Here is a 72,089-nt window from a genome sequence, read left to right as displayed (position 1 = left end):
GAGAAGGAGCGAGCCAGCTCATATTTGTGCCATTATCGACGACGAGGAAAGCCATGATGAACCTTGGTACCAAGCCATCCTCAATTACAAAACCAAAAACGAATTTCCTACCAACTCTGATCAAAGAGGACAAAGAGCCATCCGTTTACTTGCATCACAATTCGTGATAAACCAAAACCAACCCTACAAAAGCACACCCCAAGGAATTCTCCTCCTTTGCATTGACCATCACAAAGCCAAAAAAGTCATGAGAGAGGTTCACGACGGAGAATGTGGCCCTCACATGAGTGCAATGATGCTTACACGGAAAATCATGCGGCTAGGTTACTACTGGACAACCATGGAAGCCGACTGCCGTAATTACGTCAAACATTGCTACAATTGCCAAATCTTCGCCAACATACAACACATACCACCATCCCTTTTATACACCATGACATCACCCTGGCCATTCTCAACCTGGGGCATCGACATCATCGGGAAAGTCAACCCGATAGGCACCAAGGGACATTGCTTCGTCCTCGTCGCCATCGACTACTTCACCAAATGGGTGGAAGCACAGTCATATGCAGTCTTGACCGCCAAACAAGTGGCCAAGTTCATTCAAAACAACATCATCTGCCGATATGGGGTACCCCATGAAATTGTCAGCGATCAAGGCTCTCACTTCCGGGCGGAAACTCAAGCTTTGCTGGACAAATACAAGATCAAACGACATCGATCATCCCCCTACCGTCCCCAAACTAACGGAGCGGTGGAGGCAGCGAACAAAACTCTTGTTACCATTATCAAGAAAATGCAAGACAACTACCGCGATTGGCCGAGCAAACTCCCATTTGCACTCTGGGGATACCGAACCTCCATTCGAACACCGACAGGCGCCACACCCTTCTACCTAGCATACGGTATGGAGGCGGTTCAACCGTTAGAGTTAGAGGTCCCTTCTCTACGCATCCTACTAGAGAGTCATGTCCCTGAGGCGAAATGGACCCGTCGAAGGTACGAACAACTCACTCTTCTAGACGAACGGCGACTCAACGCCTTGCACAACGTCCAGCTATACCAACGACGTATACAACGGGCATTTAACAAGAAAGTCAAACCCAGAAACATCGAGGAGGGCGACTTGGTCCTCAAGTCAGTCCGAGCACCATTACCCGTCGATCCGAGGGGAAAATTCAAACCCAACTGGGCCGGGCCATACCTGGTCAAGAAAATACTTTCGGGGGGCGCAGTGAGACTGAGTGACCTAGATGGGGAGGACTTTACAAACCCGACCAACCTAGACCAACTCAAGAAATACTACCCTTGAACCCTATCAACCAACGACTTAGCCAAGTTTTACAACTAGCATCGACCTCAACCCCTTTCAAGTCAAGTTCCTCAACGTGTTCTGATTTGAAATTGCATGTTTTATCGAGTCTAAGCTGCGGCACCTTGCCCGTTTCAAATGTCCTTTGATCCGTCAAAGGCAACGTCCATTTCCACTACAAAAACAAACCCTGAACTACGAGCATGGTTTGATTTAACCTCTTCAGGTGAATACGTAGGCAGTCCCTCTTATGCCTGGGGGATACAACCACAAAACCCAATTCAAATTCACAAAACATTTCGAACTACGATCATGGTTTGATTTCACCTCTTCAGGTGCATACGTAGGCAGTCCTTTCTTACGCAAGAAGGATACAACCATTCCCACAATCAAAAACAACCATCCCCATACAAAAATCCCCACATACAAAAAACATCCCAAAAAAAAAAGAAAAGGGAAAACCATTCCCTTTCCACACCAAAAATGCAAAATGAGCCTTTCTCCCTTTCCACAAAATACCACTTTCCCAAGTGCAAATGTTTAGGACGATTCAAATCGAATTGCCTTTACAAAACGGATGAAAGAAACAAGCGTTCACAATTTTCGACACGAGCAATCCTCTTATTTAATTAATAATGGGAAGCATTACATTTTCAACAACAAATAAAGCTCGACGAGTCTACAACTTGTCAAAGCTAAGGTGTCAACTAACACACCTCACATAGTAAAACTAGCACAAAACACACGATAACTAGCTAGTACAACATAATAAAACCTACAACAATAATACAACATAATAATAAAGTGGGTGATGGAGGTCTTCACTCTTCCATTCTACCCTTGCCTTTTCCCTCGGGGTGCATCTTCCCCTTGTTCTTCTTGTTGGCCCGCTTAGCATGGACCTCCTCCTCGGAACGGATCCTCAACGTATCTAAGACGGCGACGGCCTCCGGTCTAGCACAAGGCCCCATGTTCGACCCAAGACTAGCCAATGCACGGCCCACCATATTATTGGGGCCGGAACTCCTCCTCTTCGGTGGTCTCATCACATCGGGAGTAGCTCCATCAACATACTCTTCAAAGAAGGCACGGTTGGTCTTGCCAACCTCTCAGTACTTCAAATCGACGACCTCGTCCTTACGAAATTTGGATCTCTCTTCCAAGGACGGAACACGTGACCACTTGACATAAGCGGGAGTCACCCATGTCGTGGCAACGGGGTTTGGTACCTCCCAAAGTGGCCGAGTGGCCCACCACCTTTCAAAGAATTCCACAAGCTCGGAGTTCTGGAAAACATTCTCTTGGACGAGAGTATCTTGAGCGGGCACCTTTTGTTGACGCCCCATTTGCCTCATGAGCCTTTCGGGATAGATGAAGGAAACAACCTTCAAGCCCACCACCATCAAAGAACGAGGACTAGCACCCGAATCGGGCAACACCGTGAAGGACCTCAAGTGCCACCACGGCACCACCCAACGGATATGAGGACTACCTTCCTCCGCCAATCTTGCGGCCCAATAGGCCTCGGTGGAAGCAAAACTATCCGGGTACAACTTCTTCCTCATGGTAAGATGACGGAAGAAATAAGAAGAAGGATTAACCGGGGGCTCTACATACCTTAGCCTCTCCAATAGCCACACTTGGAGGATCCTTGGCGATCCAAAAGGGGGAGCTTCTCCACAAGAGCCTTCCTTGTCCAAAGCTTTGATAATCTCTCCAAGCACCAACCATGATGGATCTCTACCATGCTCCATTTGCTCAATCACATGAATGAGGGTCATGCTACCATGACATCTTGGCCCCTCCTTCTTCAAGACATCAACAAAGAGGTACACATGGACAAGGCAAAATGTAAGAGCCCTTCTCCTATCAACCTCCGAGACATTAGCATCTAACCGATTCGAGAAGAAGTTGATAAAAGCCAACATATCCACACCATGTGGAGCAAGAAAAAAGTTGACTTGGCTTGTTGACAAGCCCAACATGGAACGGAATTTATTCTTGTAGCACAACCGAGTCGGGGGAAGCACCGGAGCACAACCCGGCCAGCCACCAATGACTCCGACTTCTTCGGCAAGAGGACAAATCTCACCCTTCAGGAAAACGCAAACATGATGTTTCGAATCCCAAAATCGAGAACATGCTTCAAGAAACGAAGGTTGCACCTTGACTTGACGAAGCACCAACATTTGACCAACTCCCATGCAATCGAGTTGATATTTCTTGGGAGGCGACAAATCCCGGCACCATTGTCGCAATGCACTCTCAAAAGCATCCATGAAATATTTTTGTGGAAGAAGAAGAGGTTTTGTAGAGATGTTTTTGTGTTTCGGATGATGAAACAATGAAGCGCAAACGTCCCTATTTATACAAAAATGATCAGCGCATTCTTCAGAAAAAGGGGAGAGCCGGCTTCCATCGCCAAGCTGCTCGCGCCTCTTTGAGGCCCCTCCAGGATTCGCGCTGTTGACTTGTCTCTTTCAACATGTGTTTTCTCCTGACACCTCAAACCTCCCGCCAAGAACCTCGCGCCTCTTCGGGACGATCCGGGAAATTTTGTGTTTCTTCACACTCACATTTCCTTGTTTTCGCGTTTTACGAAATCCGACACGGTTTCCATGACGCAGCTTTAATCATACGGATTTTTCTTTCTTTTTTTAAAGGGTGGAAGGGCTAGTCGCCCCGATCCGCGATGGATCGTTTCCATGTCAGTCAAATTCCGAAAATTTTTCGCTTTTTTCGCAATTTTCCGGCAAAAATCAAAATCGAGAATTGATAACACGACATCAATTTTCCTCCAAAATTCAAGCACTCACAAATTCGAGTCTTGACCTCAAAAATTCAAGCACTCACAGATTCGAGTCTTGATATCAAAAACCAAATATACTCGCAAAAATCTTTTTCTAAAATTCTTTCCCGACGGTTTGAGTTTTATATTTTTCGAGTCAATTTTCAAAAAATTTCGACGCAATTTAATTCACGACACGCGTTAATTGCTCAAATTTTCAAATCAATTCTTTTTGAATTCCAAACGCGACGATTTGTCACGGAATTTTCAAAATTTCAATTTTAACTTCAAGTTATCTTGGTTGAATTTTGATTTTCAAACAAATGCTTTACGTGTTTTCAATCAACTGCTTCTACGTGTTTACCTTCATACGCATGTGCTATCTGTTGCCTGTTTTCTATACTAACGATGCAGGAATTGATGCGAAGCAAAAGGAGAATCAACAGCCGACAAGCGCTCCTCCGAAACACAACACAAAAAAGCCAAAAATCACAAAATGAGCTACAGTCCAAAAACACATATATACAAACCGCCTCACGCAAAATGTAAATATGTACAAACAAGGGTCCAAGACACGGACAAACTACGACAAACTACTCGACGTCTCCCGTCGGACCAGTCCTGGTCTCACTAGGGGTCGCCGCCAACGCAGACACCACCACCAGCTCAGACTCCCTCTCCGAGGAACTCTCCAGCGTCTCACGCTCCATCTCGACGTGAAACTCCTCCGCTGCAGCCAACTGAGCCTTCAGAGAGGCAATCTCAGCGTCTCGACTCCGCAGCTCGTCCTCATGACGCCTCAAGCCTTGGTCCCGACGGATAATCCCCAGCTCCTGGCCCGCGATCGTCGATCTGGCTGCCTCCAACTCAGCACGGACCCGAGCCAGCTCCGCCGGATCCGTTGTGCCCTACAAAACACAATAACAGATCCTCAAGATCTAAAAATGTGAAACACAACACCAAATACACAAAAAAATACACAAAACGTACCTGAGAAAGCCGAGCCTCCCTCGTAGCCAGGTCACCAGCAAGCGCCCTCCAGCGGTTGGCCATCCGCCACAAGTTCTGGTGACTAACAGTCGTTACCTACAAAACAAAAATGTCCTTCAATACAATGTAAGGCAAAGTATAATTAGAGAAATTGTTCAAGTCAGGAACTCACCCTCAGAACAGCCAACCTCCACTCCATGCCGGCATCGGTCACCTCGGCCACCGCCGGCTCTGGTAAGCGCAACTGAAGCTCCTCGCCACCCGGCCCCTGAAAAGTGGTCTCCGTAGGGAAAGCTGGGGGCTGAGTCCTCATCAACGGGTGGACTCCCTGCCATTTGGACCCACATCAAAATGACAAACCCTCCTATCGAGGGAGGCAATGAAAAAAAAAAGAGGAAAACATACCTCGATCGGGTACCAAGCAAGACTCGACAACGGACCCCATCGGTCCCGGACGATACCCTGCGATAAAAAAAAAAACAACAACAAACAAAAAACGTCAGCTGAAATTTCGGCATTACGACGGCATGAAATGGGTAAATCCCAACAAAAAAAACAACCTGCAATACAAAAACACGGGGTAATCCCGCCCCAAACCATTCACAAAAAAAAACACAAAAACGACTCGCCCCTCTTTTCAAGCAAAAGACGAGTTAAAACCACAAAAACAGCATTTCAAGACCCATACAAGGTCCGCCAACAACCCAAAGCACATTCCCGACACAATGGAGATTTTTCTACGGCTAAAAAAGGCAATTCCTACGCTAACTTGAGCCCAAGCCGATCAAAAATTCAAAAACGACCGCAAAAGGCAAACGTGATTTTATCACGCCTCAAGGTGACCTAAGATACCGATAAGGTCCATTTCAAGACAAACTGACTCAATTCAAGCCCAAACAGGCGCTTATTCTGTCAGACGTAAGACCGTCGCAAAAGGCAAAAATCCAATTTTGGCCACAAATATCCAACAAAGGTCCTTAGATGGCAAACACGGGTTTTCCCAACTATAATGCAACCTAGTGGGACCCACTACCCAAGCAAATAAACTTGGCATTGTGAAATTGTTGGAATATGTGTCCTCCGACAATAATGCGATCACGACTGTTGATCATGATGATCACATGTTTAAGTCTCATTAAAATGAATACAATTGGGAAGTAATTTTGTTACTGTCAACTGGTCAACATATATCGGTAATGATTGGCTGACTAGAGTTTGACATTACTGTCGTGTGACGGTGGTGATCAGTTGACCCCCTAGGTCATACCTAAAGGGCAATACTCTTAATTGATTATTTAATTAATCGTATAATGTTACGAGTTAATTAAATTACTTGAAAATTGACGGACGATTTTGGAAGTAAAATTTACGTATCATATTGAAATGTGATTAAATATGATACGGTCTGAGTAATTGAATTGTGTCATTACTCGGATAAAATAATTGTTTAATGTAACAATTAATTTGAATGAATTGTTATAAATACAATCTGTTGTGATTTATAAATGGTAAAATATTTTGGCACAAGTAATTATGAAATTACTAAGTCAATTTTTGTATGTGACGTATTTTTATTAATACGTTGATTTTTAATATGTTAAAAATACATAACAAATATATGTGACATATGACATGTAACATATAGACAATTGACAAAAATAATATGGATTCCATATTACCAAATGGGCCGAAAATTAGAAGGGATTAAGCTAATTATATGTTGTTTGTAATTAGTGGAAAACACAATGATTAAAAGCCACCTAGCCATGCAAGCCTATTGTTCCTTGTGAAGAACAATTTCTCCATGCATTGGCTCCCCTATTGCCCTCCTCTTACACGGTTTTGAGAAGGCAAATGTGATCATTGTTTTCTCTATAATTTTACCTAATAATATACAAATGTAGTGTATTATTATTCATTCTATTCCATCATCAAATATAGAGATTTCTAGTGAGATAAAATCCTCTCTTCTTCTCTCTTAAAAACCGAAACAAATAAGTGTTTTATAAAAGTTTTGGTTCAATTTTCTAACTTTGATTAATATTATAACTAGTATTTGTAATATTAATTATATTAAGAGGAGCCTTGGGTATAAAACATAGGGAGAGATCTTACACTTAGATCTTTATTCTTCCATTGGAAAAGCTCAAGAACAAGAAGAGAAAGGTGATCTCTCTTGTGCCCTAATAGCCGAAATCTACTATGTAAGGACATGATTTCTCCTCTATTTATATTATTGTTTGCATGCATAAGATCCGTTTTAATTTTATGACAAATTAGTTTAGACATATATGAGTATGTTAACATGTATATGAATCTACATTTCTTTCAATTGGTATCAGAGCCACGGTTGTTTGCATGCAAATTGGTTAAAAGTTTTTCCGAGTTATATGAATAACAAATAAAACTTGTAAAAATTTGTGTTATTATGATATATCACGAAATAATTACATGCATGTTAATATTTCTGGTCCTAAAGTGTTTTAGGATATTTTGGTTAATTTTTCGGATTTTTATTGTTCATAATTTACATTAATGGCATTTAAATGTGATTTTATGAGTAAAAATGTCATTTTTGGTCTAAAAATAGCTATACTTCGAACTTTCACTTGGTTTTTGGATATGTTGTCACATATATTATTTTGAGATAACCTGTAAATTTTCATAATTTTTGGACTTGTTATGCTCGAAAAATGAATTTTTCATTATTAAATTCGGATTTAGGTGAAAAATAGGTTAATATGAGTTAAATTTCGAATCTGGTCATATAAAATTAATATGTTGTCACATGCAATTTTACAAGATGTGTGTAAAATAATTGGCTATGGAGAAGTCTTTAAGCATGATTTATGAATTTTTGAAGAAAAATAGCATAAATAGTGACATTATTAGTGGAAAATTAATAAAACATAATCTATGACTTAGGAAAAACGTCTAATGTTGCATTTTATTATATTTTTCAGATCTAAAATTGAAAAGTTAATGAAAATAATTTTTCCATGTTTTTATGATTATTTTATTAAAAAATCGATAAACCGCAACATTGTTTTTCCGGAAAATTTCGAAATTTTTAACCTAAGATTTTGAACATTATGAGTGTCATGGAATTTTTCCAGAATGTTCATGAATTTAAATTTCAAATTTTGAATTTATTTGAAATTTTTGGATTTATTTGAAGTTTAATAGCTTATTTTTGTAATTTTTGGTCCATTTATGAACAATTTTGTAAATAAAGGTTAATTATGGTCAATTTATTAGTGAAGACTAAATTTTGAGTCCTAAGTGGTTAGGGTAATTAACCAATGCATAAATATGAATTTATGTAATTTTGTGATTATAAAATGTTGAAATCACGCAAATCCGTAAAAACCGAGTAATATACGATATTGGCTAATTATAAAGGCGATTTAGCATAAAAATTGAGCATGTTCATACATATTATAATGCTGCATTTTTCTTTATGATTGTCATATTTTTAATTTATGTAATTTTGAATTATGTAATTTTACTTAGTATGGCCTTAGATTTTAATTGGTATTTCCCGAAATGTATGGGAATATCGATTCGGTTGTAATTTTTATTGTGATCTCGTATCACCGTTTTGTAATTTAATAGTTTATTTTATTTTAGTTACAAATGTATAATAGGAAATTATGTAATTTATTATGTAATTTTATTCATTCCGGAGTTCCTAAAGACGGATTACTTCAAGAATGGCGATACATAAAGACGGTGTTACCTCGAGATGCGTGCCACAACCGAAGTTCAAGGGACCAATGGAGTTGGTTTCCGAATATGTAATAGATTAATAGTTTTTCTATTTTAGGAAAGGCCATACTAGGATTTTTATCTTTATGCTTGCATTTTATTTTATGTCACATGCATCGCTAAATCGCCATAACTAAACATGCATTGTCATTTCATCGAGTTTATCGACCGTGTCAATTAGAATTATCGTAGTTCACCGCTTTAGTTCACTTAAAACGTGATAGATGATAAATTGACATGACCTATCGCTAAAACAAACAATTGAGACATAGCCTTACCAAATAGTAGAAACCATGAAAACCTATTTCGCGAGGGAGTGCACTCGGCCCTACCGGGGTACAAACCTTGTTACGTAGGGGAAGTGGGTGATGAATGTTAATCCACCGAGTTCATGTTGATGAGGGTTTCATCGGCCATACCGTGCCCAAGTTGATGTGGATTTGGATAATGGACACATTTATTCGAAATTTGGATTGAGCTCAACGGAAGTATTCGCGACCGTAGTTGCATGTGTTCCGGGCTATAGATAAATATTAGAGTAATTTTATCGACCAAGAGTTCCAAAAGTAGAATCGATTAAAGACTTAATCCACCGAGTTATATTGATGAGGGTTTCATCGGCCATACCATGCCTAAGTCAATATGAATTTGGGTCTTGGAATCATTTATCTAGTTGGGTAGAGGTCACTAGAAAAATGCATAAAACTTGTTTAAATCATACATTTTTACGAGTATAATTAAAACGACTTTTGTTTTACTCCTTATATTTTGTTTTGTAGACCACTTCTTATTCATAACAAATGGCAACACCAACTCCTAATGCTACACCACTCGCTACTTCATCTTGGCTCCGATCCTTCATGGATCGATGTTAACTTGAAAAGAATGGGTCAAATTTCTCCGAGTGGGATGCCCAACTCAAATTAGCCGCCGAGGGTGACGACAAGCTTCGTTACCTTACCGAGGCCTCTCCACCCGAGCCCTCCACTAGGTCCACCGCGGCCACTAGGGAAGCCTATGAGGCTTACCAAAAGGAGTCCGCCGCAATGAAAAATGTCTTAATATTTGCGATGGAGGCGGAACTCCAAAGGAGAGCCTTCAAAATGGGCAATGCTAATGAGATTTACTCCAAACTTGTGACCATGTTTTCACAAACTCCGCGGATCGTCCAATATGAGGCGGCCGCGGCATTCTTTGATCTCGACTTCAAAGAGGGCCAAAAGGTTAGCCCTCATGTGCTCAAACTCATGGAGCTTGTCGAGACCTTGAAAATTCAAAAGGTTGAAATCCCCAAAGAACTCATCGTAGATAGGATTCTACACTCCTTGTCTAAGGTCAAGGCATATGTGCAATTCCGGGTGAATTTCAACATGCAAGACAAGGATGTGTCTCTTGAGGAGTTGCACAAGTTACTTGTGCAAACCGAGAGGGACATGGGGTTAAATGTGAACCCTCCCAAGGATGTGCTTAACATAAGCACAAAGAGTAAGGGGAAGTTCAAGAAGAATGGGAGAAAGGGCAAGAAGCAAGCTCTCACATTCACCAAAGCTAAGTCTTGTGAAGCTAGCACCTCCAAAGTCAAGAAGGGTCCTCTTGATAAGTGCCATTATTGTAATGGCATGGGGCATTGGAAAAGAAATTGTTCCAAATACCTTGGTGATATCAAAGCTGGAAAGATCACTCCAGTAGGTAAATGACTAACCTTCTTTTATGTTTCTAATTCAACTATGGTATTATGATGCAAAGTTGTGATAATGTATCTCCCTTTTTATTGTAAATAGGGCCTCCACCAAGCAAAGACAAGGGAAAAGAAAAACAAGCATAAGAAACCATGGAGAAGCTAAGGATAGCTTTTGTGGAGCTTTGTTTTTCATTGTCTTATTTTAAGTTATATTTTGAATTTTTAGAACTTTAAGTTTCCGTGTTCGACATGGAAAGGTATTTTGGATAATGGTTTGTATTTTGGATGATGGTGACTTGGTTTGCAACCCAAGTCACCCGTTTTATCATTTATCCTTTATGTTCTAAAATTTCATCTTTAAATGCTTGCGTTTTGAAACATAAGATTATTCACTTAAGGTGATCTAATAGACAATTATAATGACGGGTTTCATTATATGTCCACATGCTTAAGGCGTGTGTATGATCATTTATAAAGCGATTTTGAGTCTATGAACTCTCTTAAAGGTATGTCAATCACCAAGTACACATATAAAATCAATAACAATTAGTCTACCTATGAGGTAGTTCTCCTTATAATTCAACATCATTAATTTGTGTCTCATATGCTATCTTTGAATATTTAGTGTATTTATTCTAAAGATAGAGTGGGAGAAAAATGAGGACACATCACACAAGGCAAAATAAAATTGTGTACTTGTGTATATGAAGATCTACGCAAAAAAGAATGATTTGAATGAAGGTATATCTATTTACATAGTATGCCGAATAGATGAGATCTATTGTCTCAAGTTAGTTCTATATGACTAAAGAGACCAAGTGTGGTAATCATATAGAGTATTTTCTCAAGATAACTACACGAGGAGACCAAAAGAAAGTTTTGGAAGAAAAATAACTAATGTATAGTCTTAACAAGTTTTTGACTAAGTTTATGAAACATTTGACCAATAGTTTCAATCATGAGTTTTACTTAAGAGCCTAAATGAATCAAAGTAACATACTAGTTATGATCAAAATCAAGTTGCAAAATTGATATTCCGATATCTTCTATAGCCAACGTTTTAACCATACAAATGTCATTGCTTAACCTCCCTATGAAATGGTTAAATCTCCTTCCAAAAGGGTATTTGCGAGGGACGTATTCTAAATATTATTTGTACTTGAATAATGACATAGCTACACATCATTATGACATGAGTGTGTTATTATTTGTACTTGAATAATGACATAGCTACACATCATTATGACATGAGTGTGTTAGAGATTTAAAATCTCTTTCCGTAAGGTTGAGATAAGACCACTTCAAAATTGGCATTTTGAAAGGATATGATAGGAATATATATGGTTTTATCCTAGTAACTTGGCATAGCAATTTATATTTATATTCTTGACAAATTTCGATTGAGAAGTCAATTTCGAAATATGTTGAATTGAGTGGGAGTTAGGAAATTCTCATGTGAAGACATGGAATTTAGTGGGAGCTATCATCCTTGAATGTATAAAACTCATTACTCATTAAAGAATGACGAGCCAATGCCTTCTTTCATAAAGAAGCTTTTGAGTTTTCAATTCTGGATGAAAATGGACAATGATGAATCCAATTACATCATGGGATGTTGGATTAGTATTAAAGAGATACACATCGTATCAACATATACATAGGTTATTCATTTGAATGAAAATGGGATTACCATTAGCAGTCATGGTAGTTCATTAAACCTGAGAACGGTTGATCTCATGATTATTAGTGACTAATGTTTCCGCCATTAGAATAATCATGTACATGTCCAATAATGAATCATATGCATAAGAGCATGATGAATGATTTGTGAGCCATAAAAGAAACGTCATGAATTCTCAGGTAGAATCCGATGAGCGATTTCAGTGCTTGTCGGAATGTTCCATTATGTGATAAGAGGTTGCACATTTTGTAGAAGATCCGAGCACATATAAGGATTTATGAGAATCCCAAATCTTTCAAATTTGAAAAGAGAAATGAGAAGTTTTGGAAAGATGGTTGGTTGAATAAGAAGTTATTCAAAGATAATCTTTCCTAGTTAAGCTAGGACTTGTGAGAAGTACTAAGCTAATAATCTTGTCAACTATTACAAGATTCTACAAAACATATACCTAGTGCATTATGTGTGGATGAAATACTTGATCGGTGCAAGTTGTATTATTCATCGCAAATTCGTTCGTTATGAGATGATCGATAAGAAAGTTCTTTCAAGTTAAAGAACCAAAACCAAGGTCGAGAACCTTGATGTGTACTTGGTAAAATTCATGGTATGAGAACATGAATGTGAAGGAAATTGCAAGTGTAAGAAGTTTGAACACATGGACACATGAGATGTTAAACTTCTATTGCAATCAATAAGTGTTTACACTTATGATAAACATCACAAGGTTGTAATATGATATTGACTACTCAGGTGTGATGTCGACACTTGTCGTTTGAGTTATTATTAACTCACCTTGTACATTGTTATATCCAAACGGGTTGTAGAGACAATTGAACCCCGTTAAAGTGAACATGGATTAACATTGTTTTTGCCCATAGTTACTTGTATGAGGTGACGTCTCGAAGTGACTAGAGTGTGATGCGATTGATGGCAAGCTCAAGTGCCATAGAGTCATGTGAGATGACTAGTCGATCACATAGGCAGACTGTTAGGAACATTTTGTCGGGCCTTATGACCGCTTATAGAGTTTTGGCAAATTTATATAGCCTGGTCGTGGCGAGAGCTACTATAGTATTCAAATGAGTCGATTCTTTTGACTAAAGACTATTCGCCTAAGATGGCACAGTTTCAGATTAACTTTGATTTGTGTTACTACGACCTTCGTAAATGGGGTCAAATGGGCATATTTTGGGTTATGATGGCTGTAGCTAGCCGAAGGGAATGAGTGCGATAGGAATTGTCCACCCCTAGTCAGGGTTATAACAATATCTCAGGGCCACTCGAGGAGTAATGAACTGGAAATGCGTGGCCACGCTCGGAAGATATCCAGAGTGGATAAATCCGGTCAATCAGTTATTCTCCAGATCGAGGAAACCACTCTCGATGTGATCACTTGCAAGTACGATCTGAAAGACACCTTGCATTGAGTGGGAGATAGTAATAGGAAAAGAGAATTGGTGACGCACACTTGTCGAGGACAAGTGGGAGATTGTTGGAATATGTGTCCTCCGACAATAATGCGATCACGACTGTTGATCATGATGATCACATGTTTAAGTCTCATTAAAATGAATACAATTGGGAAGTAATTTTGTTTGTCAATCTGGTCAACATATATCGGTAATGATTGGGTGACTAGAGTTTGACATTCTTTGTCGTGTGACGGTGGTGATCGTTGACCCCCTAGGTCATACCTAAAGGGCAATACTCTTAATTGATTATTTAATTAATCGTATAATGTTACGAGTTAATTAAATTACTTGAAAATTGACGGACGATTTTGGAAGTAAAATTTACGTATCATATTGAAATGTGATTAAATATGATACGGTCTGAGTAATTGAATTGTGTCATTACTCGGATAAAATAATTGTTTAATGTAACAATTAATTTGAATGAATTGTTATAAATACAATCTGTTGTGATTTATAAATGGTAAAATATTTTGGCACAAGTAATTATGAAATTACTAAGTCAATTTTTGTATGTGACGTATTTTTATTAATACGTTGATTTTTAATATGTTAAAAATACATAACAAATATATGTGACATATGACATGTAACATATAGACAATTGACAAAAATAATATGGATTCCATATTACCAAATGGGCCGAAAATTAGAAGGGATTAAGCTAATTATATGTTGTTTGTAATTAGTGGAAAACACAATGATTAAAAGCCACCTAGCCATGCAAGCCTATTGTTCCTTGTGAAGAACAATTTCTCCATGCATTGGCTCCCCTATTGCCCTCCTCTTACACGGTTTTGAGAAGGCAAATGTGATCATTGTTTTCTCTATAATTTTACCTAATAATATACAAATGTAGTGTATTATTATTCATTCTATTCCATCATCAAATATAGAGATTTCTAGTGAGATAAAATCCTCTCTTCTTCTCTCTTAAAAACCGAAACAAATAAGTGTTTTATAAAAGTTTTGGTTCAATTTTCTACCTTTGATTAATATTATAACTAGTATTTGTAATATTAATTATATTAAGAGGAGCCTTGGGTATAAAACATAGGGAGAGATCTTACACTTAGATCTTTATTCTTCCATTGGAAAAGCTCAAGAACAAGAAGAGAAAGGTGATCTCTCTTGTGCCCTAATAGCCGAAATCTACTATGTAAGGACATGATTTCTCCTCTATTTATATTATTGTTTGCATGCATAAGATCCGTTTTAATTTTATGACAAATTAGTTTAGACATATATGAGTATGTTAACATGTATATGAATCTACATTTCTTTCAGAAATGAGACGGTTTCTCGCCTCACTCACGTTTTTCGAGCCTAGGGAGCGGGAACGGGGACCAAAATGCAAACTAAAAGCATCCCTATACTCCTAAACAGGTTTCTAACCTAATGCAAACATCAATTTCACTCGAAATTAGCTCAATCAAAAACGCCCAATTCGATTTTTAGGGCAAAATTTTGCCCTAATTTAATCAAGCTAAAAATCGACAAATTTAAAAGGATTCAAGAGGAAATACTTACCTTGAGATGACATTTGTTGACAATGGCACAAGTGAAAGCAAGCTAGAAGGTCCTTTAATGGCGATTTTGCGAGATTATTGAGGTTGAAGATGAATAATCATCCGCAGCTCAACCTCGCGTCTTTTTAACAGAAAAAAGGGAAGCCGACTTCCATCGCCAAAAGGCTCGCGCCTAAACCAGGCCTCCCCTTTGTTTTTTCAGTGAAATTTGGGTTTGGCCCAATTTCCCATAACAAAATCGGATTTTCATTGACGATATTGAATGTCGTCATTTCCTCGAATACAAATAAAACCAAATAGTGAAAATTCAAATTCGCTATTTTCAAAAATTTCAAGCAAACGGAGATCAAAACCGCCAACTTCAAAAATAATAGCGAAAATTCAAAATCGCTATTTTCCTCCAACTTCAAAATAACAGCGAAAATTCAAAAACCGCTATTTCAAGCAACGGCGGCAAATAAACCGTCACTTCAATTAATAGCGAAAATTCAAACTCACTATTTCCATCACATGTCAACGGCGGCACATAAACCGTCACCTCAATTAATAGCGAAAATTCAAATTCACTATTTCCATCACATGTCAACGGCGGCACATAAACCGTCACTTCAATTAATAGTGAAGATTCAAAATTCACTATTTCCTTCAAATGTCAACGGCGGCACATAAACCGTCACTTCAAATGAAACAGCAGATTTAAGATTTGCTATTTTCCTTCAAAATTAAAACAAACGGCGATCAAAACCGCCACTGCCAATTCAAAGCCGACGAATGGTGAAAATTCTAAATTCACTATTCCTTCAAATACCAGCAGGGGGCTTCCTCGCGGAACACACTCATTCCAAAAACAGCGATACTGAGAATCCATACTCGCTATTTCCCAAGCGACATCACGAGTTCGCTGCTTTCAAAACAAACCCATTTGACGCGGCTACACACATGGTCCATTAACCGACCTCACCATGGCTGACGAGCCTTTATCCGTAACCTTTCAAGGACAGATCCCGAAGATGCCTCGGGTACATTTCCTTGTCTCGGCTGGCGAGCCTTATAACGCATCGCGGCTGGCGAGCCCTCCTTACATACGCACCATGGCTGGCGAGCCTTTATCCGCAACCTTTCAAGGACACATCCCGAAGATGCCTCGGGTACATTTCCTTGCCTCGGCTGGCGAGCCTTACAACGCATCGCGGCTGGCGGGCCCTCCTCACGTACGCACCACAGCTGGCGAGCCTTTATCCGCAAACGCGCAAGGACATATCCGAAGATGCCTCAGGTATGACTCCTTCTTATGGCTGGCGAGCCTTTATACGTAGTCTAACGGACTTTAAATGACCCGCACGGACAGTCGACAGACTCTAAACTGTTCCCGACGACAGGTCCTTGGCTCGTACCCTCTAGTCGCCTTGGCGTCGCCCTTCCCGACGGCAGGTCCTTGGCCCGAATCCTTTCGAGCCGCCTCGACGTCGCTTGGGTCTTCAGGTTGTAATCTTCGATTGACCTGGGGACTCTACTTTGACTTTCGCCCTGTCCAAGCCTCAGTCAAAGTGGGGGCTCTGTAGATACCCAGTATCTGCTGAGACTCCAACGAACACCCGATGATTATCGGACTACAACATGTTTTGGAATCGCAGGCGTTTGATCGACATTTTGTGTACAACTTTACGTCGGAAAACTTAAAACGATTTCGAAAACAAAATATTTTAAAACATTTCAAAAATACCTGGAGTGTTTAATGCACGGCGACGGAGTCGCAATGACACTAACTAGGGTCAAAACCGACACCGGACCAAAAACCGACTCAAAAATTTAAATCCCGACTCCAACAACGAGTCAAACCGAGTCAAACACAAAAACCAAAACATTTCAAACCTTCTACCTTAAGTTTTCCCGGATTCATGAATGGTCAAGTACAAAACGTGTGACTACAAAACCTAGGATAGAACAAATTATGATTGCGTTTGTTGTGAAAGCGACAACACAAATCGAAGACTCGCGACGTGGCTCGCGCCTCTTTGAGCAGCCCAGGTGGCCACGTCGCTCAAAACTCACACAACCACTCATTCTCCTATAAATACCCCTCAAATGCCACCCATTTGAGAGTTATGCGAGTGTTCGCCCTCTCTTTTCTCCCTTAAAATTCTCGACTCGACTTCTAAAGTCACAATCCGACGCGTATTTACGACCTACCGATCGTAAACACGAGCCTTACACATTGTTTGGTACCGTCATCGTGCATTAAACCACTTGACCGACCACTTCGACCACTACACCATCACTAAACATTAAAACACTCTTTTACTTACCAAAACGGTTTTAAACCGAGTTTTTTCCGATCAAACGAGTTGTTACACTTACGTCGGTCACTCGCCATAACCAAACATGTAAGTATGAGGGTGTAAAAATTCTCTCTTATTATGTTTTCATTTGTTTCATGACTCTAACATGCTAAAACATGCATAACATGAACCAAAACATGGAATAAATGAGCCAAAACTGATTTTTGGTCTGAGGCAGAAGCCCCTTAGGTCGCCAACAGGCTTGCGCCTAAATGGGGTACTCAGACCAGAGATCAACCGTGTTTGTTCTCGTCATTTCCCTTAATCCATTTTTCATATTTGTAATCGGTTTTTACCATTTCAAATATTTTCGAACCATTTTTATTTTATTGCACATGTTTTAACCATAAAGCATTTTTCACCCTTGGTTCTTCATACCATGACGGTTAAATCCGTGTTTCGGTGATAATATTTGGTTAATGACATTTAAAAGGTATTTTAAAGCCTTTTATTTCATTTCTTTACATTTTCAAACAAACATATTAGTCACCAACACAAAATCATCCTTGGTTCTACATACCATGCCGGATTTTAACCCGGGTACGATGACGAGTATCGACTAATTACATTCAAAATGGACTTAAAACAATTAGTCCATAATCATTTTAAAAACTATTCATGTCAAGTTTGCCAAATCGAACCCGACACTGAATATTATCAAATAATGATGATTATTCGAGTCTAGTTCTTCAAATCAACCAATGCGGTCTAAAACGACCCCTTCAAATCAAACCGGGTCCAAATACCCATTTTCAAACACGTTTTATAACGTTTTCAAAATAGTCAGAACACGGCATACAACCGTCGGCTAACCCGCGCCTCAAGCAGGCCTTTTCTTTCTCATTTTCAAAACCAGAGGGAGGCCCCTTACACCGCCGGCTGGCTCGCGCCTCTTATAGCCGTCTGGTACAGGGCCTGTTCCCTTCTAACATTAGTCTAGGACGATCCCGACTCCGGTTAACCCGGATATAGGACGGATCAGACGACTATTCGATTATTCAAACCACATTTGCAAAATGCCTTACTAAGACAAATGGATCATGTTATGCACCCTAAACCTAATACGGTAAATGGATGTTTAATTTCCGTCTTGCATGCAAATCAATCATTAATCCAACTCGACATCTTATACTTGATACTTGGATTAAAGCAACCGACTTAGAAAGCTCTCACATGTTAGGTTTAAATTATTGGATGCGCATTCATGCATTTAAACCGTTTTATCAACTTTTGCATTCAACCAACCAAGATCGATCAGTAGAGGCCGCTAAACGCGGGCGGGATTGGGTGTCTGATTGAAGGGCTTCCCAATACGTACCTTCACCTCTTACTCAGAAACTTTGGATAGTGGACGGCCTTATTGTAGACACCTCGTTTCTGGACCCCTCGCAAACCACCCAGTGATGATTGGGCCGCATGTTTGGTACGCGGAACGATTTGTGACAGTTCGTAAGATTATCGTCAAGTGATCGCTCAAATATTAATGTCGACCTCTTAATTGTCATCTACGTCCCGATACGGTCGTTTTGGCAGTAATTAGAGTACATTCGGAGTCCGGGTCAAAAACCGTCTCCATTTTCTGATAACTGTTAAATCCCGAGTCGGAATGTTCTGGAATGTTCCGGATATTTCTATTCCATATTTTACAAATTTTATCTTTTGGCAAATAATATCCCGTAATATTCATATTAAATATTAAGGAATATCGGATTATTTCCGTCCTACCATAACTCAAACGCGGAGATCTTTCTTCAGCAGGAGGAAACCTCCTGGGAATAGACGCAGCAGGTGCTGCGCCTCTTCCAAGGGACGCAGCTCTGCTGCGCCTGTTCCTGGCTGAGTTCTGTCCCTGAACTCCGTTTCTGCCTTGACATAATTAATTAGTTTACGTTTAATTAACTATTATCCGTAATATCGCCTAATTCCTGTTCGTTAATTTATTCGATTCTTTTAATTTATTCTTTTATTCTTTTTCTCAAATTATCCGTTTTAAAGGTATTTTCGACATAAATCGCCTATCCCATTGTAATTATTGTGATTTTCTTCATTGTATTTACAATTATTGTATTTCTTTTATTGCTTGCATGCTTTCACATGTAATTGAGCATTAAATTCCAACTTCGACATTAATTGTATGCCTAACTAATTGTTCACCGACTTAGCTTAATTCTCACATGTTAGGATTAATCAATGGATGTTGCATTGCATGCATATAGCCGACGATATATCAAGTACGAATAAACTCCCTAATCATTAGTAGAGGCCGCTATCGAGGCGGGCGGGATTAGGTGTTCGATCAAAAGAGCTTCCTAATACGTACCCTCACCCATTACTCCAGATCTCCGTGAGCACCCGTGTTCATTGGCATCCACGAGAGTCATTCTAGACATAGAATGCTAAGGGTAACGATTGCTTAGTGTTCATGTCACTACTTTGTGTCTTGACATGACACGAGGTATTCGAACGGTTCCAATTTCCCATAAAAATTGGTGGCGACTCCATACAAAATGCAAACGCTTATTTTCGACCCTCTCGCCAAGCGCCCCCGTGGGCGGCCCGCTGTCCACAATTTGGCGACTCCGCTGGGGAATACACTTACGTGTAGCTAGGGTGAAACTCGAACAAGGTTAGGGAATAGTTTGTACAAGACAATTGTCGGTTTTCATAACTCGGTCTTCCTAGACCGTTTAATTCGGCCTTCCTAGGCCCAACCCAACCCATTCGACCAATCGTCCCGTCTAAACGGTCCTAATTCTTATTTGGGCCTAAGGATGGATAGCGATTGACGTCATCCATACCATGATGCTTACTCTTGTTTGTATCAAGGGCCTTCACTACTTGAGGAAATGGACTAGGAATCGGCCTTACTCTTGTTTGGCACGAGCCTCTCCACAGACTTCGGGTTTGATGGTTCGGTATGGCAACCCACCCTTTAAACCAAAACCCTTCTAAATGCACTCAGCATCCCGTTATAATGCTTGTATAAATGTATATACCTTACGTGATCACCATTTCTAAACAAAACCATGACGAATTTTCAAAAATCAAAATCCTTTCTTTCAAACAAGAATTTCGAAAAAAGGGCCTTCAATTAACGCAAAATCCGGTCAAAACTCTGTCCGTTTGTCGTGTCAAAATTCGGGCCACAAGCCCATTTCAAAACCTCACTTCAAGTCCACTCCTACAGCTACACTACAGTTGACTAGGACACACATTTTCAAAGACCTTGTCTTTCTTCAAAACTCACTCAACACAAGTGGCACACACCCACTTCAAGAGTCAAAACTTTTCCTCTTTTAGCAAGTGTGATAGAATGGTCGATCGTGTTTTGATTCGTCGCCGATCTCTTATCCAGTTTCCAAGATGCCCGGATCAAGTGAGGAAACAAATCTCCGCCAAATTCAAGATGGTAATGATCGAATCCTAGCCGCGCTAGCCCAAATCCAGGTTGCCCAAGACCAAACATACGATCGCCTTGAAACTATCGAAGGACGAATCTATTCCCTAGAAGGGAGACTTCCCCCTCACGAAGAGGAAGTACTAGGCAATTCTGATGATGAATCTAGAGACGGAAATCCTCTCATGGGGATGACTGTAGCTGAGAAAAGACTCCAACATCTGGAGGAGCGATTGATGTACCTTAAGGGGAATGACATTTACATGGAGAACAATCGCAAGTATGAGGCCGTCGATGCCAAATTGCCAACTAACTTCAATATGACGGATATCCCTAAATTCAAGGGGCACGAGAACCCTTTGAACCACATCCGTGCTTTCAAAGATTACATGTCTATCAAAGGCATTAAACCCGGGATGTTCTTAAGGATCTTTCCTTCATCTCTTGACACTATCCCGAAACAATGGTTCTACTCTCTGGATCATAAGAAGGTCGCTACTTGAAAAGATGCCGCGATCGAGTTCTCTAAACAATATGCGGATAATGCCTAGATCCAAGTCAACATGCGTACTCTAGAGGTTCTTACCCAAAATGACAAAGAAGGATTCACCGACTTCCTAAGTAGGTGGAGGAAGACTAGTACTCAACTAGTTGAACGCCCGGATGAGGCTACTCTTGTGGAAAAGTTCGTGGATAATCTCAAACCCATTACGCCAATCATTTGAGATACCAAAACATCAAAAGCTTCAAGGACTTAACCGTACTAGGGACACGAATTGAAGATGACATCCGTAAAGGACTCTTGTCCAAAACGGTAGGTAGAGGATATCAAGGATCCACGAGTCGTTCATACGGCTCTACTAGCAAAACCGATGAAGTCAACCTTTACGAGCCATCCAAGAAAACTAGCCCACCAAGGAAGTTCACAAACCTTGGGGATACTTACTCCCACGCTCTAAAAAGGCTAATGAAGCAAGGTAAACTCCAACCCATTAGACCTACTCCCGAACCCGAAAAGAAGTCCAAGTTCTGGAACGAAAATTCCTACTGTGAATACCATAGGGGCAAAGGGCACGACACAGAAGAATGCTACAAGTTGAAACATGTGCTTCAAGATATGATCGAAGATGGTCGACTCCCAATACCACCAGGAGGTAAACCCAACAACACTCAGAATCCTCTTGGAGTTCTAGTGATTACAAGTGATGAATCTACCTTAGATTGCTCACATCTTATCTCCCCGAAAGAGGAGGTGATCAATGGAATATGGACAGATAGTGAGGAAGATGTCTACCTCCAAGACCTTCCCTTAATCAAAAGCGCCGAAGACATCATAGACGAGGTCATTGCCTTCCTAGGAACAGAAACTGACGCAAAGCAGCAGAAAGGATGGAGAAAATCAATCAAATGGACCAATAACAAAGGAAGACTCTTCAAGCTCACCACTGGAGAAAGAGAGATGTTCAAAGGAGAACCAGAAGATGATGAGTTCGAGTCGGAGTCGGAGTCAGAGTCGGAGTCTAGAGAAGTCATTAGAGAGTCTACTCCTGTTGTCATCCCCACTCCTTTCATTTCTCCTAGCTTAGCCTCGAGTAGTCACAGTAGTTTGGGAAATGCCCCAACTACTGTCCCTTTGCCGCCACTGACCATGGATCAGTTGGCTCTTTTGTTTCAACTTTACTCAAATCTTAATATGAATAAATCAAGTTCTGCTTACTCTTGGTGTTCTTTCGAGTGCAATTCTGTTGATGATGATACTGAGGATGACCAAGACCCAGACTTGACCGAAATACCTCCCTACGTAGCCAAAGAAATACTGCAGGAAGGGGAAGGGGGATCGGTAATAGAAGACACCGAACCCATCAACGTAGGAACCGAACTAGAACCCCAAGAACTTAGGATAGGGACTACCTTGAGCTCTACCGAAAGGGCCGATTTCATAGACCTCCTAAATGAATTCAAAGACGTTTTCGCTTGGTCCTACAAAGATATGCCAGGGATCGACAGGGATATTGCCGAACATAGGATTCCGATTAAGCCAGGTTTCAAACCTGTGAAACAGAAGCTTCGACGAATGAGAACAGAATGGGCTCTAAAGATTAAGGAAGAAGTTGATAAGCAATTCAAAGCCGGGTTCATCAAAGTTTCCGAGTATTCTGACTGGGTAGCTAACATAGTACCCGTACCAAAAAAGGATGAGAGAATCCGTGTTTGTGTTGACTTCAGGGACTTGAACAAAGCAAGTCCAAAAGACGACTTTCCTCTACCTCACATCGACATATTAGTGGATAATACTGCAGACCACGCATTACTATCCTTCATGGATGGATATGCGGGTTATAACCAAATCAAGATGGCCATGGAAGATATGCATAAAACCGCATTTGTCACCCAATGGGGAACCTATTGCTATACAGTAATGCCGTTTGGATTGATCAACGCCGGAGGTACATACCAACGCACCGCAACTACACTCTTACATGACATGATGCACAAGGAAGTGGAAGTATACGTAGATGACATGATCGTCAAATCCAAAGAAAGAGAGGGACATATTGCGAACCTTCGCAAGTTCTTCGCAAGGCTACGAAAGTACAACATGAGGCTCAATCCTCAGAAATGCACATTTGGGGTAACGTCTGGCAAACTCCTGGGATACGTGGTTAGTCAGAGAGGAATAGAAATAGATCCTTCTAAAATCAAAGCTCTGATCGAAATGCCACAACCCCAAACAGAAAAAGAAGTCAGAGGATTCCTGGGAAACGTACAATACATAAGTCGATTCATATCGAAACTTACAACGATTTGCGAGCCTATCTTCAAGAAACTCAAGAAAACAGACCACACCATGTGGGATGATGATTGTCAAAAGGCGTTTGACCGAATCAAGGAGATATTGGCTAAACCACCAGTGCTCATGCCGCCACAACGAGATCAACCTCTTGGTTTATATCTCTGTAGATACCCGTATCCGTCGATATTGGAATTTATAGAGAACCCGACAAACACCCGATGATGATAGGACACATGTATTCTTTAGTTGTCATTGTCATTATTTGGAGCTCGTTTTACGAGGTAGAATGGGCGTCGTCGATGAGGTTTTTTATTAATTTAAATGATATTTAAATTAATGTTTTTTAGTGAGTTCATTTTATTAATTTAAATGATATTTAAATTAAAGCTTTTTTATAGTGATTTCAATTTAATTTATTTTATTTTGAATTTATTTTCCCAAGTTTATTTTATTGAAAATAAAATAAATATTTGATTTGAAAAATCATTTTATGAGTATATTTGATTTGAAAAGTCGTTTATTTTAATGGATTATTTGATTTGAAAAATCGATTTTAAAAGCGAGGAACTCGTTTTTTAACCATGTGTTTTGAGCTCGATTTTAGCTCGTTTTTTGAGCCCGTTTCTTTTACGAATTGGCACGAATCTCGAGTACACTAACCCACCTATACCAATACCCATCAACCCATGTTCGAACCCCCTCACAAGCAGCCCAAAATCTCGTCCCAAACCCCTCATAAGCAGCCCACGCATAAACCGAGCCCCCTGTTTTTGCGAGCCAATTCTCGAGCCCAAACCCGCTCCAAACACTACCAAAACCCGTACCCATTAACCCTAACCCATACCCTAGTATCCTACCCATATTATCCTAGCTTGATCACCAAGAAATCCCCCAAAACGAACCCTAGAAACCCCTCCCAAAACCGATGGACAGCAGCTATGTTCATTGAGCCCGACTGCTTCCTCCTCCCTTTTACCCTATTTTAAACCCTTATAAATACCACCCCTTCACCATACATTCATTCCTCTAAGTTCTCCATACATCCAACCATCACATAGAAGCTTTAAACCTCAGAAACAAACCCTAAACATCCTCCAAAAATCCTAACCAAAACCGACACACAAACTGAAACTGTTTGTGTGTCTCCTTCGAAAACCCTTTCGTTCCTCCATTAAATCACCATAAAAATTCGAGTTTCTTGTTCCTAATTAACCACATAACATCCATCTACACATTAGACAAAGATTTACGAGCCGAATTGACCTTGAGAGCACACGAGATCCCTCGAAAAACAGAGTGAAATAACACTCTGTTTTCGCGGTTTTTCCTTGACTGTCCAGTTCTGTTTGTGCTCGTTTTTCGTGCCCAATAACCCAAAACGAGCAGGGGTTGCTTTAAGATCCTTGTTCTCCTCTCTTTCTAGTTTCCAAAACATCTTTCGGATTGAATTTTCGTCGTGAAACGAGGGAGATATCACTGTTTTAAAACTGCTGTCCAGAAACTTTCCAAAACGCGCGTGTGCTTTGTTCTTCGTCGACGACGGCCTCTCGAGATAAAATCTACCATCGATTACGACCCAAGACGGTGTCAACGATACATGTAGGTTGAGGGTGCATCAAATCCCCTTCTCTTCTCTTTTTATTTCGTTTTTTTATGCCTTTTTTTATTGTCTTTTTTGTTTGTTTTTTCGCTTATTTATCGATTGTTTTAAATTAACAATGAAACTAGTTAGTCCGAGTATGAGTTAAAGTACCACTATGAACACCCGCGTTGACTTGAGATGGGAAAATAAACCGCTCCTTCTGTCGGTCGTACACCCCCGTCTCATTTACATATCCTCGTGTTCAAAGTAGGGCATAAATAAAACAATTATCTAACTTCGATCTTCGTTTTCGACCCTCTTACTGTTTCGGCCAAATCGATGGACCTTAGGACCCGTTGCATGTTAGTTTAACCTCCGATTGTTGACCTATGACGTAATTAAGTGACTTTAAATCAATTCAATAATCTAATTAGACACTTTAGGTGGCTTCGACGTAAGTTATAAAATCAACTAACAATTCTGTAAATAATTGAATGCATCTATCTCTTTCACCTAATTTCTCGCTAGTATAAGAGTGCGTGATTAGCACCTTCTTATTGACACTCGATGAGTTAAATTAATTAGCGAATTTGACCTAATTAGACCCTTTAGGCCGTGTAGAATGCACCCTTGCGCGACAATCAATCGACATCGTTTTTTACTCGTTTTCTAAGTTGTTTTCCATCCCTTTTCGCAATCTTTCGATCTAACCAATGAATCTAACTTAGGAACTAGGTTAACCGGGTCTTGGCCGTTGGTTTGGGCCGTTGGTTTGGGTCGTGTCCCGTCTTCCTCGTTTTGTTTCCTTTTCCTCGTTTATCATTTGTTCTTTGTTGTTTCGTTGTTTGTAGTTTATCGTTGTTTTTTGAGTTGTAATTTTCGAGTTTGTTTTACTTCTTTTGAGTCAAAACCTTTTCAAAAACCTTGGTCTTGTTTAGTTAGACGGTTGTTCCCGATGCTTGTAAAAGCGTAGTAAACCGCATGTTGTCGAAAGCAACATGGCCCGGTTTATGCTAATACATGCTTTGGTGCGTAGCCTTATGTCTAATTCGATGAGATTAAGCGCGAGCACGCAATACGAGGATGACCCAAGGACCGTGGGTCATGTGAGCCGTGGGCCACCCTCATGTGCACGGTTTTCAAGGCTCAATGGCCGTGTGTTTTGTGTCGTGTTTTGAGTTGTATGTAGCGATTGTAATTAGATCGAGTTGTAATTTATTTATCGTTGTGTCGGCATGAAATGCCTGGTTTGTAATAGGTAGATCCCAACGGCTCCCCCATTCCCCTGTAAGCCTTGTTTGCTTTTATTTTGTATGTTGTTAGATCAATCAACCCACATGCTAAATTACAACTTTGGCAAAGTTAGTTTAGTTGCATCTAAAACGACATAGAAATTGTTGTCACATGATAGGGTTAAAACAACGTTTGCACATCATACATCGCAGTAGCTATGACCTTGTTTGAAATCCGACACTTGACTTAGTAGAGGCCGTTATTGACGGGCGGGGTTGGGTGTCCTTATGGGCTTCCCAACACGTACCCTCACCCCTTACTCAAGATCTATGGTTTGTGGATCCGTCTAAATACCATTGGATTATGAGAGTCATTCAAATCGAGTGATATAGGGTACAAGTCTTTATCTTTAATCACTCGTAGTCGATTGGCTTTATGCTTTTCGATGAAAGGTGTAAAGTTGACTTGAACGGTTCCAAGTTCCCAAAAAACTTGGTGGCGACTCTAATTTGTCTTAATTCGATTCGAAAGAACCTCGAGTCGATTATGCCGGTGTGGATCCCTCGGACGCAGTTCCCGAGGGCCTTGTCCACGATTTGGCGACTCATTTGGGGAAAAGAGGACTAGTTACACTTTGTGTTTCTAGGGTCTTTTCCTCCGAGGTGAAACTTGAAAAGAAAGTGTTGGAAAGTAAAACATTACTCATAGTGCTACGATTCATGCATAAACCCTTAAGGACTTGCCCGGGCCGTCCCAGCGTTTCATCGTGATGCGTGGGGGGCGACGTCCCACTATGCCAGGAAGCTGCACATTGCTCGCTTCCACTTCGCCTCGCGTGGTTCTTGGGAATGGGGACGATCTTCTAGGTACTTTACCTTAAGACACCTCGCTTTATAAGACCGCAAAAGGATGGAGGGCATAGACCTTCTTGTAGAAGACTTGCCGAGACTTAGAGATGTCTAGGAGCATACATCCTTATAACATGAGAATGACAATGTGCAATATGTTTTCCCGAGTCCTTTTTTTTTCGAAAATTCCAAGTCCTTTTCAAAACCGAACTTTTGAACCACTTACTTTCAAACCTAGCATGATTTTCAAAACGCGGAATGCTGCCCAAATAGGACTAGAATTTCGGCCCAAATTGAGCTTTTATAGCCGGCATGCTGCCCATTTCAAATCTCATTTTCAAATCAATCCTTCATTTTTCAAAATCAATCCAAATGTTTCCCGAACCTCAACCAAGCATGAAATACGTCGAGTCGTGTCCGGGTCATGGCCGTGTTAGGCCGGGTTTGTTTTGTTCTAAGAGTCTAGAACACGACCTAGTTGGGTCACCCAAGCTCACCTCTTGGGCTTCGAGTCATGTTGGTTGACCTTTTGGTCTAGAATAGTCCACAAAAAAAAACGTCCAGGCTAGGCCCTTATGGACGTTTCACGCGAACCCATGGGCTATGTTAGTCCTATCACGGGTTTAGTCACACCAAGTCCAGTTTAGAATCGAGTTATGACAGTTCGAGTCATGTCGTTTTGTCGAGTCTAAAATGAACCGATGTCTAAATCAAACCGTGAGTCGAACCTTTGGTTAACCAATCTCAAGTCAAGTCTGTGTTTGAGTCGAGTTGGGATCGTGTCCTTAAGTGTGCAGGGGCTCTTACTTTAAATATTGACTCAGTACGGGGTTTTCTTGTAGAAAGGCCGCCCAAAACCCGACGTCAAGCAATGGAAGATGCTGTTAACAAGCTTACTGAGGCTGTGAACCTCATGATGACCCGAATGGAAGCAATCGAATCTAGGCTGAGTGAAGATTCACCTCCACCTCCTCCACCGCTGACTGATCTGGAGAAACGGTTCAAGTTCATCGAAGACCGTTTGAAGCTCTCCCAGGGGAAGAACATCCACGAACATGGTACTCACTAACATCCCCAAGTTCAAGGGCACTGAAGACCCAGTCCACCATGTTAAGGCCTATAAAGGGTACTTAGCACTAAAGGGAGTACCTGCTGATATGCTCTCTGAAATCTTCGCCCAATCTCTGGGTGAACATCCAAAGGCTTGGTTCTACAATCTTGACCTCAAGAACTTCCCCACTTTCGAAGATATTACGGTGGAGTTCTGCAAGCACTATGCTGACAATGTTGAGATTCAAACCAACATAAGAACCTTGGAGGTTATGACACAAAAGGAGAAAGAGGGCTTTACTGAATTCCTCGCGAGATGGCGCGCTGAAAGCGTGAAGCTAGCTAAGAAGCCCGACGAAGTTGAAATGGTGGACAAGTTCGTAAAGAATCTACGACCTGTTTACCGTAATGCTCTGAAATACCAAAACTTCGGCTCTTTCAAAGAATTAATAAGGATCGGGATAAAGGTAGAGGACGATGTCCGAATTGCTGAAGCTGAGAAGCCAAAGGGGTACCAAGGGGCTTCGTCATCTAAAGCCAAAGTGCCCGCAGCGGCCCACTTGGTTGAAACTGTCAATCTCCTAGATGGACAGTCAAAAAGGCCTCCGCGCCAAGCTCCAAGGGTATTCACTGATATCGGGTGCACTTACGCCTATGCTCTCCAAAGGCTCATGGCCCAAGGAAAGTTGAAGCCCATTGGTCCAACTCCGGACCCTCCTGCTGATCAACAAGGCAAATGGTACAAACCGAATGCCTACTGTGCCTTTCATCAAGGGAAGGGACACGATACTGAAAGGTGCTTTAGACTAAAGCACGAAATTCAAGATATGATTGAGAACGAAACGCTCCCAATCCCGGCCATAAAACCCAACAACGTCACCAATCCATTTGGCGACCACACTAACTTTGTCTCTACCGAAGAAAGTGTCGATTACTCTCACTTGATTCGCCCATGTCGTCTGAAAGGGGTTTTCATCGGAAGAATATTCGTGGATTGCTCCAAATTCCTACCAAGCTCGAGAAACGAGATTACATTCGGGGATTTTGTTGTCGATTGTACTCCTTACATACTCCGAAGCGGCAATGAAATCAATGGTGTCTGGGCTGATGACGAGGATGATGTTTACCTCGTCAAAGGTGCGACAATTCCTCATACCCAAGAAGAAATCTTAAAGGTGAGGCAAGACGCCCTAGAGTCAAACCATTTGACTAGATCCGGACGCCCATATCGTGTGGAGAAAGCTAAGGATACCCCGAGTAAGGCACCTCAAAAGGAGCCGGCGGTGGTCGAAGTTCTTGGTGAAGGGTCGACCTCCGAGGCTTCCCTCATCAAGCAACTCCAAAAGACTAAGGCCGACGTATCTATCTGGCAACTCATCTTGAGCTCTTTCGAGCATCGTCAAGCTTTGTTGCAAGCTTTGATGAACATGACCGTGTCGTCAAGTGCTACTCCTGCGGACATGGTCACTCACATCGCCCAGAATCGGCCTCAGATTACCAACGGTGTGACATTTTCCGACGAAGATCTGCCACCGTTCGGGCCTCGACATAACCTGGCCCTCTATATTGCTACTGTGTGCCTCAACAAGCATATCCCTATGACCTTGGTTGACGACGGATCGGCCGTCAACGTACTCCCTCTGAAAACGGCGCATATTCTGGGCTTGGAGAAGAATGACTTCATCCCCACTTCACAGACAGTCCGGGCATTTGATGGCACTGTGCGTCGAGTGAGTGGACTTGTCGACCTAGTAGTACAGACTGGGCAAGTGGAAAAGAAAATAAATTGCCAAGTAATTGACATCTGCTCATCCTTCAACTTACTGCTGGGAAGGCCCCGGATCCATCTTTGCAAGGGCCGTAACATCAACGCTGCATCGAAAAATCAAGGTTCCACTCAATGGCAAAACCGTCACCATTGACGCCACGCCAATTACTGTGGCAGGAGGAGACATTACTTCTGAAGTAAGGGTCGAAACTGCCAATGACGCATGTGGTTTCGAGATTGTCAACATGATCGAGTGAACTCGAAGCGAAAATATGGATCTATATACGGGAAGTCATGTCGCGAGGTGATCCTCAAAACTGGGAAGTACTTCGGTTTCTCTTTATATCCTAGAAGGGAGGAGGCTTTCAAGTTAAAACCACCCGTAGCCAAGGGAGTAACCTTCGGGCTTGGATATGAGCCCACTGAGAAAGATCTACGGGAAAAGAGGGGAAGAACGATCGAAGATCGAGATATTAAAATGGGACCGTATCACCTAACTCTAAACGGTCACTTCGTGAAAGCTGGGGAAGAGCTCCCCTGCATGGACTTCCCCGAACCTATCTTCGACCCAAGGAAGAACCTTATGGTCCCAGGAATTGAAGTATTCCAAGACTGTTATTACATCCCTGAAGATATTCTAACCGTGATGCCAATAGAAACCAAATCGGACCCAATGGATGACGAGAAAGCCATGGGTCTCCTTTTCGGTGAAGAGAAGAAATCACCAATACCAAACGAAGATTTGGTAAGTATGATCCTGAGGAGCGAGCGATTTGACCCATCTACCCTCATCACCGATGTGGATCCTCTTAGGACCAACACGGGATGGCGGAAAACAATCAAGTGGACTGACAACAAAGGACTTCTTTTCAAGTTGACAACGGGAGAAGGAGAGATGTTCAAGCCGGATGATGTTACCGATTCTGAGTCTGAGTCGGAGTCTGAGTCTGAGTCTGAGTTAGGTCCTAAGACTGAGTCTAAGAAGTCAGGTGTTGAAAATACCCCTCCCCTAGCTTTCCCTTCCTATGCACCTTTTCCTAATGGTGGTATTCCGGGGCCTGTCCCGAATACCCCTATCTCGCCACTGAGCTCTGATCAGTTGGCCCAAATGTTAGCGCATTTCGCGCAATTTCAAATCAATAATAATATGAACCAGTTTGCTTACGACTTGTCTTACTCGCATTGCAATTCAATTTTTGAAAATGATTGTTTTAATAATGACATTGAGACTGAGGTCGAGGATGAACAGTTGGTCGAAGAAGAAGAAGAAGAAGAAGTGGAACCACCTCTACAGTTGATAAAAGGGTTGGAAGAGTACGAACAGAAAACTTCGATCATCGAAGACACCGAAACCATCAATGTAGGTACAACCTTAGAACCACAGAAGCTTAAAATAGGAACTACTCTAAGTCCCACCGAAAGACAGGGGTTCATTGATTTGTTGCACGAGTTCAAGGATGTTTTCGCATGGTCCTACAAAGACATGCCAGGCATTGATAGGGAAATCGCGGAGCACAGGATCCCAATCAAGCCAGGGTATAAGCCAGTCAAGAAGAAGCTACGCAAAATGCATACAGATTGGTCTTTGAAAGTCAAGGAAGAAATCGACAAGCAACTCAAAGCTGGATTCATCAAGGTGTCAGAATACTCGGACTGGGTGGCTAACGTCGTCCCGGTGCCTAAGAAAGATGGTAAAGTTCGGGTTTGTGTGGACTTCCGGGATTTAAACAAGGCAAGTCCGAAGGACGATTTCCCATTACCTCACATCGACATCCTGGTTGACAACACGGCAAAGCACGCGTTACTATCCTTTATGGATGGGTACGCCGGTTATAATCAAATCAAGATGGCGAAAGAAGATATGCATAAGACTGCGTTCAGAACGCAATGGGGAACCTATTGCTACACAGTAATGCCTTTTGGGTTGATAAACGCAGGGGCTACATACCAGAGGACCGCGACAACATTGTTACATGATTTGATGCACAAGGAAGTCGAGGTTTATGTCGACGACATGATTGTCAAGTCAAAGGAGCGTGATGGCCACCTTGGTACATTACGCAAATTCTTCGAGCGACTGCGCAAGTATAACATGAGGTTGAATCCACAAAAATGCGCATTCGGAGTCACATCCGGCAAACTGTTGGGTCACATCGTTAGCCACCGTGGCATCGAGGTGGACCCATCAAAAATAAAGGCCATAATGGAAATGCCTCACCCAAGAACCGAGAAAGAAATTCGAGGTTTCCTGGGAAGAATCCAGTATATAAGTCGGTTCGTGGCAAGGCTAACGATGATATGCGAGCCAATTTTCAAGAAATTGAAGGTCGGGGAACACGTCGTATGGGATGATCACTGTCAAGCGGCGTTCGATAAGATCAAGGAAATACTATCTTCCCCTCCCGTGCTTAGCCCACCAACGGCTGGGTTACCACTTTTGCTGTATCTTACAGTTACAGATACTGCAATGGGGGCAATGCTGGCACAGACGGTCGATAAAGAGGAGAGAGCGATTTACTACATTAGTAAAAAGTTCTTGGAATATGAAATCAAGTATACTCAACTCGAAAAGACATGTTTGGCTTTAGTATGGGCGACAAAGAAGTTACGGCACTACATGCTCAGTCACAGTGTCTGCATCCACTCAAAGATGGACCCAATTAAATACCTGTTTGAAAAACCGGTTCTGAACGGCCGGGTGTCAAGGTGGACTCTAATGCTTTCCGAGTTCGACCTGAAATATGTACCGCTAAAAGTGATAAAGGGAAGGGCGGTTGCAGACTTCCTGGCGGATAACCCGATAGAAGAAACTGAGGTTGTGGATACGTGGTCGTTTCCCGACGAAGATATAGTTCACATAGACAATGATACGTGGGACCTCTATTTCGATGGAGCATCGAACTATAGGGGTTACGGGATAGGAGTTCTACTCATTTCACCAGAAGGTGAACATGTTCCTATTTCGATCAAGTTGGACTTTAACGTCACTAATAACGCGGCTGAATATGAAGCATGCCTACTTGGATTGCACAGTGCTCTCGAGTTAGGCATCAAAAAGCTTGTAGTACACGGGGACTCGTCACTAGTAATCAACCAAGTGGCCGGGACGTGGAAAACCCGAAGTGATAGCTTGGCTCCATACCAAGCGAGAATCGAAGAACTAGAAAAGTTGTTCACCGAGGTCAAGTACGTGCACCTCCCGCAGACGAAAACCGGTTCTTTGATGCACTATCAAAATTAGCTGCTCTAATCAACATACCTGATCATATGGATACTATGCCAATATGTGTCGAACGAAGATCATCACCTGCTTATGTTAATATAATCGGTGACACAGAAGAAACCGAGGCCGAACCTTGGTATCATGCTATTCTGAAATTCAAAGAATCAGGAGAGTATCCACCCGACATGGATAACCGCGGAAAGCGCGCTATTCGAATGCTAGCCGCTCAGTTCGTTAGAACCAATGACGGACAATTGTACAAGAAGATCGCGTGAGAATATCCTTCGCGATGCATAGACTCACCAATCTGCGAAAAGAGTCATGGAAGAAGTCCATGACGGGGAATGTGGCCCACACATGAATGCGCATATCTTTGGTTCGTAAGATCATGAGATTAGGGTATTCTTGGACAACGATGGAGACAGTTGTCGCCAATATGTCAAACATTGCCATAATTGCGGATCTTCGCAAACATACAACATGTGCCACCGTCACATCGTTATATACTCGACATCACCATGGCCTTTCTCAACATGGGGAATCGACATTATCGGAAAGGTCAACCCGTCTGGAACAGGTGGGCATTGTTTCATGCTAGTCGCCATCGATTACTTCACGAAGTGGGTAGAAGTGAAATCATACAAAGTTCTACAAGCAAAGCAAGTAGCAAAGTTCATTCAGAATGAAATCATTTGCAGATATGGGGTGCCACATGAGCTCATTGGCGACCATGGCACTCACTTCAGTGAAAGCGCCGTAATACTTGAAAAGTATAAAATCAAACACCACAAGTCGTCACCATATCGACCTCAAACAAATGGTGCGGTGGAAGCCGCCAACAAGACAATCACTGTGATTCTCAGGAAGATGACCGACAATTATCGCGAATGGCCAGAAAAGATACCGTTCGCACTGTGGGGATACAGAACGTCTATTCGCACAGCCACTGGAGCAACTCCGTTCTATTTAACATATGGGATGGAAGCAGTTCAGCCTATCGAATTAGAGGTACCTTCTTTAAGGATCCTATTGGAAAGTCAGGTTCCTGAAGCTGACTGGCTACAAGCCAGGTACGATTCCTTGGTTATGCTCGACGAGCGACGGTTAAATGCACTACACCATGTTCAACTCTATCAGAAAAGGATACAAAGGGCGTTTAATAAGAAGGTGAAACCTCGAGGAATAAAAGATGGGGATTTAGTCCTAAAGTCCGTTCGCGCTTTACTACCAATTGACCCGAGGGGAAAATTCAAGCCGAACTGGGCCGGCCCTTACCTGGTAAAGAAGGTATTATCGGGAGGCGCAGTCAGATTGACAGATCTAGATGGAAATGACTTTGCGAATCCAACGAATTTGGATCAACTGAAGAAATACTATCCGTAGAACTCACTCTCAATGTCGTAAAATAAAATTTTGAATTGCAGTGCTCGTGAGCGAGTCTAGGCCGCGGCACTTTTGCTTCGCTGCTTTTTTTTTATGCGTTATAAATCGATGATTGTAACGCAATTGTTTTTGTGGAACTACGAGCTCGGTTTGATTCTGTTGATAACAGATACGTAGGCAGCTCTTTAAAAGAGTACAACCGACCTTTCCTTTGAATAAAATGAAATTTTATGCAGAAACTGGAATTTTTTTTAATAGATAGTAAGTCTTATTAAAATCGGGCGATGCCCATTACAACATCCAAAAAAAAAGCACACAGCAAGCAACAAATAATAAGTAGTAGTATTCAAATAATAAATTGGAGTCGAAGGCTCCTACATTTTCTTTTTCCCTTTGCCTTTTGGGTCACGTGACCGAGGCTCCTGTGGGGGAGGGGTAGTTGTGTTCTGTCTAGCGCGCTTCTTAGGAGGAATCGTCATTTCTTCCCGAGGGCCCAGCCTATCTTTTACACTCAAGCGAGGACCAAGCCTCCCTTCTAAGGCTGAGCCCGAGTGTGCCTTTGAACCCAACCGTTTCCACACACCTGTCGCCTGTGAGTCAGTCTTAGGAGTCTTCTCAGTCCTAGCTTCAGGTCCGGATGTAGACGAAAGATTGTTAACAAAGAAGTCACGACTGTTTTTGCTTTTGTCATAATATTTGATGTCGACAAGCTCATCCTTCCGACACAAGTCCTTACCTGATTCGGTCTTCTCTTTAAGCCATTTAGTATAAGACGGGGATACCGGATAGTCCGAGGGGCGCAGAGACACGTACCAAAGACGCCTTTGGTGCCACCTCCGAGCCAATCGTCACATATAGAAGAATTCGGCTCTCTTGCTCGTCCCCGAACGACCTCGCACTTGGGAATCATTTGTCTGCGGCCCATCCGACGCAGACAAGGTCGGGTAAATGTGGATAGACCTCTCTAAACCCGATGAGTATGCAAACGCCGGTCTTGTCATCTTCCGGAAGGATAGTAAAAGATTTGAGGCGAAGCCAAGGCATGAACCAGCAAAGAGGGCGACCTTCCCCTTCTGTCAGTTTGTTTCGCCAATAGGCAAGGTCATCTTGGTGCCCGTCTTCATACCGCTTGGCACGCATAGTCAGCATACGAGCGAGATACGAGTTGGGCTCACGCGGCGGGGCGAAGAGCCAAAATCTCTCGCAAAGCCACACCTGGAAAAGAGAAAAAGAAAACATGAAAGAGACAAAAAAAAGAAAAGAGAAAAAAAAAGGAAAAAAACGAAAAAAAAACGGAAAGAAAAGAAAAAAGAAAAAAAAAACGTGAAAAAAAAAAGAAAAGAAAAAAAACGAAAAAAAAAAAGAAGAAAAAGAAGAAAAACGGATTTGTGACAGGAATCGTGGCAGAATACAGCAAAATCGTGGCAGAATGCAGCAAAATCGTGACAAAAACGTGACAATAACACAAGAATTGTGGTAAAAAGGAGATTAATCAAGGATGCGAAATCAGGAGAATAGATTTTATTACCTGCAATAGACGGGAGCATCCCGACCAATCGACACCAGGGTTTATTTTCTTAGCATCTAAACCCCGAAGGGTTTCAGCGAGAATAATCCAGGAAGGGTTATGTCCCGTCTCCATCTGGGACACAATAGACAGAAGCTTCGCTTGTCCTACACAAGTTGTCTTGTTCATCCTACCTTCGAAGACATAAAGGTGTAACATGATCAATCCAAAGACCCTGCGGCAGTATGCTGGCAGCGAAGTACTGCTCCGCAAGATACAAAATCTCCTATGAATAGCAAAAAGGTTGACTTCGTCACCAATCACTACTCCCTCAGACTCCGTCCTGGAAAGGCCAAGACAGTCTAGATAGGTTCCACGCCACCCTGAATGAAATTTAGGTATAGCCGGTACGGCCTCAGCATCCCACCCTCCAAGGGCAGAAAACTCTTCGGGTAGAGGGCAGATCTCCCCCTCAGGAAAAGCAAAGACATGGTTCAGAGGATCCCAATAGCTAAGGCAGTGCTCCAACAGCGCGGGTTGAAGGGGGATCTGGCGTAAGGGAAGTAATTGCGCCAAGTAAACGGTCTTTAATTCTTGTCTCTCTGCGCTAGTAAAGTCGGTCTCCCATGCTCGCATAGCACTAACTAGATTATTCATAATGATTTATGTTATTTGCACCAGTTTGGGGGAAAAGGCAGAAGAAATTTGGCAGTACAGCTCTTCCTTATATATAGAAAGTATAAGGGAAGGAAACACCTAGGAGGACACTCCTAGGGTGCCGTGTGGGCCTTGGGTCGCGCGCCTCTTAGGCCCGCCCCAGCTCACACCAGTCTTTGGCATGATACGTCGGATTTTCGCACATCTATCGCGTTTTGGGGAGCGCCGGAACGGCTAATTTACTTTCTTACCTCCAGCAAGTCAATATTTGAACTGAAACCCGTGCACACTTACGGTTTTTGTTTTCTTTTTTATTTTGCGGTAGCGGGCTACGCCCACGTTCACGAATCATATAGTATGTCTGAGTCGCATTTCATGCTCACCCATCAAAAGTTTCAACATTCAAAAATTTCAAATATTCAAAAACTTTTTTGGGTCGACGACCCAACATCCAAGTGATTCATTTTAAATTCAAAATTTTCAACATGTTCAAATGTCGGGTCGATGACCCAGTCTTTCAAAATCAATTTTCAGGTCGACGACCCAATCATTCAAAATTTTCAAATTCAATTTTCGGGTCGATGGCCCAATTATTCGAAGTTATCAAATTCAACTTTCGGGTCGATGACCCAGTACTTCAAAATGATCCGATTTCAAGATCGATGATCCAAATGTGCTTATGTGATGATTATTGCTAGTGCGTTTTTGTGTTTTAAATATAGCAGGATATGCTTCAACTGGGGGCTCTAAAGTCTTCGACTTTAGAACCATTGCAAACTGGGGGCTCTGAAGCCGTTGGCTTCAGAGACCCTTATCAAGATGTAAAGGATGACATCCACCAAGAATTCAATTCAATACAAGAGTATGAAAGGGAAGAATTCCGTAGCTGAAAGCAAATGATGAAAGCGGCGGCAACCTCCTCGGAAAGTCCCGTCCCATTCGGACAAGCGCCAGCAGATGATAAATTTTGGGCCAATGTCAGCGGATAATGAATTTTGGACATACGCCAGCAGATGATAAACTTTGGGCATGTGTCAGCAGAGGCCGAACTACGACGCGGGTTTGATTCCGTCAGAAACGGATACGTAGGCGCCTAAGGATAAGGCTCAACCCACCATTTTGGCGAATTTATGGGTCGATGACCAACAATGATATTTCGACGTAACAGAAGCAAGAGTCAACCCCAACGAAATTTCAGGTATGATCTCTTCTTATGGCTGGCGAGCTTATATACGCAAGTCTAATGGACTATAAACGACCCGCAGAATCCTCAGGTCGAGAGGGACCTGGGGTATACTTTGACTTTCGCCTTGTCCAAGCCTCAGTCAAAGTGGGGGCTCTGTAGATACCCGTATCCGTCGATATTGGAATTTATAGAGAACCCGACAAACACCCGATGATGATAGGACACATGTATTCTTTAGTTGTCATTGTCATTATTTGGAGCTCGTTTTACGAGGTAGAATGGGCGTCGTCGATGAGGTTTTTTATTAATTTAAATGATATTTAAATTAATGTTTTTTAGTGAGTTCATTTTATTAATTTAAATGATATTTAAATTAAAGCTTTTTTAAAGTGATTTCAATTTAATTTATTTTATTTTGAATTTATTTTCCCAAGTTTATTTTATTGAAAATAAAATAAATATTTGATTTGAAAAATCATTTTATGAGTATATTTGATTTGAAAAGTCGTTTATTTTAATGGATTATTTGATTTGAAAAATCGATTTTAAAAGCGAGGAACTCGTTTTTTAACCATGTGTTTTGAGCTCGATTTTAGCTCGTTTTTTGAGCCCGTTTCTTTTACGAATTGGCACGAATCTCGAGTACACTAACCCACCTATACCAATACCCATCAACCCATGTTCGAACCCCCTCACAAGCAGCCCAAAATCTCGTCCCAAACCCCTCATAAGCAGCCCACGCATAAACCGAGCCCCCTGTTTTTGCGAGCCAATTCTCGAGCCCAAACCCGCTCCAAACACTACCAAAACCCGTACCCATTAACCCTAACCCATACCCTAGTATCCTACCCATATTATCATAGCTTGATCACCAAGAAATCCCCCAAAACGAACCCTAGAAACCCCTCCCAAAACCGATGGACAGCAGCTATGTTCATTGAGCCCGACTGCTTCCTCCTCCCTTTTACCCTATTTTAAACCCTTATAAATACCTTCCCTTCACCATACATTCATTCCTCTAAGTTCTCCATACATCCAACCATCACATAGAAGCTTTAAACCTCAGAAACAAACCCTAAACATCCTCCAAAAACCCTAACCAAAACCGACACACAAACTGAAACTGTTTGTGTGTCTCCTTCGAAAACCCTTTCGTTCCTCCATTAAATCACCATAAAAATTCGAGTTTCTTGTTCCTAATTAACCACATAACATCCATCTACACATTAGACAAAGATTTACGAGCCGAATTGACCTTGAGAGCACACGAGATCCCTCGAAAAACAGAGTGAAATAACACTCTGTTTTCGCGGTTTTTCCTTGTCTGTCCAGTTCTGTTTGTGCTCATTTTTCGTGCCCAATAACCCAAAACGAGCAGGGGTTGCTTTAAGATCCTTGTTCTCCTCTCTTTCTAGTTTCCAAAACATCTTTCGGATTGAATTTTCGTCGTGAAACGAGGGAGATATCACTGTTTTAAAACTGCTGTCCAGAAACTTTCCAAAACGCGCGTGTGCTTTGTTCTTCGTCGACGACGGCCTCTCGAGATAAAATCTACCATCGATTACGACCCAAGACGGTGTCAACGATACATGTAGGTTGAGGGTGCATCAAATCCCCTTCTCTTCTCTTTTTATTTCGTTTTTTTATGCCTTTTTTTATTGTCTTTTTTGTTTGTTTTTTCGCTTATTTATCGATTGTTTTAAATTAACAATGAAACTAGTTAGTCCGAGTATGAGTTAAAGTACCACTATGAACACCCGCGTTGACTTGAGATGGGAAAATAAACCGCTCCTTCTGTCGGTCGTACACCCCCGTCTCATTTACATATCCTCGTGTTCAAAGTAGGGCATAAATAAAACAATTATCTAACTTCGATCTTCGTTTTCGACCCTCTTACTGTTTCGGCCAAATCGATGGACCTTAGGACCCGTTGCATGTTAGTTTAACCTCCGATTGTTGACCTATGACGTAATTAAGTGACTTTAAATCAATTCAATAATCTAATTAGACACTTTAGGTGGCTTCGACGTAAGTTATAAAATCAACTAACAATTCTGTAAATAATTGAATGCATCTATCTCTTTCACCTAATTTCTCGCTAGTATAAGAGTGCGTGATTAGCACCTTCTTATTGACACTCGATGAGTTAAATTAATTAGCGAATTTGACCTAATTAGACCCTTTAGGCCGTGTAGAATGCACCCTTGCGCGACAATCAATCGACATCGTTTTTTACTCGTTTTCTAAGTTGTTTTCCATCCCTTTTCGCAATCTTTCGATCTAACCAATGAATCTAACTTAGGAACTAGGTTAACCGGGTCTTGGCCGTTGGTTTGGGCCGTTGGTTTGGGTCGTGTCCCGTCTTCCTCGTTTTGTTTCCTTTTCCTCGTTTATCATTTGTTCTTTGTTGTTTCGTTGTTTGTAGTTTATCGTTGTTTTTTGAGTTGTAATTTTCGAGTTTGTTTTACTTCTTTTGAGTCAAAACTTTTTCAAAAACCTTGGTCTTGTTTAGTTAGACGGTTGTTCCCGATGCTTGTAAAAGCGTAGTAAACCGCATGTTGTCGAAAGCAACATGGCCCGGTTTATGCTAATACATGCTTTGGTGCGTAGCCTTATGTCTAATTCGATGAGATTAAGCGCGAGCATGCAATACGAGGATGACCCAAGGACCGTGGGTCATGTGAGCCGTGGGCCACCCTCATGTGCACGGTTTTCAAGGCTCAATGGCCGTGTGTTTTGTGTCGTGTTTTGAGTTGTATGTAGCGATTGTAATTAGATCGAGTTGTAATTTATTTATCGTTGTGTCGGCATGAAATGCCTGGTTTGTAATAGGTAGATCCCAACGGCTCCCCCATTCCCCTGTAAGCCTTGTTTGCTTTTATTTTGTATGTTGTTAGATCAATCAACCCACATGCTAAATTACAACTTTGACAAAGTTAGTTTAGTTGCATCTAAAACGACATAGAAATTGTTGTCACATGATAGGGTTAAAACAACGTTTGCACATCATACATCGCAGTAGCTATGACCTTGTTTGAAATCCGACACTTGACTTAGTAGAGGCCGTTATTGACGGGCGGGGTTGGGTGTCCTTATGGGCTTCCCAACACGTACCCTCACCCCTTACTCAAGATCTATGGTTTGTGGATCCGTCTAAATACCATTGGATTATGAGAGTCATTCAAATCGAGTGATATAGGGTACAAGTCTTTATCTTTAATCACTCGTAGTCGATTGGCTTTATGCTTTTCGATGAAAGGTGTAAAGTTGACTTGAACGGTTCCAAGTTCCCAAAAAACTTGGTGGCGACTCTAATTTGTCTTAATTCGATTCGAAAGAACCTCGAGTCGATTATGCCGGTGTGGATCCCTCGGACGCAGTTCCCGAGGGCCTTGTCCACAATCTCTCAGTAACTGAAACAGCCATGGGTGCTATGCTGGCTCAAACTGTAGGAAGTGAAGAAAGAGCTATTTACTATCTAAGTAAGAAGTTCTTGGAATATGAGTGCAAATACTCACAACTCGAAAAGACATGCCTCGCTCTTGTGTGGGCAACGAAGAAGCTACGTCATTACATGCTTAGCTACTCCATCAAGATATACTCCAAAATGGATCCAGTCAAATACCTCTTCGAGAAACCCGTCCTCAACGGACGTCTGGCAAGGTGGACTCTATGCTCTCAGAATTTGACCTTAAATATGTGCCACTGAAAGTCATAAAAGGTCGCGCCGTCGCCGAATTCTTCGCAGAAAATCCTATCAACGACACACAAACCATAGATACTTGGTCATTTCCCGACGAGGATATACTTCAAACAAATGTAGACTCCTGGGATCTATACTTTGATGGAGCATCAAACTTAAGAGGATTCGGAATAGGAGTGTTGCTCATTTCTCCTGAAGGTGAGCATACACCGATTGCTGTCAAACTCGACTTCGGGGTGACAAACAACGCTGCAGAGTATGAAGCTTGTCTCATTGGACTACATGCGGCAGTAAGCTTAGGAATCAAAAACCTCCGAGTACATGGGCATTCATCACTGATCATCAACCAAGTCACAGGATCTTGGAAAATCCGAAGTGAAAGTCTTGCACCCTATCAAGCTAGGATAGATCAAGTGGCTCAATTGTTTGACCACGTAACATACCTACACCTACCTCGGGAGGAAAATCAATTTGCAGACGCTCTTGCGAAGCTTGCATCTTTGATAAATATGCCAGATCACATGATGGACATGTTGGAGTTAGTGTCCTCCACAATAGTGCGTTAACATAATAAATCTCATTAATAGAATATCATCAGATATTTAATTATTTGATCCTCGTCAGTTGATTAACGTAAATCGATAACGGTTGGCTGACTAGAGTTTGACGTTATTGTCGTGAGAGGCGGTGATCAATCGCCCCTTTCGGTCACACCTAAAGGAACGAACCCAAATTGATAACTAATTAATTGTATGAGATACAATTCATTTAGTCCCTTGATTTATAGACTAAGAGGTTAGTCGATTATTGTTAGAGAGATTTCGAGTTGCGAACTCGAGGAGCGGCAGTTATTATTTAATTATGCGATAATTAAATAATAAGTTTTGGGAAACGGGTTTTAGTTAATTAACTGTTAATTTACTAAAATTGTACTAATTGATTAATGTGATTAATATTAGTACGTAAATAATATGTGTAGTGGTACACGTATATTTCTAAGAGTGAATTGACGAATTTATTATGGAAGCATTTAAACATGATACGATGTTTAATATGATAATTACACGGATTTGTGCGACAAATATAAAAACCAACATGGACCCGTATATGGTCATGTGGACCGTGTAAAATAAGTGTAATGGATGATTACTCACATAATCATTTTACTTTATTTTGTATACTACCATAATTTATCTTATATAAGATTTTGCATGTGATGTAAGATGAAAAATATAAGACAAAGTTTATACTCTCCATCACTCCATCATATTCCACCCGCCACTTCCCTTCCTTCACTCCATCTATTTATTCACTTCTTCACACTACCTTACTTACACATAATTCATTATGTTTTGCATGTAAAAAAAGCTCTTCCTTCTCTCTACAATAATTCCTCTCTAGTATACTATTATTACTAAGAATAGTTAGTAATATTACTAGTATTATTATCAAGGGCACATATTAATAAGTTACTAGTTCTTACTTATTAATATTATTTGGGTTGTTCTTGGGTGCTACTTGGAGGAGACTTTCTAGTTGAAGGTTATACAAGGAGGATCATCCACATATATTTAGCTCAAGAACAAATTAGTAAGGAGAACTAATTTGTGCCCATTTTACCTTATATTCAATGTAAGGAAATTGTTTTTCCTTATACTTTGTTTTTATGCTTTCATATTAGCATGCATGTTACATAGATCACATAAACATCAATTTATGAGATAAATTAATTTTATTAGAGAGTCTAATATGGATCTATGATCCTTCAAGTGGTATCAGAGCATAGGCTTGTAATTTGCATGTTGATTTTAAGCATTTTTATGAATTATGAGATAATTAGTAAAAACTCAAAAAATTGTGTTAGAAGAGGTTTTGGCACGAAATTTTTTGGGACATGCATACCTACTGATCTCAAAAGGTTTGTGGAATTTTTTGGTGATTTGTCAAGTAATTTTGCTAATTTTAATGATTTTTGGTAGAAAACCGAGTCAAAATGTCGCATTTTAGTGAAAAATTGACTAAAATTGGTTAAATGTTGATTCGGTGCATGGCCTTTTTATGGTAGTTCATGCATGTTTTCTACTAATTGTATGCAAAAGGTTGAAGGTTGGTTCGAATTTTTTGCATGTTTATTGATTTTTTTTGAGTAAAAAGTCGATAAAAGTCCAATTAATTAATCATAATTTCGAAATTTGTGATTCTGCCCATGATAAATTTATGTACATTTAAGAATATTATTTAAATGTCAAAAGTGATTTTGCATGTGTGTTTTCACCTTGTTTTGATGATTTATTGGTTTTAGTGGTTAAAAACCGATAAATATCGATCTTTTTCTTCACAAAATTTATCCGAAATTTTGGGCAATTTTTATGACTTTTTGGTGTTCTTGGGAGTGTTCCAGAATACTAAAAATTTTTGTTTCAATTGTTTGGGTAATTTTTCAATTATTTTGGATTTTTACTTAAATATTATGATTTTTCCGATTTAATTAGCAAATTATCACCAAACCAAACTAATTATTTATCATAAAATTAGTGAGGACTAATTTTTAGGTTCAAAACAGTTTGGACAATTAGTTTGGACTTAAATGAGATTTAAGAGTTAATTATTGATTTTTACATGTTAAAAATCGATTAAATCCACAAAACCGAGATGGATACCAATGAAGATAGGTAGGGCGATTTTGGCATCATATTTACAGCATTTTAAGCATATTTATTTAAGTTGAATGAATGATTGTCATTTATTTAAAGTATTTATCTTTTGTACCTAGTATGGCCTAGTTAATTTTTAATCGTTATTACCCGAAATGAATGGGAATATCGATTTGTTTGTAATTAAATACGATCTCGTATCGTCGGTTTGTAATTAATTAATAGTTTTATTCATTTTATTAATTAATGTATAATAGGAATAGCTATGTAATTCATTTGTAATAGTTATTTTACCGGCATTTCCAAAAGACGGATTACAACGAGACGGAGTCTTTTTTTTGGAAGGTGTTCCAAATCCCACAAGGAAGATCCACTTATGGAGTAAAGAGGCAAGGGACCAAGGAGTTGGTTTCCGAAATGTAATAGACTAGTTGTTTACTAACTAGGAGGCCATACTAGGATTTATTCATATGCTTACATGTTTGCTTGTTTTATTTTCGCGCATGCCAAAATCGCCATTCACATGCATTTTATTTTTTCGCGGTTGTCAATTCACGTCATTTACATTCACTGAATTAATTCACTTATAAGGAATTTATGACTAAATTGACAAGATCTCTCACATAACTAAAATTGAGATTAGCCTTACCAATTAGTAACACCTATGAATCTCTTGTTCATTAGAGCCACGCTCGCCCAAGCGGGGTGTTCTCTTTTTACCTTGGGTAAGTAGGGTGGTAAGCGGTTATCACACGCCAAAATTGGTTGGACTCAACGGGATATAAGACGGTCTTGTGTTCCGGGGCTAGTAGATAAATTTGAGGAAATTTGTCGACCAAGAGTTCTAGAGGTAGAATTAGTCAACGTGACTTACCGAATTTACGCAATTATGGGATGTTTCGCCCAAGCGATGCTCATTTTTGTTTAATATTTGGGTCTTGGAATCATTTATATAATTTAGTGGGAGGTCATTATATAAATGCTAAAACTTGCTAAACATGTTTTTACAAGTAATTTTTAAAAAACAATGAATGTTAATTTTCCCTTTTTGTTGTAGCATTTTAATTCGCAATGGCAACTTCATCAACTCCATCGACTACTTCACTAGGCAAAGATTCATGGCTAAGGTCCGTAATGGACAAATGTATTTTAAAAGATGACGGTAGTAACTTTCTTGAATGGGAATCCAACATCAAAAGTGCCGCGTTGTCCGACAATGTGCTCACTTACTTGATCGATGCTCCTCCTATTGAGCCTGGTGCAAGAGCTTCATCGGCGGTGCGGACCGCCCATGATGACTATGTGAGGATGTTGAATGATATCAAGAATGTGTTGATATGGTCAATATCGCCAAACCTCAAGCTATCATGCATTTCTTTAAATGCTTACGAGATATTCACTCGTATGATCACTATGTTTTCACAAACACCTAAAGTCCGTCAATACGATGCGGCGGCACGCTTCTTTGAAGCTAAGCTTGAGAGGGGCCAAAAGGTTGGTCCCCATGTCCTTAAAATGGTCGAATATGTTGACATCCTAGAGCGTCTAGGGTGTAAGATTCCTAAAACTCTTGTGGTGGATCGTATCCTTCACTCACTCCCCACCAAGTTTGCCCACTTTAGGGTAAACTACAACATGAATGGTATGGATAAGAGTTACCATGAAATTCATGCACTCCTCACCCAAGCGGAGAGGGATATGGAGGCTAGTGGGAGTGAAAAGGGAGATGTTTTAACCATGAAGTTAAAGAACATGTCTCTTGGAGTCAAGAAAGGAAAAGGGAAAGAAAAGTCCCAATTCAAGAAATCGTCAAAGAAAATTGACAAGGGAAAGGGGAAGGCCGTTGTGAATGGCAATCCCAAGGCAAAAAGTGTCAAGCTCTCCGAGGCCGAATGTTTCCATTGTAATGGGAAGGGGCATTATAGGAGGAGTTGTCCCAAATACTTGGAGGATCTCAAGGAAGGGCGTGTGACGCCTATTGGTATGATTTCCTCTCTCTATGTGATAGACGTTAATTATGCTTGTACTTCCACTTGGGTACTTGATACCGGATGTGGCTCTCACCTTTGTAATCATTTGCAGGGTATAAGGGACGTGCAAGCACTAGCAAAAGGTGATGTGGATCTCCGCATGGGCAATGGAGCTAGAGTAGCCGCCGTTGCCGTAGGGACCTATGTGCTCACTTTAGCTAGTGGTTTAGAGTTGTATTTAAATAAGTGTTATTTTGTACCAACTTTAACTAAGAACATCATCTCCATTTCCGCGTTAGACGCGGAAGGCTTTTGTTTTATGATTAAGGACAAGTGTTGTACTTTTTCTTTAAATGATGTGGTTTATGGCAAGGCCATTTCAATTGGAGGCATTTATGTTTTAAATGATGTTAATGACGTTTATCATATGGAAACTAAAAAGCTCAAAAAGGGTGATCCAAACGAATCCTACCTTTGGCATTGTCGTTTAGGCCACATAAACGAAAGACGCATTAAGAGACTTGCTTCATCAAAAGTGCTCAAACCATTTGGTTTCGAATCTTATGGTACATGCGAGTCTTGCCTTTTAGGCAAGATGACTCGTGCACCTTTTGCGGGAAAAGGGACACGAGCAAGTGAGGTTTTGGCTCTCATACACACGGATGTGTGTGGACCATTAACCATCACCGCTAGAGGAGGTTTTCTCTACTTCATTACTTTTATCGAGGACTTAAGTAGATATGGGTATGTCTACTTAATGAAGAACAAAAGTGAAGCCTTTGACAAGTTCAAAGAGTTTCAAAAGGAAGTAGAGAACCAATTGGATAAAAAGATAAAGACTCTACGGTCCGACCGTGGTGGTGAGTATCTAAATATTGAATTTGATTCACACCTAAAAGATTGTGGTATAGTATCACAATGGACTCCCCGGCACACCGCAATTAAATGGTGTGGCGAAAGGAGAAACCGAACTTTACTTGATATGGTTCGGTCAATGATGAGTCTAACCGAGCTTCCTAGTTCATTTTGGGGTTTTGCCCTCTTGTCTGCAGTGTTTTCACTAAATCGAAGCCCGACTAAAGCGGCCGATAAGACTCCATACGAGATATGGACAGGGAGAGTCCCTCATTTGTCATTCATGCGTATTTGGGGTTGCGAAGCGTACGTTAAGATCAAGTCCGACAATAAGCTTGCACCCAGGTCCGACAAATGTCTTTTTGTAGGATATCCAAGGGAAACATGTGGCTATTACTTCTACAATAAACACGAGAACAAAGTGTTTGTGGCTCGTGATCTTTGTCTTCCTAGAAAAGGAATTTATTTCTAGGAGACAGAGTGGGAGAAAATTTGAACTTGAAGAAGTTCGAGAGCCACAAACCGAGAATGAGGTAGAGGAGAACGTGGAGGATAGCATTCCCTCTTCCCTCGAAACGGTAATTATTCCTAGAAAGTCAAGTAGGATTTCTAATCCACCCGATCGCTACCTTGGTAACATCGAAGAAGATGGTGTTTTGTTACTTCTTGAAAGTAATGAACCCACTACCTACAAATCGGCCATGTCTAGTCCCGACTCCTCGCTTTGGCTAGAAGCCATGCGGTCCGAAATGGATTCCATGTACGAGAACCAAGTATGGGACTTGGTGGATTTACCTGAGGGAGTGCGACCTCTTCAGTGTAAATGGATATACAAAATTAAACTCGGCGTGGATAAACATGTGGATGTTTACAAAGCTAGATTGGTGGCAAAAGGTTTCACCCAAGTTCATGGTTTACACTATGACGAAACCTTCGCTCCGGTCGCTATGCTTAGGTCCATTAGGATAATCTTAGCGGTTGCCGCATTTAATGATTATGAGATTTGGCAAATGGATGTCAAAACCGCCTTTTTGAATGGGATTCTAGAAGAAGAGGTGTACATGATACAACCCGAAGGTTTTGTGGATACATCTAACCCTAAGAAGGTGTGTAAGCTCAAGAAGTCCATTTATGGTCTTAAGCAAGCATCTAGGAGTTGGAACCATCGCTTTGATCATGTCATTAAACAATACGGATTCACTAGAAGTGTGGAAGAACCGTGTTTATACATGAAGTTTAGTGGGAGTAAGGTTGTATTCCTTGTCCTATATGTGGATGACATATTGCTCATTGGGAATGACATTCCATCGCTCACTTCCGTTAAGGAGTGGCTAGGGAAACACTTCCAAATGAAGGACTTGGGAGAGGCACAACGAATCTTAGGTATCCGGATCTATAGGGATAGGTCCAAGAGGATACTAGCATTGAGTCAAGAAGCTTATATTGACAAAGTTCTTGACCGGTTCAATATGAAAGACTCCAAGAGAGGATTTCTACCTATGGGCCAAGGGATTACTTTGAGCAAGTCACAGTCTCCCTCTACCCCTAAGGAAATTGAACACATGAAGACCGTCCCTTATGCTTCCGCTGTTGGGTCTATCATGTATGCTATGATTTGCACTCGTCCCGACGTTGCGTATGCTTTGAGCATGACAAGTCGGTATCAAGCCAAGCCTGGTGAGAGTCACTGGATAGCCGTAAAGAACATCCTTAAGTACTTGAGAAGAACTAAGGATTGGTTCTTAGTGTTTGGAGGAGAAACTGAGTTGTGTGTAAGAGGTTACACGGACGCAAGTTTCTAAACCGATCGGGATGACATGAAATCCCAATCCGGCTACGTGTTTATGCTAAATGGAGGAGCTGTTTCTTTGGAAGAGCTTCAAGCAAAGTGTTACTGCGGATTCTACAAAAGAGGTGAGTACCTTGCGGCGTACGAGGTCGCGAAGGAAGTTGTTTGGATTAGGCAATTCATGGAGGGGCTAGGAGTAGTCCATTCCGCCAAAGATCCTATCACTCTATATTGTGATAACGGTGGAGCTATTTTTCAAGCCAAAGAGCCTAAGTCTAGTAACAAATCTAGACACATTGAAAGGAAATACCCTGTAATTAGAGATTATGTGGAAAGGAAGGAAATTGACATTTGTAAGGTTGGGACAGATGACAACATTTCTTGATCCTTTAACCAAGCCTTTATCAAAGGCTAAGCATGATGGTCATGTCGTCTCTATGGGATTGAGACGAGTACTAGATTTTCTTTAGATTATGGATATGTAATAATTGGATAGTGTATCTTTTATTATATATATGATAATCACATTCATTGTTTTCGTATTAATTCTTTTATGAATTTTTATTTAGTGTGACTAAATTTTAATACCTTGTTTATCCGAATAAGTTGTGGAGACAATGTTGAACACTATTCAAGTGAATAAGATGAACATTGTATTTTGTCCCTAGTCACTTAATGAGGTGACGTCTCGGAGTGACTAGATTGTGAGTCGATTGATGGTTGTTCAACACCATAAGGTCATATATGATGACTGGTCGATTACATAGGCGGAGTGTGTGACACTTTGCCGGACAGTGACCATTTAGAGAGTCCCTAAGTTCTATTATAGACGCCTGGTCGTGGCGGGGATCTCTAAGATGTTCTAATGAGTCGATTCTTTTGATTGGAGACTATTATCCGAGCGGTGCGTTTCCGAGTGACTTTGGTTTTTGTCCTAGGTCGTGCCGTGAAAGGAGGCCAAAAGGGCATTTACTAGGTCATGGTGAGTCAGATTGTGCAATAGGATAGATAGGGCATACAGAAATTGTCCACCCACGTTGGGTAACTATATCTCAAGGCCACTCGAGGAGTTAATGACTACAAATGCGTGGCCACGCTAAGTAAGTCTGTGAGAGATTTTTCCGGTCGGGTAGTCACACTCCCGATCGAGAAAACCACTCGCGATGTGTTCATGTGCAAGTGCGACCTGAAAGACACCTTGCATTGAGTGGGAGATTAAAACGGACAAGAGAATTGGTAGCGCACACCTTGTGTCGGACAAGTGGGAGATTGTTGGAGTTAGTGTCCTCCACAATAGTGCGTTAACATAATAAATCTCATTAATAAAATATCATCAGATATTTAATTATTTGATCCTCGTCAGTTGATTAACGTAAATCGATAACGGTTGGCTGACTAGAGTTTGACGTTATTGTCGTGAGACGGCGGTGATCAATACCCCTTTCGGTCACACCTAAAGGAACGAACCCAAATTGATAACTAATTAATTGTATGAGATACAATTCATTTAGTCCCTTGATTTATATACTAAGAGGTTAGTCGATTATTGTTAGAGAGATTTCGAGTTGCGAACTCGAGGAGCGGCAAATATTATTTAATTATGCGATAATTAAATAATAAGTTTTGGGAAACGGGTTTTAGTTAATTAATCGTAATTTACTAAAATTGTACTAATTGATTAATGTGATTAATATTAGTACGTAAATAATATGTGTAGTGGTACACGTATATTTACTGAGTGAATTGGACGAATTAATTATGGAAGTATTTAAACATGATACGATGTTTAATATGATAATTACACGGATTTGTGCGACAAATATAAAAACCAACATGGACCCGTATATGGTCATGTGGACCGTGTAAAATAAGTGTAATGGATGATTACTCACATAATCATTTTACCTTATTTTGTATACTACCATAATTTATCTTATATAAGATTTTGCATGTGATGTAAGATGAAAAATATAAGACAAAGTTTATACACTCCATCACTCCATCATATTCCACCCGCCACTTCCCTTCCTTCACTCCATCTATTTATTCACTTCTTCACACTACCTTACTTACACATAATTCATTATGTTTTGCATGTAAAAAAAGCTCTTCCTTCTCTCTACAATAATTCCTCTCTAGTATACTATTATTACTAAGAATAGTTAGTAATATTACTAGTATTATTATCAAGGGCACATATTAATAAGTTACTAGTTCTTACTTATTAATATTATTTGGGTTGTTCTTGGGTGCTACTTGGAGGAGACTTTCTAGTTGAAGGTTATACAAGGAGGATCATCCACATATATTTAGCTCAAGAACAAATTAGTAAGGAGAACTAATTTGTGCCCATTTTACCTTATATTCAATGTAAGGAAATTGTTTTTCCTTATACTTTGTTTTTATGCTTTCATATTAGCATGCATGTTACATAGATCACATAAACATCAATTTATGAGATAAATTAATTTTATTAGAGAGTCTAATATGGATCTATGATCCTTCAGGACATGCCTTTGTGCATCGAACGACGGTCAGAGCCGGCTTATGTCCACCAAATCACCGATGAAGAAGAAATCGCACAGGAGCCATGGTTCCAAGCAATCCTGAATTTTAAACTTAATGGTACCTATCCGCCAGATATGGACAAGAGGGGACAACGTGCTATACGCCTATTAGCTTCCCAATACATTCTGATGCAAGGAGAATTATACAAAAGAACACCTCTTGGTGTAGTCCTACGCTGCCTTGATCATTCACAGGCACGAAAGGTGATGGAAGAAGTCCACGATGGAGAATGCGGTCCTCACATGAGTGGACCTATGATGGCAAAGAAAATCACACGTTTGGGATATTATTGGACCACAATGGAATCTGATTGTATCAAATACGTAAGACATTGCCATAATTGTCAAATCTTCGGGAATGTACAACATGTCCCTCCTTCATTGCTATATACGATGACATCTCCTTGGCCATTTTCTGCATGGGGAATTGACATAATCGGAAAGATAACCCCAGCCGGAACAGGAGGTCACTATTTCATTCTAGTAGCAATCGACTACTTTACCAAATGGGTAGAAGCGGCTTCCTACACTGGTCTTACGGCTAAGAAAGTGGCAAAGTTCATACAAAACAACATTATCTGTCGATATGGTTGCCCACATGAGATCATTAGCGACAATGGGTCACACTTCCAAGCTGAAACCGAGCAATTGCTAGCCAAGTACAAGATTCAGCATCACCACTCTTCGCCCTATAGACCACAGACTAACGGTGCAGTAGAGGCAGCGAATAAGAATGTTGTCACAATTCTCAAGAAAATGACCGACAACTACAGAGATTGGCCAAGCAAAATACCCTTTGCCTTATGGGGGTATCGTACATCTGTCAGGACGCCCACTGGGGCTACTCCTTTCTAGTTGACATACGGCATGGAAGCCGTACAACCAGTCGAGCTAGAAATACCATCCCTGCGTATTTTACTAGAAAGCCAAATCCCGGAGGCCGAATGGAAGAAGGATAGATATGGAGAACTCATCCTCCTGGATGAACGTAGGCTGCGCGCTTTGCATAATGTCCAAACATATCAAGCACGTATCAAACGAGCTTTCAACAAAAGGGTTAGGCCAAGAAACATCAAAGAAGGAGACTTAGTACTCAAATCGGTTAGAGCTCTTTTACCTGTCGACCCAAGAGGAAAATTCAAACCTAATTGGGCCGGGCCATTTCTAGTCAAATCCATACTCTCAGGGGGTGCGGTTAGGATCACAGACCTAGATGGGAATGAGTTTTCCAACCCCACGAACCTTGACCAATTGAAACGATACTATGCCTAGAATAAGACCAAGCACATGCCTCGCGTAAACCCATGTGTCGCTCTTGTGGCACTAAATAGACGGCCCCTGGCCAAGCTGAAATAAGCTAAGTGTCACTATGCTCTTGCATTTTGACAAGATTGTCATCCTCATATCATCAAACAAACTAAATTCGCACCTTGAGAACAAGCAAAAGCTCATGCTTATTTTCTATGTTCATTACAAGCTCTTGCTTCGAACAATTATTCTTTTACATTTACTCGAACTACGCACAAGGGTTTGATTTCGCTTTTTTAAGTGAATACGTAGGCAATCCTTCACAGGATTCAACCCATTATATCTAAAATGTAAATAGAAGGACATTTGCTGTGCATTTGAAATTCGATAAGAATAATAAAAGAAAATCACAACGGTTTCATAACCATTTAACTTTTTTTATTCCATTTGCTTTCTAAATAGTACGTTACATAATAAAAAATAGGCTAGGATTCTAAAAAATCCCTCCTTTTTATTACAACAATAACAATAATAATCAAATAATAAATAAAGACTCGGGCTATTCTTCCATCTTCCCTTTGCCCTTGTCATTCTTGTCATATTTCTTGTCACGACCTCGAGCTGGGCGCTCTTGCACCACTTCAGACCTAATCACCAACGGTCTTTCTCGAGGCCTGACTCTTCCACTCTTGCCAACCACCATTTCTGCAACAGGAGTAGTCTTTGATTTCTTTGAAGGACGAATGACTTGAAGCCCGGCTTCTTCTTTTCCCTCTGTCAGATGCTTCTCTTTCTCTTTCTCTCCCTCGCGCACCTTGTAATCAACGGGTTCGCGTTTCCTCAGTCTCTCACGCTCTTCTGGAGTTGCAGCCTTTCTCCACCTCAGATAGGAATCTAACACCCACAAAGCATTGGCGGAGAAGTTCAAGAACCACATGTTTCTTTGGGCCCATTTAATAGCCCACTCTCTTCGACTCTCGGTGGTAAGCGCCAAGGCAGTCTGCGGGACGGTGTCAAGCCTCGGGATCGTCTGCTTCAGCCCAACTTGCTTCATCAGTCTTTCCGGAAAGATACATACCATGAACTCCAATCCCGGAATGCGCACGGACCTAGTGGGATCCAAAGAAGACACTCCAGTAACAGACTTGAGGTGCCACCACGGTACGATCCACCTAATCAACGGACCATCATCACTTTTCAGCTTGTTCTTCCAATAATCGCAGACCCGGGTGAAGTCTACCATGTACAATCGCGTCCTCATCGCAATCATACGGGAATGATAGGAAAGTGCCTGAACTGGGGGCTCGATCAATCGGAGCCGTTCCATAAGCCAAACCTACCAAAAGCAGGTATTAGACAACAAAAAAAAAAAAACAAAAAACGAAAAAAAGAAGAAAGAAAAGAAAAAGAAAAGAAAAGATGTCTTTTACCTGCAAAATGACCGGACTCCCCAAGAACGGCAGATCGCGGTTGGATTTCCTATTATCCAAGCCCAAAATAATCTCCCCTAAGCATAAACAAGCTGGGCTCCGGCGCAGCTCCATTTGCTCGATAAGGCACAAAAGACGAGGGTCACCTCTCAAGTCTTCATCAACATGCCCTTGGAAGACATACACATGCAACAAGCAAAAGCCAAATGCTCTCCTCCGAGCAACATAAGAGACAGTAGGGTCGGCCCTGTTGATGAATCGATCAATAAAGTCCAACATTCTCACACCTTTCGGGGTAACTAGACGATCCACCTCAAGTCTGGCCAGTCCAAGCAAGTCTCTGAATTTGCTCTTATACCCTTGAGAAGTGGAAGGAATGGCAGGTAAATGTTCGGGATCCCATCCACCAATAGCAGCTATTTCTTCAGGAAATGGGCAAACGTCACCCCCTGGGAACGCGAAAACATGATAATTCGGGTCCCAATAGTCAAGGCAAGCATCCAAGAATGGTTTTACAATTTTAATGAGTTTCAAACTCAATAAAGACCCAAGGTTATAAGCACCCATGTCGTGCTTCTCCATATTTGAAAATTCATTGGTCCATTCCTTCAGGCGGATCTCCAAAGTATTCATGATGGTAATTTTCTCTTGAAGATTTATTTTGGGAGTTCTTATGTGAGTAGACGAAGAAAAGACGGAAGATTTATGTGAATTAAAACTCCATCGACGCTTCTATTTATACTAATTGTTGTTTCCAAAAATCCGCCAGAACAGACCAGCTTTGGAACAGGCGCAGCACCTGCTGCGCCTCTTCAAAGGGACGCAGCTCATGCTGCGCCTCTTCCCCAGTCTCGTTCCTGTGATTTCCGCGTTGGATCTTTCCTAATTCTATAACGCATGATTTCCTATTCTTGCGAGGTTTTATTTTGGTAAATACGAGGAGATCACCATACTTCAAGTTTCCTAAATTCGCGGGCACGCATTTCGAGGCGACGTCGGAACCTTCGCCATTTCGTCACACTTAATTCTTTTTTTTAGGGAATAATTTCCTTTTAATTTTGTTTTGTTTTCAACACTTCATTTCTACATCTCTACACTTATAGATTTCTCTTTTTTCTTTTTTTAGGGGGTAACCCTCCCTACCGTCAGGTCATTTCCGGCAAAATTTTTGCATTTTCGTGTTCTTTCGAGTCTCGTTTTGCGCTAATTAAGGCCACATGTGTATAAAATGTATGTTTTGCGTGATTTCCATGTAAATTCCGGCAGCATGACGGCGTAAACCGTTATCTACCAAACCTGTTCAAAAACTAACCTGCAGATATAAGCAACACAACCCAGCAGCAAAGGCACTCAGGCCATCGTATATACACCAAATGAAGAAAATGTACAAGCAAACTGGGGGCTTGCGCCCCATACGAAGTCCAAAAAATGTTCAAATCAGATGTCCAAACGTACAAGTCTACAAGTCTACACAAAACTACCGCTGGGCACCCTCCAACTCAGCAACTCTTGCCGTAAAAGCGGCGATCTCGGCATCCCGAAACTCGAGCTCCCTCAACAAGCGAGCTGTCTCCTCCCGAGACTGGGTCAACTCTCGCTCCAGCTCGCGGCCACCCTGTAAACAGCAATAAATTGGCTCATGTCAATCAATTCAAGCAAAATCGGAAATCAAAAATCAAAAGAAATCAAATGAGGTTCACACCTGACGACCTCGACTATCGACGAGTGCCTCAATGGCAGTAGCTCGCAGCCGGTTGACCACCCTCCATAGTGCCACAAATCGGGACGGCGCAACCTGCATTTCAAAGAAAGTTCTCAGCAAATTGAACAAGTCCAATCAAATATGTTCTTACACGAAAGTCATATAAGCTAGAAGCTCACCCTCCGAATCAGATGCTGCCAGTCGTCTAGGCCAGCATCCGTCACCGCTACGTCAAAGTCACGCAGCTCGGAGATCGTCGTCCTCCCGGTCGCGTCAGTGTACTCAAGAGTCTCGGGGTACACTGGGGGCTCGATGCCCGCCGCCTCGACCACCTGCAAAGACAAACAATTCTCTTTAATCGATGATCTTTCATCGTATTTCTCAAAATCAAAATCAAGAAAAAATAAAAGATACTCACCACTACCGGCCAGTACGCCAACCTCCCGTAAAGGAACGCCGAGTAATCCTCGCCAAGGAGAAGAAGGTCGTCGCCACTGGCACCAGCCAGGTCCGCCTCCCTCTCAGCATCAGAAGGCGCCCTAAACATCGTCCTGGGAGGATCAACGGGAACCGTCAACGCGTCCCGAGAGCACTGACGAGCCAAACGCTCGCCCAGATACCACACATGACCCATTGACGTCCACAACAGCAGCCGACTCGGGCTCCTAGGTCGGAGGACCTCAGCAACAAAAGGAGGCGCTCCAGCGTACTCCGCCCAAGGTCTGGGCACCCACTGCGACAAGACAAGGCAAAGATCATTCCTATGATCAAGTAAAGGCAAAAGATAAGAAGTATAAATGGATACGAGTGAGATACTCACGCTGCTCAGCTGAAGGGCGTTCACATCCCGCCGGTAGACATTGTGAGAAGAACGCTTGCTCTTCGTCCGACACATCACCCAATCCCTCACCATGGGATAGGCCTTCTCCAGCGGCTCCGTCCTCTTCGGTGCGAGACTCGGGAAGTAGGAGTACACCCACGCCTGTAAAGCAGAATAATCAATGACGATCTTTCGGGACTCGGTAAAAGAAAGAATTTACTATTGGTCTAAAGGAAGGTTCATACCTCCACTAGTAGTCCAGGTCCGACTGCACCAGGAGAAGTCCCCTTCTCCATCAACTCCGGACGAACCATGGCCCTCATGAAGCGGATGAGGACCGCGAAACCAGCAGTGACCCAGTCCCAACGCCCTAGGGAACTCAGGTCAGAAAGAAAGGGAAGAAGCTTCGTCGACAGCCTCTCGCCCTTGTCTCCGAGATAAATCGAAGACAGAAACCACCACATCCACAAGCGAGCCCTCTGCTCAGCTGTAAAAGGAGGACGAGCCGTCTCCCTCCCATCGATCGTCACCAGCGCCGGGGTCTTCCCCGCAAAGTAGTCTCGAACGTAAGTACTGGGTACCAAACCCGGCACTGCAACGGCCTTCGGCGACAAGTTCCAGCCGATCAATCTCCTCGCCTCGGCCGAGTCCGCCCTCATGGCAGTCTCCGGCCACACCATCTCCTCGGTCCCACACGGCAGACCAGAAATCATGCCGTAATCCTCCAGAGTGACTCCCACCTCACCAAAAGGCAGCTGAAACGTGGAAGTCGTATCCCAGAATCGGTCCAAGAAAGCGCGAACCAGGCTAAGGTTAGTCCGCAACTTCCTCTTCACGATATCCCACCAGACCTGAACCAGAGGACCGATCGCTCCACGCTCGATCATGGCCCTCTCCTCCGCCGACAGCTGCTCGTAGTGCTCCATCGCTGTCGTGTAGCCCGAGAACGACCTGATGTTCCCGGCCTCCTATTATGATTTGAAACAAAGCTATCTTTAGTTTTGAATGGAATGTGAAAGAAATTTGGACAAAAGAATGAAAGAGGATGGATAATGAGAAGTGAATTCCTATTTACCAGACTCTTCACCGTCCTGTAGGACAAGTGACCCTCGGCAGCCCACACCAGGTGCCTACTCTCCCAGGTCTCGGCCCACGCAGGAGCTCCCCTCAGCTGACGACCCCCTCGCCCAACGTTGGCTCGTCTCGGGATCTCCTCCTCCTCGACGGCCTCCTCTTCGTGAAACTCAGCAGCCATCACCGCAGCGGTGAAGGCCTGCTCTAAAGCCTCCTCAATAGTAGTGGCGTCTATCTCCATGGAAGTCCTCCCAGAAGTAGAAGCATCATCCCCTGCAACATTAAAATAAATTCAGGCCGCGTCATACGACGACAAGCCTTTGGTTAAGGAGTTTTCGAGCCTTCAAAGTCCTGGAAACGCCCTTTCCGGCCATCTTTGGCCATATTCCCACCAACCCAATCACTCATGTAATAAATTGGGTCAAGTCAAGTCCAAGTCAAAGCCTAGTTCCGGGTTCGAGTCGAAAATTCGGCAGCATTTCGCTATAACGGTGGTTATGCCCTAAAAGGTGTCCTGAAAAGTTGTTACAAACCAAAATTCCGAGATGGTAGGAAGTTTACCCATCATTCAAGGATTCCAAATGTCAAATTTCATCGCAAATGGGCAATCATAAGGCTATTTTCGAAGCAATTTACGGTTTAGCTGTAAAACCGTCTCAAATTTCACTCAAGGGTTCAAAACTCGACCAAAATTCGAAGCAAATACATGGTTATGTTCCTAACATTGCCTACTATCCATTTCTAACATCAAATTGGCATGGCAAATCCATTTGGGGGAAAAGCCCCAAATTTTCGATCAAAAGGGTCGAAAACCCTAAATCTCGCGGCTCAAAATTCAACGAATGTAGATGATTAATACAAGATTGGAATACATACCTCGGTTAGTCATGTTTAATGCAAGCTTTTGGATCAAACCTCGACGGAAATGGTGAAGATTTGAGAGAGAAATTGCAAGAATTTGTGTTTCGAAATAATGAATACAATCCGTCTGATTTCGCGTTTTTACGCAGAAATAGCCAATTTGGGGAAAAGACGCAGCAGGCGCTGCGCCTCTTCCAAGAGACGCAGCTCTTGCTGCGCCTCTTCCTTGTGTTCCCTCCATACGAATTTTCAAAAATTCGTTATGAGTTCGTTATTTGTGGGCCCATCTTTGGTGCGCCTCTTCCCGCTGTTATATTCTTTTGGTCCATTTCGACAATTTTCTTTCGTTCCGGCCCACATTTCCAGCGCAGTAGTATTTTGCGGTATTTCTTACTCAAGATTTTTTCCCACGACGATCAAGATGTTCCTAGTCGTCAATATATTCCCCAGCGAGAGTTCATGACAGCCGATTGCACTTCTCGAGAGATGGAGTTTGTTTGAAAGCAGATACAAGCAGATTTTCCAGAAATGATTCAATCCAGACAGAGTCATTCCCCAGCAAGAGTTTGTTTGAGACCGACGCAAGCAGATTCAACCTCAAGTTTCGTAAGAGTTTGTTTGAGACCAACGCAAGCAGATTCAACCTCAAGTTTCGCCAGAGTTTGTTTGAGACTAACGCAAGCTGATTCACCCTCAAGTTTCGCCAGAGTTCGCTTGAGACCAACGCAAGCGGATTCCCCAGCAATTTCTACCGACGTCCTGCTGCTCTCAATATTTCTTGTTTCCCCACAGAGTTCACCCAAGGGTATTGATACGTGCATTTTATATAGTCTTTTTAGCCTAATTTATGCGCGTATCTTTATGCTTTTATCGTGGTTTTATGCTACGAAATGCCCCGAATTGCATACTTTGGAAGTTCTTGTATTAATTGCAGGAATGAGCTTAGAGATGCGGAATCAAGCCTAAAACATGTCCCTACGCATGCATTTAGGAGATGAGTTGAGTCGGAGCTTAGAAAGTACTATTTTGAGATGCGCACTGGAGTAAGGAAGTTAGGCGAGCCAAGAGAGTGCTTCAATTTGCTAGTTCCTGCTTGTAAGAGCCATATCTCGAGTTCTACAACAGTTATTAAGGTGATTCCAGTTGGAGGTGAAAGCTTATCCTCTTAGCTTTCCAACTCCACCAACCAAACCCTGTTTGGCCAAGTAACGTAGAAATGGCAGCCGTTTGAAATTCAGTGCGCAAAGCTGAGAACTGTTGCTGGAAAGTACTCGATCGAGTAGATTCAATTTATGGTTTGGTCGATCGAGCCCTTTTTCTACTCGATCGAGTGGTTTAAGCTTTAGTTACTCGATCGAGTGGTTTTATTCCCCTCGATCGAGTGGATTTTGCTACGGGCTGGGCTTTTTAGGTTTAATTCCGTCATTAGGTTTAGCTAATCCTATTTTTCTTATAAATAGGAAGTCAGTATGACGATGTAAACTCTCTCAGACACTTTACTTCGTTCCTTCACTTCTCTTATCATTTGTTACTGTTACTTTGCTACTGTTACTTTCTTCCGGATCAATTTCAGTAATTTTCCCCTTTCTCTTCTTCTTTAATTATTCTTTATGTTTATCGGCATTTCTTTATTTCTCGTTCTTATTATAATTATGTCTAGCTAATTCCCCTTAGTATGTTAGGATTAGGGAAGCCGTGGTAGCGATGTTTTAACTGACTTGAATAGGTTAGACTTGCGGTAGGAATTGTATTAGGCAATTTAACTGTTATCTGGTCGAATGAATGCATGCAGGAGACCATAAATTTAGTTAACCCCGACCTAGATCGAAAGATTGGAAGGGAAGGCTTGCTTAATTACAATAGGGTATTGCAGTGAGGGCGAAAGTTAAGCTGTTTACACTCTAGGGCGGTTTAAGGACCGAAAGGTGACGACCATAGCTCTTCTTATCAATAGTTTAATCGCCTCAGTATTCCCAATAATATAAGATCTGATAGCTGCCACGGTGGACCGACTCTTAGCATACTCCCTTTTCTTCTGTTAATTTCTCTTTTTCATTTCCCCCGCTTTAGTCTCTAGTTAGTTAAATCAATTCAAAACCCCCATTTCTGTGACACCCTGACAGACCGAGTTTAACAGATAATTAGCAACTGAGCCTCCCTGTGGAGATCGACCCTACTTACTACTAGCTATTAGTTAGTTATACTTAGGTATTTATTTTTGGTGTAGAAACGACCGCATCAAATTTTGGCGCCGTTGCCGGGGAGGCGACGCTTTTTATCTGTTTTATTTTGTTTGTCCTTTCGCCTCAAGGGAAGACTAAGTACCTTGAGGCTGTTCTTATCTTTTTATTTAGTGCTGTTTTGATAGGCTTACGGGTTTATTAGACAAAGCACGAGGGAGATTATCGAAGGGAAGGCTTGAGTACCTTCGATCCCTCTTGCCAAGATGACATCTGTCTCCCGACTAATTGCTCAGTTTGAAGCCCAAGCCGAGAAACCTGCTAGTTGGGAAAGGAAGAAATCTTGGGGATGTGGTTTCTTGAGCACAATGCATTTGTAGTTGTGCCGCCACATCCACCACATCAATGGCCACCGCAACAAGATCCTCATGATGATACATGAAAAAGAAATCGCGGAGTGAAATCCTTAATTCTAGAATATGATAGATACATGGGTACTCAAGTTCTTGAGTTGCGACCGAGATTGCTCGGTTAACATTTGGGTTGAATGATCGGCAACGTAAGAGGTGTACTTGACCAAGAGCGGTTTTTCCCATGAAGAACCCGCGTTGCCCGATGCTGAAAATGATTTCCATATTTCGGATGAAGAATTTCTATCGTATTTCCAGAGTGTATGCGAGGATATCCGCACTGTACGGGAAGAAAGTCCTCGATCGAGTAATATCTCTTCTCGATCGAGTGACATGCAGGAGGAAAGTGGTCGATCGAGTGATTTTGTTACTCGATCGAGTAAGATGCGGAAGGAAAGTGGTCGATCGAGTGATTACTCTGCTCGATCGACTGAATTGGCCATTGGGAGCTTTAATTCGTCACTTGGGTTCATATTGGATGACGAGTTTGACGATGATGAAGGTTACGGTGAACCCCCCTTATTCACAGCAGAGTCGGATACACTTGAAGCTGCGATTTACGGGATGGATTCCACTGAGGAGGTTGATGAAGAAGCAGCTGAGACGGTAATTGCTCCTAGCACGGATGAGGTAATACATTCCTTTGTCAGTGATTCCGTCGTTGAGAGCAACCAACCCGAGGTAGTAAGCAATAATTTCATTATTGTTTGTTTTAACAGTATATTGCCTCGTTTAATTTGTGCTCCTTCTTTTAATGCTACACCCTCTCATATGTGGACGCATAATTTAACGAATTTTCACCGTCCTTATCATTTCAAGTTTGCTAATCTGAATTGGAGCCCCAACTTATTGACGATTGCTCCCGCGCTCCTTTATTTTGTGGATAAATTTAGGAGCGCACATAGGAAATTTGTTAGACTTAAATGCTTACATATTTTTATTTCCTATTTCTGTAATCCACTTTTGTGCTACTTATGCTTTTGTGTAGCACATGCGCAGCTATTTGACAGGTTGCTGCGCGCTTTGAGCTGTTTTGATTGTGATTAGTTTGAGTAGCTCGAAGAAAAGAAGGTCGATCTGGGACCTGACTGAAGCTAGCGCTACCCGGGAGGCAACCCGGCGTTTTTTATTTTGCTTTTTATTTACTTTCAGTTGTAATAAATGGTTTTTATACCATAGACGGTCTCAGTTAAGCTTGCTTTTGTTGGTTTGCGGGTTGTTTTCATTGCGTTTGCAGGAATTACATTGAGGATTACTCGATCGAGTAGTTTTTCTACTCGATCGAGCACGGTAGCTGATGGATTCACTCGATCGAGTGATTAATCCACTCGATCGACCACCTGCAAGATGAGAACTACTAGATCGACTGGTATCTTCCTCGATCGAGCAGTTTTAGACGCCCATGTTACTCGATCAGCCACTGTATGACTGATATCGAGTATTGTGGACTTGGATTAGCTTCCTGAGACGGTTTTTCCGGGCCCTTAGCAACCTCCCATTTCATGGTCGGTTTGGGGAGGTCCCTTTATTCGCGCTATCTTGTGAGTTTTCCGCATTTTACTCTCTTTCTCCTTTCAGTTTGCATTTCCTTTCCATGTTTTGGTACAATGGGGGCATTGTACGGTTTGGTTTGGGGAGGTTATGCATCCATATCTACGTCTGCATCTTGTTTTTATTGCATTTCAGTTATCACATTTAATTTTCTGTTTGCATTGTTGTTATTTTTATAAAATTCAAAAATTCCATAAAAATCAGAAAATTGTTAAAAATTCAAAAATTCACGTTTAATTTAGCATATAGGTTGAGTCGGAACGGTAGATTTCAGTGATGAAATTGCACTGCATTTGTCTTTTTGCTTAAGCCTTGCATTGAACTATATATTCTTTTAGCTTTGTCTTTTGCATATCTACGAGTTAATGTTTAATTTAGCTGAACATATAGACTTGACCTGAGATTTTGGCAACCTACTTATATATTCTAAGATTTAGAGCCTTATAAACTGGTGTCATTTATGACCAGTTTCATGTAGGATTGTGAGTAGTTACTCCTTGCATAAAATGTATCATCAATTTGCACGTATATGAAATTCAATTGCTTTTTGCCGTCATACATTCGGGTTAGTGGTTGGTGTCACATGCAGGGAGGTGCTTACATTTCCCTTTTTTTTCGTTTTTACCCATAAACTCCACATTAGTCAAATTTGCCTGTTGACCCTTAGCTACATCCAAATTTAGCCTGCCTTGTCAAGCTAGTTTAGATTGTTTTGCGGTATATTGCCTATTGCATCAAATTTTGGCGCATATTCTGTTGAATTGGAGTTGGTAATTTATGAAGAAAAGGAGGTTGATGAAAAAAAAGACGTGAAAAAGAAGAAAAAAAAGAGATGTTGACAAAAAAAAAAAAAAAAAAAAAAAAAAGAATTCGAAAAAAAAAGGAATGAAAAACGAAAAAAATAGAAAAGAAAAAAAAAGATGTTGTTTGGTTGACGGTTTCTGTTCCTATGTTCTATCTTATATTATTTGAGGAGTATGTTTGGTTTGGTTTGGTGAGATTTTATGCCAGATGAAGGGCACGTGCTTAATTCATAATTGAGTTGGAATCGGATGTTGATATATGGCTTTGTTTAGGTACTAGCTTGATCACCTATACCTCCACATTCCCATAAATGTTTTGCCTTTTCTTACCCATTGCCTCACTTTACCATATTTTTGTAAGCCCTCGGCTGTGACAGGACCTTGTTTGGTTGGAATGTATGTACGGTAGCTAGAATTGTCTATCATATTAGTTGCATGCATGTTTATGTGGGTCGTAGTTTAGGTGAGCAACTATTTTTCTTTCTCTCTTACATATATATGTTCACCCTTTGCTTCATGAGAGAAGAGTGACCCGTGAGAGTCCATTGTTAAAGGTCTTGCAAGGTCGACGGTTCAGCTTTATTTATAAACATCCTATAACTCGTTTGCATTTGACTGTTTGCTATAAGTGTTAGTTTGTTTGCATTAAATTGGCTTAAGTGGGCATTTGTAGCTAGCTCTGAGTTATCTTTCCCGTTCCTTTAGTTGCATTTTAGTTTACTCGGGGACGAGTAAAGGTTTGGTTTGGGGAGATTTGATACGTGCATTTTATATAGTCTTTTTAGCCTAATTTATGCGCGTATCTTTATGCTTTTATCGTGGTTTTATGCTACGAAATGCCCCGAATTGCATACTTTGGAAGTTCTTGTATTAATTGCAGGAATGAGCTTAGAGATGCGGAATCAAGCCTAAAACATGTCCCTACGCATGCATTTAGGAGATGAGTTGAGTCGGAGCTTAGAAAGTACTATTTTGAGATGCGCACTGGAGTAAGGAAGTTAGGCGAGCCAAGAGAGTGCTTCAATTTGCTAGTTCCTTCTTGTAAGAGCCATATCTCGAGTTCTGCAACAGTTATTAAGGTGATTCCAGTTGAAGGTGAAAGCTTATCCTCTTAGCTTTCCAACGCCACCAACCAAACCCTGTTTGGCCAAGTAACGAAGAAATGGCAGTCGTTTGAAATTCAGTGCGCAAAGCTGAGAACTGTTGCTGGAAAGTACTCGATCGAGTAGATTCAATTTATGGTTTGGTCGATCGAGCCCTTTTTCTACTCGATCGAGTGGTTTAAGCTTTAGTTACTCGATCGAGTGGTTTTATTCCACTCGATCAAGTGGATTTTGCTACGGGCTGGGCTTTTTAGGTTTAATTCCGTCATTAGGTTTAGCTAATCCTATTTTTCTTATAAATAGGAAGTCAGTATGACGATGTAAACTCTCTCAGACACTTTACTTCGTTCCTTCACTTCTCTTATCATTTGTTACTGTTACTTTGCTACTGTTACTTTCTTCCGGATCAATTTCAGTAATTTTCCCCTTTCTCTTCTTCTTTAATTATTCTTTATGTTTATCGGCATTTCTTTATTTCTCGTTCTTATTATAATTATGTCTAGCTAATTCCCCTTAGTATGTTAGGATTAGGGAAGCCGTGGTAGCGATGTTTTAACTGACTTGAATAGGTTAGACTTGCGGTAGGAATTGTATTAGGCAATTTAACTGTTATCCGGTCGAATGAATGCATGCAGGAGACCATTAATTTATTTAACCCCGACCTAGATCGAAAGATTGGAAGGGAAGGCTTGCTTAATTACAATAGGGTATTGCAGTGAGGGCGAAAGTTAAGCTGTTTACACTCTAGGGCGGTTTAAGGACCGAAAGGTGACGACCATAGCTCTTCTTATCAATAGTTTAATCGCCTCAGTATTCCCAATAATATAAGATCTGATAGCTGCCACGGTGGACCGACTCTTAGCATACTCCCTTTTCTTCTGTTAATTTCTCTTTTTCATTTCCCCCGCTTTAGTCTCTAGTTAGTTAAATCAATTCAAAACCCCCATTTCTGTGACACCCTGACAGACCGAGTTTAACAGATAATTAGCAACTTAGCCTCCCTGTGGAGATCGACCCTACTTACTACTAGCTATTAGTTAGTTGTACTTAGGTATTTATTTTTGGTGTAGAAACGACCGCATCAGGTATCTCAGGTATGGTCTCTTCTTATGGCTGGCGAGCTTCCTTACGTAGTCTAATGGACTTTAAACGACCCTCCCCGATAGTCGACAGACTCTAAAATGTTCCCGACGACAGGTCCTTGGTTCAGACCCCTTGAGCCGCCTCGCGTCGCCATAGTCGTCAGGTTGTAATCTTCGATTGACCTGATGGCTATACTTTGACTTTCGCCTTGTCCAAGCCTCAGTCAAAGTGGGGGCTCTGTAGACACCTCGTTTATACACCCCTCGCAAACCACCCAGTGATGATTGGGCCGCATGTTTGGTACGCGGAACGATTTGTGACAGTTCGTAAGATTATCGTCAAGTGATCGCTCAAATATTAATGTCGACCTCTTAATTGTCATCTACGTCCCGATACGGTCGTTTTGGCAGTAATTAGAGTACATTCGGCGTCCGGGTCAAAAACCGTCTCCATTTTCTGATAACTGTTAAATCCCGAGTCGGAATGTTCTGGAATGTTCCGGATATTTCTATTCCATATTTTACAAATTTTATCTTTTGGAAAATAATATCCCGTAATATTCATATTAAATATTAAGGAATATCGGATTATTTCCGTCCTACCATAACTCAAACGCGGAGATCTTTCTTCAGCAAGAGGAAACCTCCTGGGAATAGACGCAGCAGGTGCTGCGCCTCTTCCAAGGGACGCAGCTCTGCTGCGCCTGTTCCTGGCTGAGTTCTGTCCCTGAACTCCGTTTCTGCCTTGACATAATTAATTAGTTTACGTTTAATTAACTATTATCCGTAATATCGCCTAATTCCTGTTCGTTAATTTATTCGATTCTTTTAATTTACTCTTTTATTCTTTTTCTCAAATTATCCGTTTTAAAGGTATTTTCGACATAAATCGCCTATCCCATTGTAATTATTGTGATTTTCTTCATTGTATTTACAATTATTGTATTTCTTTTATTGCTTGCATGCTTTCACATGTAATTGAGCATTAAATTCCAACTTCGACATTAATTGTATGCCTAACTAATTGTTCACCGACTTAGCTTAATTCTCACATGTTAGGATTAATCAATGGATGTTGCATTGCATGCATATAGCCGACGATATATCAAGTACGAATAAACTCCCTAATCATTAGTAGAGGCCGCTATCGAGGCGGGTGGGATTAGGTGTTCGATCAAAAGAGCTTCCTAATACGTACCCTCACCCCTTACTCCAGATCTCCGTGAGCACCCGTGTTCATTGGCATCCACGAGAGTCATTCTAGACATAGAATGCTAAGGGTAACGATTGCTTAGTGTTCATGTCACTACTTTGTGTCTTGACATGACACGAGGTATTCGAACGGTTCCAATTTCCCATAAAAATTGGTGGCGACTCCATACAAAATGCAAACGCTTGTTTTCGACCCTCTCGCCAAGCGCCCCCGTTGGCGGCCCGCTGTCCACACTTATCCAGGGCGTACGAGAGTCATTCTAGAGATAGGATGCTAAAGAGGGACGATTTCCTTATCTTTAGTTCCTATGTCAAACACTGCTTTGTGCTTCGATTTGACCGAGGTATAAAGTGGAATTCGAACGGGTTCCACGCATCCCACAAATGCTTGGTGGCGACTCCGAACATCTCTAATCGTTTCGAGACCCTTACCGAGACGAAACCGACCGATCTAAAACGATCCGGTCGAAGGCATTTTTACGCCGCCGAGCGTGGCTTTCAAAAGACCGCTGCATGTCCACCGATCGGACTGGCGTGCAGGTGGCCCACGACTACGGATCGGTAGGTGGCCCCCCAAATCCACAGACCGAGACGTGGCCCATGTCCACACTAGAACACCCTATGATCCTAGTGTACCATTGTGTAAAAACTTTAGCAAGAGTGTTTCCCAAGAAGAGTATGTTAAAATCCTAGGTAGTGTGATGTTTTTAATGAACTGTACTCGACCAGATATTGCTTATGCGGTTAGTAGACTGAGTCGTTATACACATAACCCTAGTAATGAACACTGGAATGCTCTTCGTCGTTTAATAAAATACCTAAAAGGACCAGTTGACTTATGTTTGCATTATGGTAAATTTCCCGCTGTGCTAGAAGGATATTGTGATGCAAACTGGGTTGCAGGTAATGATGAGATTTGTTCTACTAGTGGTTATGTCTTTACCATGGGTGAAGGTGCTATATCGTGGAAGTCCTCTTAACAGACTTGTATCGCACGCTCTACCATGGAATCTGAGGTCATAGCTCTTGAGTTGGCAGGACAAGAGGCTGAATGGTTGGGAAACCTTTTAGCTGATATACCAGTGTGGGGCGGACGGCTAACACCGGTCTCCCTGCACTGTGACTCGCAGACTGCTATTGGTGTGGCAAAGAATAGTGTTTACAATTCGAAAAAGAGACACATTCGAATAAGGCATGCTGCAGTTAGACAACTCCAAGACAACAGAGTGATTGCTTTGGACTATGTGAAGTCCGAAAACAATCTTGCTGATCCCTTTACTAAAGGGCTGGATAAGAGACTAGTCGTTGATACGTCGAGAGGAATGAGGCTTAAGTCCTTAGGTCAAGAGTGAGACTTGGCTAGGTCTAAAGCTTATATTCCTGTGGCGTTGTATGATTCATAACCTTGACGGTGGTGCTTTTGAGACGCACTTGATGGATCATACACCAGGTTGGACTTAGGTCCTTAATGACTCATGTAAGAAGTGCTATTGAGAAGCACTTGAGTCACCTACGTAGGTGTAACGATCATTAGACTATGAGAAGTCTTCTGAACACATCTATTAGTACCGAGGTAAACGCATAACTCTAAAAGAGCGCGTTGCACTTTCGCGGAACGATCTTAATCTGAAGGTATGATATGTGTTGTGGGGGGTATCGACCGAAGCTCAGCTAGGAATTCAAATCGCAAGATATTCTCTCGCTGTAAGTAAGTTGTTTCCTCATTGCACTAAAGTGCCAATTCAAATCGAAAGATATTGAGACCTAAGTATCCAATCCTTCCTTTACCCAGGAATTCTTGTTTCTCTTTCTGTGGCGCCCCTAGTGGGGGATTGTTGGGAAAATAGGGACTTTCTATGCCTTGAGTGTTTTTTCATTTGTCCCACATTGGTAGTGAAAGACTTGTTTTATGTATTTATATAACACCCCTTAACTTACCATATCACTAGTGGGTCTAGGGAGGCTTTTGTGGAAACCTTGCGAGGTGCTTAATTCAGCTCGCACACGCGCGCGCGCGCCGTGCCCATGCCCGAGTCCGGCCCGGATCCAGATTCGTGATTCGGGATTTGGGATTTGGCAATCGCTTGCGGCGGGCTGTGCCTATCTTTTTGGGCCCGAGTCAATTGAATGTGTGGTGTATGTTTTTCTGTTTTAGAAACAGAAACAGTCAAATTGTGACTGTCAGTTGGAGATAAATGATCCTGAAGAACAGGTCCTCTCTGCTGCATTTTAGGAGCACGTTTCCAGTGCTGTTAACTGTTCTCTGCAGCTATAAAAGGCACCCTAACCTCAGTCATTTATATTCATTCAACACACATCTCTCTTCTCCTCCCTTCTTCCTTTTGTTCTCGTATAAGTTTCTGGGTACTTGTTTATAATCGTTCCAATTCTCTCTGTCACGAGTGGGCGTGACAACGAGGAGGCTGTAGTGTGATCCTTGGGGAACTACCGGCACAAGCTGATCGCCACCACGGTCGTACCGGACAAATAGTTTTCAAGGCAGTGGCTTCTTACCACGGCACTAGTACTTACGGTTCTATCTTTCTGCTCTATTTCTTTTGTTTTCGATTCTGATTGTTCATTGTTACCGCAATTAAACCAACATAATCGTAGAATATCGATGAATAAAATGTATTATTATTGAGAATGGGAAATATAAATATACATTACAAGAGTTTCTATACATAGAATTTTGTAGGAGGAAAAGGATTTTGTAGAGAAGAAAAGATTGTAGAAAAATGAAGGCAAATGCCTCCTTATATAGGTGAGGGGTTGGGCGGTTATGGCCGAAGGGGTGCATGAGGCACCTCTTGGCGTTTTGGCGGGAGGAACAAAGGGGAATGCCCCCTTGGTGTCCCTTGGGCTTGGCGGGAACAAAAGGGTGGGAGGAACCATTGGTTCCTCTCCAAAATGGCGCCAAAATGGGAGGGGGAAAGGGGGAGTGTATGTGTGTGTGAGAGAGGGATGGATAAGGATGAATGTGAGTGTAACACATCACCACCTATGTGCCTCCCATGTGCCGCCACCCTTACTAGTGTGGAATATGGGTGGACTAGGTAGTGAGCTACCCTAGTGACCCCCGAGTACTTGTGAGCTGACTTCTACTCCCCGTGAGCTGAGTGGACTTAAGTGAGCTAGTCGTGAGCTGAGTGAACTAGCGTTGAGCTGCGTATTATGACACCCCCATACTCCAAGTGCCTTACCAGGACCACTCAGGTATAAAGATGTCACCATCTCGATTTCCCGAGGCAATGATAATTATAAGACAATAACGAAACAACATTTAAATAGTATAACTTTAGTGAATAAATACAATCCAAAACCAAATGCCCAAAATACGGGTTACAAGTTCTCAAAACAACTGTCTAAAAACTATCAAAACTACAGCGGAAGACTCTATCATCTGATGGCGACACATCCCAGCTATCCCATGTATCTCGACTCATACCTGCTCAATAACTGCTCACCATCCCCGAATGGATCACCACAGTTTTTAAAACAATTAAACGGGGTCAGTACTAATCACACAATTTATATAATTCAACAAAAAAGACACAAACACGACTCAATCGTCACGGATACACTCCGAACTCCATCACCAACTCCACAACACGACTACACACTAAAGTGTGTAGCCCCCGAGTACCCATTGCAACAAAGTTACTCCTCGCCGCCGATGGGGGACCGCAGCCGTTCCCACCTAAGCCCCGCTCATCTCCATCGAGCGATAAACCCAAATCCATTAATGTGCACATCCCTTCTGTGGCGGGTTCCACAGAAGGCGAATAATGGGCGTGAAGCCACTCCCGCAAGTGACTCCACTCAGCCAGGGACGCACCCCTAAGAACACAGACAGATACAATCAACCACAACTACTATCAACAATCAAAACCAACAACCGTCACAATGCTTGTATGATAATATTCAACAATCACAAAACACAACAAACACATCATGTGACTAATACTGAGTAGGGAAACCCTACCTGGAATGCAATACAATCAGACGGTCTCAACAGCTGTTATCAAAAGGCCTCCTTTACGAATCCTCCTCCTAACATATGATCATACAATTACTAACAATCATACAAGACAACAAAAAACCCCAAACCCCCAAATTAGGGTTTAAACAACCTTAACAAAATACCATAAAATCAGTTCGTAGATCTTACCCTCGACGCAAGGATCACAAGAATGTAAAGAATGATGAATTCCGACCTCCCAAGCTCCGGGATTTGTCAATAATGCGAAGGATGCGAAGTACGTAGGTTGCAATCTCTCTTCAAAGTAATTAGGTTTGTAAAAGCGTTTTATGAAAGTGACGGAAAGGTTTAAATACTAATTCGCATTATTAACAAAACCCGACAAAACATTACCCGTAAACCGGGCTACTCGATGGAGTAACAGACGTACTCGATCGAGTGCCGCCTACTCGATCGAGTACCCTACAGGTCAGAAACTGTTTTAAACTGCAAAACACCCTTACTCGACAGAGTAAGGCCCACTCGATAGAGTACCCATAGACTCATAAAACCGTAGTATTGCAGGCTTCCCTCCTTAAAAAGAACTTCGTCCTCGAAGTTCAAACCACAACAAAAAAAAACACACTACCACACTACCGACACAACAACCAACATAAAACTCAACATAAAAACATGCTACTAACCAAACTCAACCCGACTCAGACCACTACAAAACACACCGACACAACACAAAAAAGGTGTAAAAACTCGTTGCGGTCATTGTGGGAAATATCGGTATACTTCATCAAGAACTTCGGATTATATTGAAATTATAATTATGAAATTACGAGTCATAAACGAAATTGCATAAACAAAAGAATAGAGATTTAGAATTAACCTTTAGTCCTAGCAAATTTGGCCTAAGA

The 72,089-nt window shown here is 41.6% G+C and overlaps 1 protein-coding gene across 1 annotated transcript; it reads left to right on the top strand.

Moving 5' to 3' along the window:
* Positions 1-43,258: 43,258 nt before the first annotated feature.
* On the top strand, positions 43,259-69,435 carry LOC141614522 (uncharacterized). The gene is made up of 4 exons (XM_074433267.1): positions 43,259-43,523; positions 45,603-46,526; positions 68,241-68,359; positions 69,358-69,435. Exons 2-4 carry the CDS (start codon positions 45,617-45,619, stop codon positions 69,433-69,435), a joined length of 1,107 nt encoding a protein of 368 aa, XP_074289368.1. The 5' UTR covers positions 43,259-43,523; positions 45,603-45,616.
* The last annotated feature ends 2,654 nt before the right edge of the window (positions 69,436-72,089 follow it).

This window comes from Silene latifolia, chromosome 11, assembly GCF_048544455.1.
Source record: "Silene latifolia isolate original U9 population chromosome 11, ASM4854445v1, whole genome shotgun sequence".
NCBI classification, from domain to species: domain Eukaryota; kingdom Viridiplantae; phylum Streptophyta; class Magnoliopsida; order Caryophyllales; family Caryophyllaceae; genus Silene; species Silene latifolia.
The sequence above is the reverse complement of the archived record's forward strand: the minus strand, read 5'-3'. Positions and strand labels throughout refer to the sequence as shown.

What these genes read in the sequence shown, in the direction of transcription:
- LOC141614522 (XM_074433267.1), top strand. Translation starts at nt 45,617, where the DNA reads ATGGCAACTTCATCAACTCCATCGACTACTTCACTAGGCAAAGATTCA. An exon ending in AGGGCGTGTGACGCCTATTG is followed by an intron (nt 46,527 to 68,240) that starts GTATGATTTCCT and finishes TTGAGTTGGCAG; the next exon opens with GACAAGAGGCTGAATGGTTG. An exon ending in TTGGTGTGGCAAAGAATAGT is followed by an intron (nt 68,360 to 69,357) that starts GTTTACAATTCG and finishes TTTCTGTTTTAG; the next exon opens with AAACAGAAACAGTCAAATTG.